Below are 72,089 nucleotides of genomic sequence, written 5' to 3'. Positions count from 1 at the left end.
CTCTAGCTCAGCCGGCCCCAGGGGGGACAGAATTGGCCTAAAAAAATGTTGTTCCCCCACCCCCCAACCCCTCCCCGGGAGCCACCCTTGCCTACGGGGTCGCTCCCTTTGCGTAACATTGGCGCAAAAAAAAACAAATCCCCGGTGCCTAGTGGTTTCTGCCCCCTTGGGGGCAGATTGACCGAAAATCGGCCAATCTGTCTCCAAGGGGGGGGGCAGAAATGGTCTAAATACAGTTTGTCCCCCAGGGGAGCAACCCTTGCCTAATGGGTCTCTCCCCATCTCTAAAAAAACAAACAAACAAAAACAAAACCACAAAAATAAAATTTTCCCTGGCGCCTAGAGGTTTCTGCCTCCGGGGGGGGGGGGGCAGAAATGGCCTAAAATAAATTTGCCCTCCGTTCCCCCCAACCCCTCCCCAGGAGCGACCCTTGCCTACGGGGTCGCTCCCCCAGTGTGACATGGGCGCCAAAAAAAAATCCCTGGTGCCTAGTGGTTTCTGCCCCCTTGGGGCAGATTGACCTAGAATCGGCCAATCTGCCATAAATGGTCTAAATACAATTTGTCCCCCAGGGGAGCGACCCTTGCCTAATTGGTCGCTCCCTATCTCTAAAAAAACAAAAACAAAAACAAAAACAAAAAACACAAAAAAAATGTGCCCTGGCACCTTGAGGTTTCTGCCCCCAGGGGGGGCAGAAATGGCCTAAAATAAATTTGCCCCCCAACCCCCTGCCCCCTGGGAGGGACCCTTGCCTAGGGGGTCACTCCCCCTGCGTGACTTTGGCGCAAACAAAAAATCCCCAGTGCCTTGTAGTTTGACTTGGTGTAGCAAAAATTGACCGATATGCCCCCAAAGGGGGCAGAAATGGCCTAAATACAATTTTCCCCTACAGGGGAGCGACCCTTGTCCAAGGGGTCACACCCCATCTGTAAAACACAAAAAACAAAAAAAACAACAGTTGGTGCCTAGTGGTTTCTGCCCCCAAAGTAGGCTGATCTGCCCCCCAGGGGGGCAGAAATGGCCTAAAATAAATTTTCCCCACAGGGGAGCGACCCATGCCCAAGGGGTCGCTACCCTTGCGTGAAATTCACGTAAAAAAAATAAAACTCCCTGGTGTCTTATGGTTTCTGTCCCCCTTGGGGGCAGATTGGCCTCATAAAAATGACCCTTGCCTAAGGGGTCGCTCCCCACCTCCAAAAAAACATAACAAAACAAAAAGAAAAAAAAAAAAAGATCCCTGGTGCCTAGAGGTTTCATAGGCCGATCTGCCCCCGGGGGGGGGGGGGAGCAGAAAAGGCCTTCCAAAAAAATGCCCCCCCTGGGAGCGACCCTTGCCCAAGGGGTCGCTCCCTCATGCCAGTTTCACACACAAAATAAAAATCCCTGGTGTGTAGTGGGTGTTTCAAAAGCCAGATTGCAAGCAATCCGGCTTTTGAAACGCTCAGAGACTTCAAAGGGAAGGAAATTCCTTTCCTTCCCTTTGAAGCCTCTCTGGGCCTCCCCCACATGATCAAAATAGAAATGCTTTGCATTTCTCTTTCGATCGCGCTGGAAGCTGAGCTTCCAGCACGATTGGAGGAGGCCCTCTGTCACAGGGGAGGGTCGGGGCTGGAAGGGGAAGGGCTTGCCCTTCCATCCCTGGCTTGTGGGGGTGGGTGGGGAGCACATGGGGGGAGCGCTAGCGCTCCCCCCAGTTCCCGGGTGCAGGACAAGGTGATCTCGTCCAAGGCACCCGGGAACCGTAGGGGTTAAGAAAATGTAACAGAGGACCATATTTGTGATTTAGCCATCAAGTCAGACCCTGATTCTCAAAGAATAGGGATGCCAAAGTCTTACCCACAGACTTGAGCATCCTTATTCACTAATGAACATGTTTGACTGTATGTTTGACTTCCTAGCAGCATGTAGCTCCACGTGTTGTGCTACGTGTATGAGGCACTTTAGTACAATGGCCAAGGTGTGCATGCAGTTCACGGCCAGGTGTGTGCTTGCATCTATCTGCTTGTTGTAAGTCATGTGTTACTGGTAGGAAATGATGTTGACAATTGTCTGCATTTCCAAACATAAATGTGGATCGGATTGTCTAAGGTTTGGGTGTATCCTAGTTGGACATCCTCCTTACCTGTGGTGGACTGCCCAAACCCATGTTCAGCTGTCCAAAGCTTCCTGGGTGTCCTTGATGTTTGAAAGTATTTGTTGCTTCTCCATCCCCCCCCTCAGGTACAGGCGTAGGGTTATGAAATGTGTACCTAGGACTGATGATCCAAGTTTAGTACAGAGACATGTAGATCTGTAAGTCACTCGTCCAAAACTAGGATACCCACTTATGATTAGTAACTGCATTCTATCCTGGCAATTCCATTTACAACTCACAGATCTTAGGGCCCTTGATTGTCCTCCAGAAGTTAGTCATTTGTTCGTCTGTCACATGTGGAGGACTTGCAGCAATTTTTATGTGACAAATGGCTCAGCAATGATGCATAGGTCATTTAAATTGTTACCCATCTTTTAGAGCATTGCTGTGCTGTTTGATAGGATATGTGTCGGCTGCGTTGGCATGTACTTCCTCAGTGACAATCAGTGATCTGTATGATGATATGGCCTGTTTCTGGTACATTAGATGCATTGTCTGATTTACGTCTGGAGCCATATCACACAATGAAGTACCTAATGTTTGGTTTATTATTTTTTTCAACAACTGCCAACGTGAATCCCATCCAGATTCGGGAGTGTCAGCGCAGGGCGATGCGTTACCGCCACATTCTGGATGTGGAGTCTGGGTTCCGCAACATGGTAAGGTGTTATCGCCATGACACAAGTGAATAGGAGGGTGCATGCCATAAGGAAGACCCTGCGGAGGGAGAACCCTCAGCCATGATTCCCTCCCCTCCCTCCTCTTTCCTGGTTCTTTGCATTAGTGAGTGTAGGGGGCTTAGTGTTAGATTAGAATAGGCTGTTAGTTTAGTTAGTAGTAGTGTGTGGGGGTGGGGGTATGATACTTTTAATATCTGTTTTATATTATGTGTGTGGGTGTTGGATGATGTTGGGGTTTTGGTGTTTTAAAAAAATATATATATAAAATATAAAAATACAAAAATATATATATATATGTTTAGTATAAGACAGTATGGGCCTCATTCCGAGGCCGGCGGGCGGCGGTCGCCGCCCGCCTGGCGGGAACCGCCATATGGCCGCTCCACGGTCGAAAGACCGCGGAGGCCATTCTGGCTTTCCCGCTGGGCTGGCGGGCGACCGCCAGAAGGCCGCCCGCCAGCCCAGCGGGAAACCCCTTCCCACGAGGAAGCCGGCTCCGAATGGAGCCGGCGGAGTGGGAAGGTGCGACTGGTGCAGTTGCACCCGTCGCGAATTTCAGTGTCTGCTAAGCAGACACTGAAATTCATTGTGGGGCCCTCTTACGGGGGCCCCTGCAGTGCCCATGCCATTGGCATGGGCACTGCAGGGGCCCCCAGGGGCCCCACGGCACCCCATACCGCCATCCTGTTCCTGGCGGGCGAACCGCCAGGAACAGGATGGCGGTATGGGGTGTCGGAATCCCCATGGCGGCGCAGCAAGCTGCGCCGCCATGGAGGATTCCTGAGGGCAGCGGAAAACCGGCGGGAGACCGCCGGTTTTCCTGTTCTGACCGCGGCCAAACCGCCGCGGTCAGAATGCCCTGCGGGGCACCGCCAGCCTGTTGACCCCCTATGTGTTTAGGTTACTATATGTTGTCCTCCATGTGTCCCGTCTTATAAGGGAGTGGGGGTTGATGTTTAGAGTGTTTAGTTAAATGTGATAAGTAAGTTTAGCTTAGGTTAGTTAGGGCCAGTTGTGGGTAATGTGTAGTTAGGATAGGTTAGGTTAGGTTAGGTAAGGTGCTTCCCCTGGTTTTAGCTTCTGTTTTTACTGTTAAATAAATATGTAGGTTACCCTTTACAGTATGTGTCACATGCTTGGGGATCAGGGCCTTGGCATAGATGAACAGTGTCTCTTTAGCATTAGCTTTTCTGTCCCATCCTGCAACCAAATCCCAATTGAGCTGTTACATTGGCAGCTACAACAAAGCTACTTTGCTAAGATTCTGCCATCCATTTCACCCACCACTCAAGGTTACTATGTATCCCAAAGTACTGTTAATTTTTGATGTATGTTTTCAATCTCACATACTTTGCGACCAGAATTGGTATTGAGGACACTGTGTTAAGTCTGCCTGCAGCCTGATGTCCAAGCGAAGCCTTATAAGGTGAGTGGTAGTATGCTCTCATGTAGTATGGTATACATAACTCACAACTATCATTTGTTACAATGTTCAGCCATGTTACATATTTGTATGTACACTCATACACATCCATTCATGTAGTATGGTGTGCATTAGGTAAAATCTAGGTCAAATGTCACATACATAAATTTTGGCTTGAAGAAAAAGTTGAAGGCAATAATTTTTGGCTTAAACATCCCTTGAGAAAGTGTTATTCTGTCCAAGACAGCATTGTGGTGTATAGTTTCTATTTACCTCAGAATTAACCTTCAGGAAGGGCAGATGATGGTACAATCCAGACCACAGTGCATAGTTATCAGCCAACATTCTTTCAAGTCAGTTGTATTGCCAATCTATAACCATTGACCTGAGGTAAACATCACTGATGGCCATCACGGTTGATATGTCACATTACACAGAGACACAATTGTTGTGTAAGTGCTATTTATTTGAAAGTGCTGTAGTACTGTGTGTACATTGTCCATGATTGTGCGTCCATTAGTGTTACACCTTCCATTGTGATCCTACACAAGTGCAAAAGGACATGTCATTGGACATGCTGGGGTGAAGTGTCAGACAGTGCAGAGGGACAGGATTTGCGCCAATGAGTTAGTGAGAGACAATCACAGGGCAGGGTGACAAGATAAACAGTGGGCTGAAGAACAGTGCTTGAGTGCAGTCGTAGCAAAACTGGCATGTTACAAAGCACAAGACCTTGGTTATAGGTGGCCATGTGGCAGGGACTAGTGCTACTGGGTACTCTTACGGGTGAAGGTGATATGTTCCACGTCTTCATCTTCTGATGTGTGTGTAGTCTCCTCTGCCCTTGGTGGTGGTGGTTGTGAAGGGGCAACACACACCTCAGTAATTGAAGACGTGGAGTCAGATATCCCGGTAGCTACCAACTGTGGGGCTATTAAGGGCAGTACTGCAGCAAGGAGGAGCTGCTGGTTCTTAACTATAGCAGGCACATCACTGTGGTAGGCAGCCAGGTCGGCCCTGAGGGGGTCAATATTGCATTCGTGCATGCATTGACAGGATTGTTGTTGTAGGTGTTGTGTCAACTCTCTTACAGCTGTGCTGATTTCCTTCAACCTTTCTTTGAGTTCCTGCAAGATTGATGTTCAGCCTTGCATGGCTGTTGCCTGTTCTGCAGTTGACATCATGCACAAACGCACCCACTCTAGGCTGGCTGCCATATCTTGCATCCCCACCCGCACCTCCTTGGCCAGCTCCTGCTGTACTTCAACTACAGTTCTCTCAAAGATGGTGCCAGTGTCGTCAGAGTCCTCAGCAGGGTTGGAGCTGGCAGGTCGTACAACTGGGGTTGTGGGTGGGTCCTCTGTGATGGCTGCTACTTCTGTGCTCCTCCTTGTGACAGAAGGTGGGGTCTAGAGGGTCCCAAGTACATCTTGGAGGGTCTACTCGCTGATGTTTGTCAGCTCGTCATCCATGTCATCAGGGAAGTCCAGGAGAGGCATATCCACAGGAGTGCCATCATCCTCTGCAATGAGATATGGTACAATTAGTGTCTGTGTTGTGGGATTTATAATGTGACGTGCCTGCCTTCCTATTAGTTGCACATTGTGATCTTGGTTTCTGTTCATTGTTCCTGTCTTTCATATTAGCATTCTCCCAGGCCTATGCCCCACCTGCATGTCACATGTATTGTGGTCAGTTTGGGGACTTGTCAGCATCACATCCTCTAGGTGTTGGTTCTGCCCAAATTGTGAAGTGCCACCTTCTTGCCCTACTCAACCCTCCATTTTCATGGTGAGGCCTTTCACTGGCTGTGGGTGTTCTGATGGCACTTGCACCACACTTAACATTCTGGAACTGACCCAGTCTCTGATATTTCACGTCCACCTATATGTTGCTGAGAACTAGCATATACTATATATTGCATTGGCATGGCACAATACGAGTGTCAGCATTGGTACTGTGTGCTGCTGATGTTGGGAAATGTGTGCTACATTGGATTGCGCTGAAGGTCCTAGCAGTGTAACAGTTCCTCCTCTGACTGTGCAGGTGTATTTCACTAGCCAGATACATATGTCCTCCCCCTCAATGTTGATGTCTGAGCAGTATGACATTTGGGGTATTGCATGGTGTCATTCCTCATAATGTTTATGACAATGGCTGATGTTTGTAGCAACTATGGGCAATCACATTTGACAGGATTGGAACATTTGTATTGATTTCAGGGGATTGATAACGATGTCATACTGAACCCTCTAATCTGGGTGTGGTTGATCCATGGGGACGTTACTGCCATTATCTACTTGACCTGCACACACAGCGGAGGTGGTAGTGGCAACTGTTGTCAATGTTAAATTCCACTTGCAGATATGGCCTGAGACTGTTAATTGAGCCCTAGTTCATGTAGGGAGAATACCAGCTGACGTGTGACAGCAGGCCAGTTTAACATTGTACCCTACCCTCCTGGCCTGGCTTTACCTTTCCAACATCCTTGGCATGGCAGCATACCCCCATGCAAAGGTTGTTGGTGTATTGTAGTACTGTGCCCCAGGTTTCCTCTGAATGAGCCAGGCCCCGTGCTGTGCCCCTTTACCCATGCCACTCCCTGAATATCATGATTTACAGGCATTGTGTAGTAGTTATGTCCCCCCCGCTTGCATGCGACTTACCCTGCATCTGTGTTGTCTCCTGGTAGTCTGCGCTGTCCTGCCCTTGAATCCCTGTGACGATCTCCTCAGGGATGACAGCTGCCACCATCCCCTCCATGTGGTCCAGGGCCTCTTGCGGTGCTGGACTCCAACCTCCAGTCTGCAGTGCTGCCTTCCTGTTCCTGGCCATCTTTTCCTTGGTCCTGCGCTTGCAGTCATGCCAGCGTTTCTTGCACTCGATGAGTGTTCTCCGTACTTCTGCTACACTGTTTATCTTGTCAACAATTTGTTGCCATATTGCCTCTCTCCTACTGATTGGCAACTTTGAGGTGGCAAACAGTTGGTGCTGGTGTTCATTCACCTCTTTCACCAGAATTTCTTGCTCCTCTGTACTGAAGCAACACTTTATTTTCTTCTTCTCCCTGTCCTGGGTCTTCTGTGGGTCCTCCTGGCTGGTTCCTGGTCTGTTGTCATCTTCCTGGGGTCTGTGCAAGCATCTGGGATCCATTTTGCTGTGTTTGTGCCGCTTTTTAACGCAATTGCGTCAAAAAAAGGCACGTATCTGGTTTGCGACATCGTAAACCGTCTCACAGTCATTTTCACTGTGTTAAGGTTGTTTTTCTTTATGACGTGACGCTTTGGTTTGAGTAAAAAAAAATTACTCACACCAGTGGTTTGCGTCGCCATGCGTCAAAGTGTAAATTTGATGCCCGAGCGGCGCAAAGAATTTGCGTTAGCCGGCGGTAAAACTTTTGACGCAAAACTGCAGCGAGCCAGGCTATCCAGAACACGGACTACTGCCTGGTAATTCGTTCTTATTAAAAGTAATCTAAGGAAGAGCGGCTGGTCTCGGTTTGTTTCCTGAATTGTCTGGATCTGAAATACTTTGACTTGGCTTCGACAGTATAAATATGGCCCTAAATGTTTTGGGGGTGGTACCATTGCCCTAGGGCTACCACAGGCTGAGTTATGGGCCCAAACATGTTGTAAAACAAATGCTTGCAAAGCATTATGGGCTGAGTTTCAATGAATACATTAAACCTTTATGCGAAATAAAGGCCCATATTTATACTCTGTTTGCGCCAGATTTGCGTCATTTGTTTCACGCAAATTCGGCGCAAACTTAACTCCATATTTATACTTCGGCACTACACCCGTCTAGCACCAAAGTTATGGAGTTTGAGTCATTTTTTTGACGTGAGAACCTACCTTCCGCTAATGACATGCAAGGTAGGTGTTCCCATGCAAAAAATGACTCTAAGGTACGTGCGCCTTATTTATCCTCTGACGTCAAAATGACGCACAGGAGGAGGCGGCCCTTAAAACATGGCAACCAGCCGGATTTGCGCCGTTTTTTAACACCTGGGTCAGGGCAGGCGTTAAGGGACCTGTGGGCTTATTTCCATGGTGGGAGACCATGGAAGCAGTCCACTGGTGTCCGTCCCTGCACCCAGGGACACCCCCTGACACCATAGCCCACCCCTGGACGACACCCATGGTGAGTGCAGGTAAGTATAATTTTTTATTTTTTAAAAGTGGCATGGGGGCCTAACTTGGGCCCCCTACATGCCACTGTGCCCAAAGGCCATGCCAGAGGGGCATGACTCCTGTCTTTGCTAAGACAGGAGTCATTTCCATGGGGGGTGTGCATCAAAAAATGGCGCTAGTCAGGATAGAGCCAAATATTTGACTTTAACTTGACTTGCACCAATCTTTGACGCACAACCCCCAGTCTTCCCTTTGCCTCCGCTGCCCAGTTACCATCAGTTTTTTGACGTAATCCAGGCCGCAGCGCCGGCTAATGTCATTCCATAAATACGGTGCCCGGCTGGCAGCCGGCGGTAAACATTTTGACGCAAATCTGCCCTGGCGCTGATTTGCGTCAAAAAGTATAAATATGGGCCTGAGTTTCCATAAATACATTAAACTTTTATGTTTCCATGAAAACAATAAACCTTTATGCAAAATAAAATGTGTCATTCTTTTGACACCTATAAAGTGTGTTATTCTGCAGGCTATGCAGGATTGTCAAAATACTAACAAGGCTCTTATCACACAAACTCCTCTAAGCCGTAAAAAAAAAAACAAAAAAAAAAAAAGTTTCAGCTGCAAGAGAATTTAAATGTACATTGAATGGTGAGAGAGGTTATGATATTTGCCCCCCTTCTCACCTAGTGTGACCCACAAAATTGCCAGAACAGAAAGAGCACATCACTCTAAATGTTTTTTGTGGGGGGTCGCATTCCCCTAGGACCACCACAGGTAGAGTTATGGGCACAAAAGTGTCTGCAAAGCATTGTGGGCTAAGTTTCTATTAATACATTAAACTTTTACCAAAAATAAACTAGATTTTTTCACCGAAGGTGCAGTACCAGTGAAGGCAGCTAGATATCCCCAACTAAGTCAGTATTACCTTGGAGCAATCATTCTATCAATATCAGGCCAGGCTATCCTAATAACAAACTCCTCACAACTATCAAAAAAAACCAAAAGTTTCAGCTACAACAGAATTTAAACATGTACTTAGTGATGAAAGATGTCATGATATTTAGGCCCCCTCTCTCCTAGTGTGACCCACAATATTGCTTGTACAGAAAGAGCACATTGTTATAAATGTTTTTGGGGTGGTCCCATTGTCCTAGAACCATCACAGGCTGAGTTATGGGCACAAATGTGTTGTAAAACGAATGCTTGCAAAGTATTATGGGTCGAGGTTTCCCGAGTGCAGTGAATATTGTAGTATCAGCTCTCCTGCTGTGCCCGAGAGCCTGAGGATTCATTCCTAGGTCTATTTTATGTTTTATATAGTGAGAAAAAAGTACAAAAGAGGTACAACACTACTTGTTATTACTCACTATGTAAAGTAAAGGCCCAGTGATAGGCAAACACAGAAAACGAACTGCGCCCATGAACATGAGGGCTGACAAAGACGAGAGGCAGGAAACAAAGAAAAATAGTCCATCTAAACAACAGAATGACATGTGAGGCGTAAGTAAACTGTACTTGGCTGGTGTGCCTGGGCCAAGTACAGGAAGTGATGTATCAGCTGCCAAACCACTTATAAGGCAGCACAACAAGAGCAACACTGCCTTCATCCTATTGGAAGCGGCAGGCGGGCCAAAAATGCCTATATCTCTAACAACAGGTCTTCCAGACAGCACATGCACGATGTTGAGGCTCAACTAAAAACCAATGGCAACAGCACACTTAGGTGCAGCACTTTAGGAGTACATCAACAATAACCCACTTCAAAAGGTAGAAATCGCTTTCTTGAGGTCGCTACAACATCTGACCCTGGCACACTGCTTCTTTCCTTGTATCGGGAAATGGGCTTAGTCCCTATTTCTGAGCTCATAGCTCTTACCCCTGTCTTCTACAAATTACTTTTAATCCACAGTTGACAGAGTCTTATCTAAAAGTAATGCTCGAAGTGTCCTCTTTAGGAAAAATGCATCATAACCTGTGGGCAAGCTAGTTGAGAAACTGCCTCCAAAATATTGAATTTGAACATTTGTGGCAGGACTACTGCCGCAAAGGTCAAAGAAGCATTTTTGCACACTAAAGTTAATTTGTTGTATTGGCATAGCTTGGTTGTTTAACTTAACTTGCAACTACCTGCACATAAAGCACACTGTAGGTATGGAGAAGTATTTGAAAGACATGCCCTGATGCACGTCACACTTTATAGCTAAAATTCTGCCAAGGTTCTTTGCTAATTAAAATGTGTACTGCCAAATTCTCTAACCGTGGCACCAACTGTGAGTTTTATGACTGCAAAGTTAGTGGCAAGAAGTCAATAAAGCATTTTATCCTATCTTGCACCAACACTAAGCACTTACGTACTAAGGGGCATGTTTTGGAGTTCCTAGCACCATTCAGATGCCAAATTAGAGTCATTTTTTGAAGCTAATGTGGTGCTAGAAGGCCAAAAACACTGCTTTATATTTACAATATGGCGCAAAGCATGCATTGCGCCATTTTGTAACCCTTCGCGCTACATTATGCCTGCGCCAGGCATGATGTATGCAAAGGGGCATTCTCTCATTAGAGGGGCAAAAAAAATGATGCATGGAAATCCTGAAGATTTCCTTGCGCCATTTTTTTCAGCACTTTTAACGCCTGCTCTGAGCAGGCAGTAAAAGGAGGCTTTCTTTGCTTACAATGGGCCGCTAGGTGTTTTGCAGGATTAGCGTCAGAATTTCTTACGCTAATCCTGCAAAGCGCCAGCCGAGCTTAAAAAATTCTAATGCTAGTCCCGTAACTACCGCCATGGTGCGCTCTATTTTAAAAACGATGAACACGTTGTGGTGTTGGGGTCGCTAAAGGGCACAAGAAAAGTGCAGCACCACTTTTCTTAAATATGCCCCTAAATGGCTTATCCCATTTTCAAACAATCTCAATTTCCTCTTGCACATAAGCACTGCCACTTTGCGCCAGATCACAATTACCAGCCATCTACAAGCCTGTGTCCAGTTATATGATGGGAGCATGGTACATCCCAAGAAGGGCATGGAGATCCTTTACTAGGGCTAGTGAATAACTATAGCCCTATCCAATCGAGACTGTTTTTACCAGGATTTTATTGATATATTTGGGATAACTGGAAAGTCTATTGTTATTTAAAGGGTATTTTTAGTATCTTATGGCATAAGTGTGCTAATAAAGAGTGATGAAAATATGGAAATTTACTGTTCCTTTCAGATTCTGCTGAACTAAGCAGACGTCTATTTATTTCAGTTTCAATTGTGCTAGATAACTGTTTTCATACGGCCAAGTTAGGTAGACTGCAAATGTGTTACAGCAGCACCACAGTCTTTTCTTGTGGGGGATATATCATTGTCATACAAAAGTTGTGCTTCCCTGTATTTGGGAACTGTCATTGGAATGGGAGAATATTTATGCTCCAGAGATAATCAAGACAGGCAGTGAGGAATATATTTGCTAGTTGACTAATAGGAACTGAGACATTGCATTTTTCTTTCAATAAAGATGATTATATTGGACCAATAAACATGATTATATTTGACAGTGCAATGCATCGCAAGGTGTTATGTCCAGTGTAAACCTAATATGCAAACATTATACCTGTATATTAAGGCCATCACTTGTGCGATTAAGATCCAGTCCTAAGGTTTCACATTTCTACAAGAATTAGAATCCTATCCTTCTACAACTCACTGGGCAGTCATGGTGAAATATAAGGTGTGGGAGTAGACTAATTCTCACTATGACCCTCTAATTAGGGTGACCAGACGTCCTGGATGTCCTCATCAGTCCCGGTTTTTCAAGGACTGTTTTGGGGTCCTGAAGCTGTTTTCTAATATGAACAGTAGTGGCCGATGACCATTAACACTGCAGGGTCGTCGAGCCACAGTCCAGTGGCAGGTACTGTATAAAAACACACAGGCCCTCATTACAATCCTGGCAGTCAAAGACCGCCAGGGTTGTTTTCGCAATCGTACCGCCAACAGGCTGGCGGTACAAATTGCCATATTTTGACTGCGGCGGTAGCCCCGCGGTCGCACCGCGGGACCGGCGGCTTTCCGCCATCGTTGTTCCGGTGGTTATAATCCTCCAGGGCAGCGCTGCCATGGGGATTATGACTCCCCTTCCCGCCAGCCTGTCCATGGCGGTAGAGACCGCCATGTAAAGGCTGGCAGGAAGGGGAGTCGCGGGGCCTCTGGGGGCCCCTGCACTGCCCATGCACATGGCATGGGCAGTGCAGGGGCCCCCAGGCACAGCCCCACCCTGCTTTTCACTGTCTGCTGAAAAGCGCGACGGGTGCAGCTGCACCCGTTGCACGGCCGCAACACCGCTGGCTCCATCAGGAGCCGGCTGTGATGTTACGCCCGACATCCCCACTGCCGCCCGCCAAGCTTGTAATGAGGGCCACAGTGTTTTAAGGCTCAAATTCCAAAGCTCTTAATGATGGCTCGTTAAATACGGGCAGAGAATGAGAGCTCTGGAAATAAAGCTGAAGGCAATGTAAGTTTCTAAGAGTGCCTGTCAGTGCGCCAAAAAAATAATAATAATATACTTACCCCCTCTCCTCCTTATGCTTCTGCCCCTCGTCTTCGTAGAGTCAGCATAACAGCACTTCCTGGATCCTCGGGCATCTTCCCTCTCCAAATCCTGAGGCTGCTTTCATGCTGCAGATGAGCAGCATGAGAGCAGTGCCAGGATTGACTGGAGCAGGCTGCCTTGATGCTCCAGGAGGCTCAGAGGCCTGTGACTGCTCTCTACCCAGCTGTCTCAGACAGCTGAGTGGTGAGGTTTACACTGCGCATGTGAGGCTGGCCAGCTGAAGACAGAATGCCAAACTGCCACGCACAGTGTAAACTATGGGAGAGAGCACCACTTCCCTGCTATCAGTCAGAAACAATGCCCAGCCCCCAAACTATGCTCGGGCTGAGAGCAGTAAAAATTCATTTTATTACCGGTGTTTTTTCACGTTTGCTGCACTGGCAGCAGGGGGGCGATGCTCATCTGCCCTAATGGGGGACCGTCTACGAATATGAATCCACATCCCGGTTTTGAAGAGGGTTGGGTGAGCAGATACATAACAGTGTAATGCTTGCGTTGTTTATCAGCCCTCTTTCCAAAGCAGCGACAGTTGTGTCATAATTGGCAGTCTGGTCCCCTTCCAGCGGCTCAGGCAGTCGATAGAGGCAAGAGTGATCAGGAGGCATCTACGTTACAGGGTATAGAAGACACACAAACACAAATTAAAACGTATCCAGTCCTGTTTTTTCCATTTGTTTTCTGGTACTTTCAGTCTTGTTGTACCATTACACAATGACCACAAGTCTCCGAATGCATTGCAAATCAGACAATGTGAGCTAGTCTTAAATGCTTGAAATGGAAAGAGACACAACCTCTGAAACAGGATTTTGTTTTGTTTTATTATATATACCTGTGTTAGTAGATTTTTAGATTACACTTGTGTAGCCCAATCTCTCAGGTGTTGTCATTGTGATACGTCAACATACTACTATGGTAAATGCCAATGTTTATTTCTATGCCTACATCGAGGACCATTCCAGTTTTGGGTCTGAAAATCAGGTCACTCTACTGCTAATGAAGCATGGGTTAGGTTAGACTTGATGAGATCTCTTTGGAAATCTCAATTAAGTTTCTGAGGAATGCCTGCTTAGAAAGCCCCATGACAGACTGCATGGCCGCCCTACAATAGAGAGGTGGATCAGAATGATGCAAACATATATTGTTCATTGATAAAGATGGTGCACTAAAGTCCAATTTCCACCTTAGAATTCGGTATTGCTAGGCACTTAATCCACTTACACTTGACAAAACCAGTGAAAGACTTTTCTGTGTATCCGTAGACGACTACTGAATCATGGCAATAACTCAGCATAAGTCAGGTCCACCTCTGGAATAATACACTGGACTGAATAATATAACGCAATTCAATCCAAAGAAATCAGCAGTGGCTGTGATTAATTTAATTATTCTATTCATCACTTCCTGTTTTTTCTCATTGAGATAGTTAAGTGGCTTGAGTATGCACACACATTGGCCTTTTAACTCATCGTTACTTAGAACTGAAGAATATATTTACAAAGATTTTGTGCCATGTTTTCATCATAAAAGTGACACAAATCCATGAGACATCTTTATTTTTCAATTTACTTTCCAGCACAAAACATGTCAACATGTTTTGTGGTGGAAGTTCACTTGAAAGTACCTCAAGCAGCACGCAGTGCAGCTTCGCATTACTTAGAGCCCGGACACGCATTTCACAGGTGTTGCATGGGCGTTCCCGTGCAGCCACCCATGGTTTTTGATACAAAGCCCTGTCTAGTAAAAAAAAGTGCACAGGATTTTGCACCAACAAATAATGCCCTTTTGAAATAAGCACTATCAACGAGAAATGCTTTTATTCTCCTTTCTTTTTGGACTTTGCATGTACAGCACAAGTACAAAGTAGGAACAATTCTGAAGTTACTTTAAGCATGATATTTTGTACTGGAAAGGCACCCTTCCAGTACATACCTATAGTTGACTCACACAGACACCATTACACTTTAGTGCAAAGGTGGGTGCATGGCACTCAGAAGCCTGTTTGTGCACCGTTTCACAGGAGCGAGGGGTAGAGTGTCATATCTCTGTAGATATGGCTCTGTCCTGCTCTCTCCTTCGCAAACAACCCAGCGCAGCACAATATTATTGGCTGCTGTGAAACAATGCATGAGAATTTAGTAAATAACCCCCTTAATGTGTGCCTTACTATTGTGGTGCTACCAACCTGAAACATGTTTTAAGTTCATTGAAGTTGATTTTATTCCCATTTAGAGGGCATGTGGTTTAGCAAATTAAGCTGGACTGGGCAATTTGAGGTTTGGTCAAACCTAGATATCGTGTCTGAAATGACAATGAATGAAGACATTTATCATTTTGTTTCACTAGCTGAGATTCTATCCATAATTTGTCCCCTAGACTCAGTAACTGGTTGATGTGCCTTCTGACTTACACAATACATCAATCCAAAGTTTGGTGGACATACTAGTTATCAATCCTCCATGTAAAAGTAGTTTTCCAATTTCAATAGTACCTTTACCTCCATTTTAGTTTCAGTCTTACACCATGAGATGATTCATTATATTGTTTTAATCAGTGGTTCCTTGATAGTGTCCTGAACCTGTAGCTGTCTATGGGCCAATAATTCTATTGAAGTCCAATTTCATAAAGATGTTACTATCATTAGGCATATGTGCCAAGCAATCAAAGGGGAATATTTACAAGGCCCATATGCCACCGGTGCATACCTTTTTGGGAAGCCTCAGTGGCGGGGCATAGTGCCCACACATATCTATAAAGCCACGCAAAATCACTTTGCGTGGCTTTTCATGGCCTTGTAGATATGGTGTAAGGCAATACAGTGAAAGCCGCTGTGTTCACTCAAACTGTGTCAGACGGGAGTTCCATGCACATTGCTGTGGGTTTTCCCATGCAACACCCATGGGTTTTGACACATTCCCAGATTTACAAGAATCTGCAAACCTGGAATTTGTCAAAACTGCACGCCTCCTCCGGGCAGGTGCAGCAAGGAGAGATATCTTTATTTCTCCTTGCTGGTTCCTGTTTCTAAATGTGCTGCATTCTGAGTAGAGTATGTGTGGGACTTCATCCTATCCAAAATCATTCACTGAGGGCTACATGTATGATCGCTACATTTTGTGAGTTCCTAATTGTGACTTTTTGCGACTCGCAATTAGGAAGTCACAAACTGCGATGTACAACACTATGGGCCTCATTCTGACCTTGGCGGGCGGCGGAGGCCGCCCGCCAAAGTACCGCCGACAGAATACCGCTGCGCGGTCAAAAGACCGCGGCAGTAATTCTGAGTTTCCCGCTGGGCTGGCGGGCGACCGCCAGAAGGCCGCCCGCCAGCCCAGCGGGAAACCCCCTTCCACGAGGATGCCGGCCCCGAATGGAGCCGGCGGAGTGGAAAGGGTGTGACGGGTGCAGTTGCACCCGTCGCGATTTTCAGTGTCTGCTATGCAGACACTGAAAATCTTGGTGGGGCCCTGTTAGGGGGCCCCTGCAGTGCCCATGCCATTGGCATGGGCACTGCAGGGGCCCCCAGGGGCCCCACGGCACCCGTTACCGCCAACCAGGTTCTGGCGGTCAAAACCGCCAGAACCAGGCTGGCGGTAAGGGGGTCGGAATCCCCATGGCGGCGCTGCCTGCAGCGCCGCCATGGAGGATTCCTCAGGCCAGGGGAAAACCGGCGGGACACCGCCGGTTTCCCTTTTCTGACTGCGGCTTTATCGCCGCGGTCAGAATAGGCCTGGATGCACCGCCAGCCTGTTGCCGGTGCATCTGCGGTCCCCGGCCCTGGCGGTCCATGACCGCCAGGGTCGTAATGACCCCCTATATTTGGCAACGTTTGTGATTCCCAGTGGGTTGCAAATGGACCTGCCTCATCAATATTCATGAGGCAGGTCACAATTTGAGACCTATTAGAATGGCCAAAATCACAAAGATGGGGCCTGCTGGGGTCAGCAGACCACCATGTCTGTGACTGTTTTTATAATAAAGCATTATTTTTTTGTTGTAATGCATTCCATTTTCCTTGAAAGAAAGGGGAAGTTGGTGGTAAACTGCGAATGCTTTGCAACTGCATTATGGTTGCAAAACATTCATACATCCCCCTACAGCTCGCTGTTAGGAAGGAATGCCCTTAACACGGCCCTTTCTAACACCAACTTGCAAACCTTATTTTGGGATTTGGTAAAAGGTTACCAAATTGCAAAATAGGGTTAGTACATGTCAATAGGCTATTTAGTGGTCAAAAATAGCCTGATTCTCGGTTTGTGACCGCTAAAACCTTTTTTTACCTGTGGCCCTTAGTCTTTTTCATCCTGGATGTCTCCATATGCTTAAACGAGGTGATATTTAGTGGGCCCTGGTGTCCTCTAATTAAAGGACTGGTGTATTTTCCAGAGAGGCCCTTGTTTGGTATAGAAGATCGGCCAAATTATGTAGTCAGTTTCTCAATGAGCACCCTGGAACAAAACCTACCAATGAATTGTGAATCAGCATATGTACCACTTTATGCAATCTGGTGGCTAAAACATTTGCCAGGATTTTTGTTTCAACTTTAATTAAGGATATTGACAGATAAAAGGCACATTACAAAGGATTTTTCACTTCCCAGAGAAGTAAAGTGAATGTGAATTTGAATGTGAATTTATTAGACAAATACGTCAAGGACCTTGAAGTCTCTGCTTCCTTAAGTCCCAATATATATATGGGTACTTCCAGAATTTTTCCTGTCTTATAGAAATTCTAGAGAAAATCATACTATCCCTGGAGATCTGCATGTTGTTAAGTGAGAAACAGCATCTGTCAACAGTTATTTCACCCGAAAGTAAAGTCCTACTTTCATCAGATAGTGTTGGGAAATGTAATGATTAGTCATTGTTGGTGTCATATATCTATGTGGTCTGACCTGTATAGTAACTTGTAAAATAAGGTGAATGTTTCAGGTATTATGAAAGAGTGTGTAAGAATCTAAATGCCTAAATTATCTCCTACAGCTGCTACAGCTAACTGTGATTATCTCTGAGGAAGTTTTGCTGATAGAGGTGACCAGCTTTTTGCCCCACTCATACGTCTGTTGTTTCGGTTTAAGTAGTGCTCCTTGTGCTGTTTTAGAGAAAAATAATACATTTGTTACATAGCAATTACTAATAAATGTGTATTTGCTGTGCATGGATTGTTCACATACTGCTTACTCAGGCTTTTCAAAATATTCTCCCTATCTGATTGGCCCCTGGTCAAGTGGTATTTGATAACAATGTGGTATTAATGTTGCTAGCGCAGGTGTCCTAATAAAAATTAGTAATGAGTGTTTATGTATTTTGAAAAATAGGTTTATGTAGAAAATGTAATAACGTAGAAAGATAATGCACACACTTGAAAATGTGATCACGAAGAATGGCCACCAATGTTAACAAAATGTACTACTCAATGATTTAATATTATGTAATGTCGAATATATGTTAAACTAATGCAGTAATATGTCTTATTAAGGGCTATGAATTAAGCTTTAGCTTTATTAATTGTAGGCCTTAACTTAGTGAGTGTCTTGGCCTACCTGCCAGGCCTCATGTAAAAGCTGTATTTCTTAGCGTTTAATAAAATTGCTGACCAGGTGAGTTAAACTGTGAATTTCTATTGTATTGTGTAAATGTGCTCATAACTGAAGCTTTTCAGGTGAACCGATTGCAAGGAGATGATGTTCTTGCTAATGCAACATTTTATGTGTAATGTGTGTGAGACTGACTTCCCTTGGACAAGAACAATGAAGATACTGACTGGAATAGAAGCTGCAACAATATTGTTACCTGCAAGCCAGCTGATGAGGACATAGCAAAACAAACTAATCAACAATATGAGAATGGAGTAATATTAGAAATCATATAGTTGGGATTTTAGTTTCATTGGACAGAGTGTGAACATACGATTAACTGACCAATAGGGATTTGGGTGGGAGTTTAGGTGACATTTACTTAACGACACTGCACAGAAGAAAGGGAGCTCATTCTGAGAGAAGACAGCTTACTGCCCATTTTTCTGACTGGAAGGTTATTACTTTCTTATGCATCTTGACTAGAGACGTGCTTAATTTTAATGCTTAAAGACTTTGTCCTTTTTAAATTCTGATGCTGAAGCCTGATGCCTTGCTGATCAACTGATGCTCTGAGGATGAAGACTGATTCTGCTTTGCTGATCCATCCTGAGGATAGGTATATCCAAATTGTGATTATCATGCATATTTGATTTTTCTTTCTAGGTACCAACTGCGCTATTTTGATAGCACCATAGTTAGATGTTTTTCCAAATTGGTGTTACTAAATTGTTTTGCTTGAAGCCCAATATGCTGATGCTAATCTGATGTTAGTTAAGGATTCTCACTAATGACTTATGACAACAGAGACTAATGCTTGATGAATTTCTCTGCTAAACTTCATGTATGTTACAACGTTGACCTAGTTGACTTTGCTATTGATTTGCACCATAACCTTAGAATGTGTTGGAGTACAAGCTTTGATTAGTTTGCGTTTCTTCCGCAGCTTTAGATAAACCAATGTTGTTTCTGTATGTGTTTCATTTGATTTTGAGATTAATCTACATGACTTTAGCATTGTTAATATAGGGAATTAAACATTCTAAACTTTTACTAAAAGTGTGGTTATTCATGACTGAAAGGTCATGGTGTGTGATAATTACAGACTCTATTGATTATTGATATATTGATTACCAATGATTATTGATTATTGTGTACTGATTATTGATTATGTACTGGATCTGTGGTAAGAACATCTTAATTGCGAGTCAAAAGGTTCATCGACCTATTCGCGTCCCCTTGTAAGTTTCCTTATTAAGGTCAGAAGTGCTAACAATGTGACTGTTGTTGCAGCCCATAATTTCTCAGTGATGTTACCAACCCTCCAATGTCTCGAAGATGTGTCTTAATATGGGTTTTCGCAGACATTTCTTTTTAGGATCTAAATAAGCAAGGGCCTTTATATGCAATCCCACATTAAGGGTGGCAATTAGACCTTAAGCCAAGTTCCAACCATAAGAATTGTAATAAGTTAAATTGACCCAAAAAATCTTGCAATGTGAAATTCTTGTATATAACTACCCTTAAGCTAGAAAATAATTAATCTGTGAAATTGTGCCATGAGTAATCGCCATAAATCCAGCAAATTAAATGTATCCATGTCTCTGACCAATGCTTTCTCAGGATTACTGTGTGTGTGTGTCTGTACAGTCAGTTCTATCAGGAATCATGTTAGGGGCAAGTTTCCAATCACCCCCGATCAGTGTTAGTGCAAGGCCAGTCTCCACCAAACTCCACCATTAATCTATAGTTTTTTGTCAGAAATGTAAATTTGTTTATGTTCAGGGTTTATGATAATCCCTCTAACAATGCCTATTCAGGAATTTCAATTTGGCAAAGGTCATTGTCTCCCCTCCACAACCGTCCATTTTTTATGAGGTTGGCACATTGTAATTATCACATTCTTGCAGTGTTCCCCTCATATAATCAGATAGGTCAAGTTTGCCAATATTTATTAGGAGAAAAGCAGCACTTTCCTGCACAAAAGCAATCCTCAGAGGTTGTTTCATCTTTCTAAGTGTGCTGCGATATTCAGGACACTTAGAAAGAGGAAACAATCAGTACAAATAAAGATATTTCTCCTTGCTCCACATCCCCTGGAGAGTGTAGCATTTTGATGCATTCCCAGGTTTATCTGTGTTGGTAAATCTGTGAATGTGCCAAAATCCATGGATGGATGTGTGAGAACACTCATGCCCAACCCATGGAACACCTCGCTATGGCAGAGTAACACAAGACATCAATTTGCGCTGTTTTGTGTTACCGCAGATTTATGAAGCCACTCAGGGACATTCAAGGTAGCCTTGTGTGACTTGATAAATCTGACTTTGTTGTTGAGTTGCCCTTGTGCCCCCTTGAGTGACACAAGGGCAACACAACACAATGATAAATAAGCCCCAGAGTTTTTGTGCGGTGATGTCCGCTTAATATCTAAGAGGCAACTAGTCATTTTAATTTCTTGTTTTGACATTACTTTTTGTGTGGTTTTGGTCATTTTGTGCAAATCATTTCTGGATGGCAGACTATGCTTTATCAGGATATCCTTAATCCGAGGCTCCATCACTGATGCTTCACTGTGTGGTTTGACAGCTCTTTCTTAACTTAAAATGTAAATGTAAAATCTTATAATATTATGAACGACGCCTGTCTATGCTATAGTTGATAAAGTTAATTGTAATCCAGACTGTAGATAATAATCGGCCCAGTTCTAGCCCTATTAGACTTTGTGGGGTGGCTTTTTGTAGATTTTATGTCTTTGGAATACCGCCAATAAACACTGTTTCTACTTTCCTGATGATATCCAGAGGTCTTCAGACCACTCCATATATACAAAGTGGAACTAACTTGGCATCATCCAACATTTCTGTAGTGCTGATGGTGCTTCCATCATATTTTATTGCAAAGCTTTTTATTGCTCCAGAGATAACTGACAATTTCAGCCGCAGGTATTCGATATGGGAGTTCTAGTTTAATTTGCTATCAAATCTCATCTCAAGGTGTGAATAAGTGGACACCGGTTAATTTCATCTGGGCCAATAAACCAGGTGTATCAGGGGATTACATAACCCAAGAACATGAGTTTTGTTTTGTTGATGTTAATCTGTAGGTTGGTATCCAAGTTATAGGCATGTGGTCTAGTCAACTGGTTTTGGAGGCAATGCTGTTTAATTGACAAAATGACTAAGTCATTGGCATAAGTCTGGAATTCTCTGTTGGTGTTTGCTAGTTTGAGGGAATCACACCTACTTACTACAACATCTCTTTAAGTTCTGAAATACATAAGTGAAACAATAGCAGTGCTATTTGTAGGAATTAACTTTTGGTGACATTCCTCTGCCGTGGGAGAGTTTGAGTCTCACCCATGTGCCACTATAAAGATCGATTATAAGCTTTAGCAGATAGTACTCAGTCCCTCACAAGTCAAGTTCAGCCCATAGTTTGGCTCTATTTACTCTATCAAAAACATTTGAGAAGTCAATAAAACATACAAACAGGTTCTTACATTTAACTCTTACTGCCCTCTGAACTAAAATAGAGTGTACCATGATGTTGTCAGTGGTGAAGCAATTTTTTTAGAAGCCAGATTGATGGAGCAATCCTGACTTCTTATGACCATTGTTGTAAATGAGTTAATAAATGCTTGGAAAAGATTTGCCCTTCTGCATCAAGCAGGCTAATCAGCCTGTAGCTCTGCAGTGAATGTCTAGAGCTTTGTTTGTAGATTAGTTGAATAATAGAGCCCTTCTGGGAGGGCACTCCGGCTGCTGAATCTCATTTCATTAATGTCATGGGCAGACCATTTGGGTCGGGCCCTGGAGTTGTTACATTCGCTAATATGTTGTTTGGTCTCCTAGGATGAGATTGCGTAACTAGCTGGCCCCCTGCAGTTGTTGCCGGCCAATATATTTGATATTGCCCATCCATAGAGTGTTGTTAACTATTCTTTCTAGACTTTATATAGAATGTGATAGCCTCCCACAATTCTGATTGTGTTAGTTCCCAACCCCACTAGCCCCACAACTTCCTTGCATTTTTTCTGCAGATTGCATCTAGAAATTCAATCCAGAAGTGTTTTCTCTTAATATTGTAGATTTTTGTTTTCTGCCCATTTTTTACCCGATTTATGGCTTGGGAGTTATCTGGGTTGGAGTCTATGTTGTATAGGTGTCTTAGTTGTCTTCTGGCCATTTTTTTACTTGGAGGATTTTTGTCTGATGCAGCATTAGCTGATTTGTAGGGGTTGAAGGACTTTGAGCTTTTTATGCCAGAAAGTCGAATATATCCCTCAGAAGGGTAGTACTCCTCTGGATGTCCAGAACCTGTGTGCCTATCATCGATTTTGCTTCATTTATAGTGCCTGTACAGAATGTTTGACACCATATATCTTGTAGATGGTTATTCAAGGGAAAGGACCATGCAATCTTTTTCCTGACATTTGTTACTAATTGTTTGCCTGCTATTTTTTTATGTTTATTTAAAGTATTATGCTGTGGATTGTGATTGCTTTCAGGCCTTGGAATGATCTGAAAGTCTTTTATCTTCTGAAAGTCTGCTAAATGTATAAATGTATAATGCACTGTTGATGTTAACCCCTCACACAATGGTAGTTTGGGCCAGTTAGTCCTTTCCAACTCTCCCATTGAGGTGATGAAGCGCCATTTCAGATAAGGTGGAATAAATTAACTTTGCAGACCATTTCTTCTTGGTTTTACTAAAAACTGCAACAGGAACTTTAAAAGTGTGATCGGGCTAAGTTCGTCTTTGGCATCTTCTTATGTGTTATTAAAATCACGCATTAATAGCACCATGAAATTTTTATTTAGGTTACTCGCAGTTTAAAAAGAGCATTTACTTCTTTCGTCTCTCGAATAAAAGTGTGGGGTGATATAGATATTAATTACACATAACCACACATAAGTGTTGTATATCACTCGTACAGAAATTAGGTTTCTTGAACTCACAGTGACTAGGTGACTACTTAAACCCTCTTCTCCTTTAAATAGTATTAAGAGACCACCACTTGGTCTCTCAGGCACCAACCTTGGCATTCCTACAAGCTCCCAATTGAACCTTATCACTTATTAAATGTAATAAATTAACATAATGTTATCCTATGAGAGAGGTAGGCCTTGCCATTATGAAAAACAAATTTAAAAGTTTTTCGCTATCAGGACATGTAAAACTTAAAAGTACATGCCCAACTTTTTAAATACACTGTATCCTGCCCTCTGAGCTCTTTAGGGCCTGCCTTACGGGTGAAATATTAAAAAGGAAGGTTTAAGCCTGGCAAAGGGATTAGCTTGCCAGGTCAAATTGGCAGTTTACAACTGCACACACAAGTTGCAGTGGTAGGCCAAGATATGTTTTATAGGCTAATTAGGTGGGTGGCACAATTAGTGCTACAGGCTCACTAGTAGCATTCAATCTACAGGCCCAAGATATATGTAGTACCACTTTACTAGAGATTTACAAGTAAAGCAAATGTGCCAATTGGATGTAAGTCAATGCTTCCATGTTTTTAGAGAGAGAGCACAAGCACCTTATCACTGGTCATCAGTGCTAAAGTGCACAGAGTCAAAAAGCCAGCATAAACGAAGTCAACTAAAACAATACAATAGAAGGCAGGTCAAACAATAATATTTAAAAGTGTTCATTTTCTAAAGGAGGGTCTGTATTTTTGACCCATCTAATCATCAATGTAGGTGCGTAATTCAAAGTGTGGCTCACTAGGGATATGTGTAAGTGTTGTCAGTTAGCACTTAAAATGTACTGACATGTATTTGGGGTGTACATCAGAGAAAGGTGAATAGTTGAGATATAGGGTTGTCAACAGTACTTGTCAGAGCAGTAATGCACAGGCCAGGTACCTTTAGGCTCTGAGGCAAGTTTCCACACCATGTGAGGCCATGTTTACATTACCATATTTAAAATATCTGTACCTATTGAGAATGTATATAGATCCATGGCACAAGCTCTATTTACATAATTTGTGTGATAAACAAATACGAGTAAAGGGTTTCGAAATTATTCTGATTAATATAATGACAGAGACAGAGGTAAAGGCAGAGGTAATCATTGGCTTGCCCTAGCTCCGGCTCCGCAAGTTTATGCCACAAAATTGTAGGTATAGGAAAACCAGACAAAGCATAACACCAAAGCTGACACTCCGTAAACCCAATGTGCAGCCAATGAAATAACATTAAAGAAAAAGCACTGGCAAAACCAGCATTTAAAAAGCTACTGTGGCAATCTTTTTTCCACTCTCTTGAAAACATTTGGGTCAAGCCTCTTATGCAAGCTTGGTTGGCAATTTTGGAATCAGTTTTTATTACAGAAAACCCATCCCAAAAGGCCATCAATGTGTGCACACATGTATGCATACCAATGGAGGACACAAATGTTACTATGCTAAATTAAAATATTACAAAAATCGAGCAGGCACAAAGCACAAAAATGGAAGGGAAGAGCCCAGCAGCACTTTGCAAGTGCTGGGTTATCGTAACATTTATAAATAATAGATACAAATTTTGCACCTGATGAACAGGATGGGTAAAAGGAGAAATTAAAATTTAAAAAAAACAAGCAATCAGCCTAGCAGCACTTTTGAGCTTCTGTGCTTCCTAAATAATAAAAAATACTGTAAGATGGGAAGCGGTGCAGTGACGTGGAGAGTGAGCATTAGGTGGTAGACTTTGGAAAGAGAGAACGTTGGGAGCACCATAGGCAGAAGGACAGAACAAGGAAGTAAATGCGCCCTGATGGAGTGCTCAGTACAGACTATAAGTAAAGTGGCCCCTCAAGTATGCATTGGAAGGATAAAACTCATCCATTACAAAAGGTGTGAAACTCATCCATTAAGAAAGGTGTGAGACCAAAATGTTCCTGGGCGAGACCAACACAACCTTTCATGGTGAGGACTGATCACAGGCCTCTCGTCATCAGTCCTCACCATGAAAGGTAAACCCCACAAGTAAAATTGAAAGTGCTTGACTGCCCCCATACACGCAAGTGCCTCTCTTTCTATGACAGAATAATGTTGTTCAGCCTCCTTGAGGGAACGAGAAGCAAAGGCAATCACGTTCTCCTCTTTACCCACTCTTTGGATAAGAACAGCCCCCAAACCCTTGACACTTGCATCAGTGTACAAATAAGTTTTGGCACATAAATCAAAATTCCCTAAGGTGGGCATCATCCCAATACAGTTCTTTACAAAAGAGAAAGCAGTCACGCATTCTTTCTCCCAGACAAACTCACAACCCTTCTTCAAAAGAGCTCTCAAAGGTTGTGTCACACTAGAAAAGTTGGGAATGAATTTAGAGTAATACTCCGCCAACCCTAGGAATGGCCTCACATTATCTTTGTCTTTGGGTTCAGGTGCACGAATTATAGAATCAGCTAGCTCTAACTTGGGTTTGATTCCCTCACCAGAAATAGTAAGTCCCAGGTATGTCACAGAGTTGACTCTAAATTTACATTTTTCTTTCTTGACAGTAAGACCGGCCTCCGCTAACTTGCTCAAAACTTCTCTTAAAATATTGTTGTGTTCGCCCACTGTTTTATCATGAACTAATATGTCATCCTGGAAACATAATGTGCCAGAGATTCCCCCTAAGATCTTTTTCATAATGCGTTGAAAACACGCAGCCGCAGAGGCCAGACCAAAAGGCATCCTCAAAAACCGATAAGCCCCCAAAGGTGTTACAAAGGAGGTGAGGTGTCTGGACTCAGGGTGCAAAACAATCTGATGATAAGCCGTGCTAATGTGCGTAAAGCAGCAATAACATTTCCTACACTCTCCGTATTACCCTGAGATCTGGCGAAGAATTTATGTCTTTCTAACACAACATTGAGTTTGGACTCCAAATGTGTCGCCAGCATTGCTACCGACATCTCTGGGTTCATCATCAGCCCCACCAATGGACCAATGGTCAAGGGTTCTAGACTGTCATAGATATTTCTGTCTTCAATTCCCAGATTGTGTAGAAGGACCGCTTGTTTTCTAGCTGGGGAGAATTTTTCTCCACCTATGGCTATTAAGTAAGAATCAAATCATCGTTTCCATGGAAGGATGGGGTCACCTTTGTCCGATAAGAAGGGAGGTGGTTGGGACATAGTAGGTGTAGCCATGGTGATTTAACGCAAAGTTATATCTGGAACTAGCAACTGGGTGGAGAATGACTCAAGTTAATTAAATGACATGAGGTCAATGCTTCCCACTATTGTTCTAGCGGAGAAGGAAGCACAGTGAGCAGTCTAAATTTTTCCTGAAAAATTATGCAAAGAGCATGGAAAGAAAAAAAAAAAAATGAGAAGCGGTCTAGTCTTCTTTATTGTAACCAGTTCGGAGTCGTAGAGCGTGTAAAATAAAATGTGTGCAGAGCAATAGCAGCGGTCTAGTCTTTTGTTGAGGCCGTAGCAACATGAGGTGCGCGTGGCGAAACAGCAGCGGTCTAGTTCTTTTCGTAGAAATGGCAACATCAGGAAGTGTGCGTGGCGTTAGGCCTGTCACGCTGCATACGCATATAAAAAAAACTGAGCGCGAGGGAGGACGCGAACTGAGAGGGGAGATATCTCAGCCAAAAACTAGATCTCTTATACCTGAGAGTCGCTGTCAGGGGCAAAACCTGTCTGAAGACGATGGCAGCCGTCTGCTCACATGAGGAAGGTATCTTCAACACAGCACACTGCGGAAATCAGCCTCACGCGCGCGGTGATCTTCAAACGAACAGGAATCCGACGGATCTTCAAACAAACAGAAAACACTGAGTCAACCACTCCAAAACGCCACAGGATCTCTTCGGTCTTCAGGTCCTTCAGTGGCAAAGGACGTCAGTTCGGTCGACAGCGCAGCGCAGACCCAAAATCCAGAAGGTAAGTCTCTACCGATGTTGAGAAGGTAAGTTGGTGGGATCCGGGTTGGTCTCGTCACCAGTGTTAAGATGAAGCAGGCAATAAGAGTCAAAACAAAGCTTTATTGCAGATAGGCAACCCAAACAGGATCTGTGCTGCGCACCACCTCAACCAACACCGAATCCAACCACACATCCGTGCCTGGAACATCAGCGTCCAACAGGCTCCAGAATGTGAGTCCTGGAACACTGATGTCACCGAGGTTCCAGGCCTAGCGCATGCTAGGAATAGGAACATGACAACACAACTATAACAGACAACAAGGCCATTCAGTCAAGAACAGGATCCTGACACAGTATAGGTTATGCATTGAAATGCAAACAACAGGTCTAAATATGGAGCGCAAACATGAAAGTTTCATTTACAGATAAGGGTAAAATAGTTAGAAATATGATATACATTTACAATCAGAATAGAAAATTAAATGTAACACTCTTTTAATGACACATCTAGCCCACTGTTTTAACCCCTTCCACGCCATGGATGTAATAGTTACGTCTGGTGGTGCTGTGCTGAGGTGCCACAGATGTAATCATTACATCCTGGGACAGGCCCATGGGGGGAGAGCATGGGCCTCCCACCCACCCCTTAGGGCAGGGATGGAAGTGGAATTGCTTCCCCCTGCACCCTTGTCCCCCCAGTAACGTCTGATCACATCAGCGTGCTATCGGGAGCTGACCTCATCAGAGGTCACCCTCCTCATGCTTGAATCTCTGCTTCCAGCGCGATCAGAAGAGAAATTTCTCTTCCAGTTATTGGGTGGGGGACAACAGGCTTTTCCTTTCCTTTGATGTCTTTCTGAGCATTTCTGCAGCCCGATCGTAAAGCAGATCGGCCTATGTTTTAATTAGGCCGATCTGCCCCCAAGGGGGGAAGAAACCACTAGGCACCAGGGATTTTTTTTAAAATTTTTTTTTTTTACAGATGGGGAGCAACACGTTAGGCAAGGGTCACTCCCCTCGGGGGTAATTTTATTTTAGGCCATTTCTGCCCACCCTAGGGGCAGATCAGCCTATTTCTCTTGGGCCAATCTGCCCCAAGGGGGGCTGAAACCACTAGACACCAGGGATTACTTTTTTGCACCAACTTCAAGCAAGGGGAGAGAACCCTTAGGCAAGGGTCACTCCCCTAGGGTGCAAATTTATTTTAGGCCATTTCTGCCTCCTTTTGGGGGCAGATCGGCCTATTTTAATTAGGCCGATCTACCCCTGGGGGGCAGGAACCACAAGGCACCAGGGATTTTTTATATATATATTTTTTTACAGATTGGGAGCGACCCCTTATGCAAGGGTCACTACTCTGGGGTGCAAACTTATTTTAGGCCAGGGGGGCAGATCGGCCTAGTTCAATTAGACCGATCTGGTCCGGGGGGGCAGAAACCCCTTAGGCACCAGGGATTGGCATGTGTGTTTAGTTTGTTGGGGGGGCAGGCCCTTGGGCAAGAATCTCTCCCCGGGGGCACATTACTGTCACCCATTTCTGCCCCCCTGGTTGGCAGATCGTCCTATTTTTGTAAGGCCCTTCTGCCCCCCAACAGGGGAAGAAAGCCCACCAGACACCAAGGAAGTTTTTTTTTTTTTTTAAAGAGGGTAGGGGTATGGCCCTACCCCCACCCCACATCAATGGGGACAAAGTTGTTCTGCCCATCAGTTTGCAGATGGGGCAATTACCTCCAATCTACTCCCAAGGGGGGGCAGAAAGCCTACTAGATACCAGGGAATTAAAAAAACAAAATAGTGGGGTGGTGGCTACCAAGCAGTATGGACATGGTTATGCCCCCACCCCAACTGAAAGGGGTAACAGACTTTCAGCTCTCCCCCTGCACACTAAAAGATCTTATCCCAATGGCAAGCAAGAGGACATTTGAATATTTCGGCTTTCGGTTTTACATTTGGGCCATGAGTCCCACTTTAAATGGGGAGGGCTGCATTATTTGGACTTTGGGATGCTACCATGTAGAAAACTCTACGAGACCTAGACACATCTGGAAACTAAACATCTGGGTGAGTCCAGGGAGGTGTGCTTCACATGCACCTGCACCATTTTCTTATCCACAATGCCCTACAAACCTCCAACTTTGCTTCAAATCACACATTTTCCCCATATTTTTGTGATTGAACCTTCCGGAATCTGCAGGAATCCACAAAATTCCTACCACCCAGCATTGTCACATCTATATCGATAAAAATTCTGCCCCACTTGTCAGCCTAAAAATGTTTTTTTTTTAAACTGCCCTTTTGGACCCGCTTTGGTTCCCCCCTCATCTCTTACCTGTCACAGGCACTTGGCCCACCTAAACAATTGAGATATCATTTTTATTGGGGGGACCAAGGGGAATGTTGGCTGGACGGAAATTTGTGCAAGTGCGGTGATCCCACACAAAAATGTTAGGAAAATGTGATTTTTTTAGCTAAATGTGAGGTTTGCTGAGGAATCTGGGTAAGAAAACACTGGGGAACCCACGCGAGTCACACCTCCATGGACTACCTCAGGTGTCTGGTTTTCAGAAATGCCTGGGTTTGGTAGGTTTCCCTAGATGGCTGCTGAGCCCAGGACCAAAAACATAGATGCCCCCTGCAAAAACAAGTAGTTTTGTATTTGATAATTTTGATGTGTCCACGTAGTGTTTTGTGGCATTTCCTGTCGTGGGCAGTAGGCTTACCCTCACAAGTAAGGTACCATCTTTATTGGGAGATGTGGGGAAATGCTCAGTAAAAGGAAGTTTGTGGCTCCCCTCAGATTCCAGAACTTTACAGCACTGAAATGTGAGGAAAAAGTGGGTTTTCATCATAGATGACACGGCAAGGTCAACTCACAGGAATGAAGGTAACCTTCCTACATTGCTTTCCCATTAATATAGTCAAGGGTCTCTGGCAAGGCATAACTTTGGGATAGCCTAACCTGGGTTTTAGTCTGGCTCTGGATGTTGTCTCTAGAGTATCCCAAAAATGTTGTAAATCTGCACCCACAAATTTATGACATTCCCTGGGTGCACATTTATGGCCTTTAGGCTTTATTGACATATGCCTGGAGAACAACGTTTGTGAAGTTTTGCTTTTCATGCAGAATATGCCCTAATATATGTTCAAATGCAAAAAATGGAAGTGCACACGCAGTGCTATTTTTTCTATCAGAATTACCATTTCCACTAAACACTTGCTATTTTTGAGGTGGTTCTCTTCCCTCCCTGGAAAACAAATGGCTCCTGTCCTGAATGGAATGCATCTCCAAACATTCCCAGGGTGAGAAAGAGTTATAAAATGATATTTAATTTCCCACAAACGTGTATGTTTGTTAGTGTTTACAGTTTCCAGGACATTCCGCTTTGAAATAGCCACCCCACATCCATGCATTGAAGGACTGCTTATGATGGCAAAAAAATACCTTTGTTAATCCTCTAACGCTGTTTTGCTTTTGCATAATTTACTATTTATGAACATTAGCTAAACTTTGATACTCACATTGCTTCATGAATCAGCTCCTAAAAGTGTTTGCACCTTAAACACTACCACTGGTTTTTCATGAGCCTGAACTCATGTCTTTTGGGTGGTCAGTTTTTGGAAAAATTATTGTTTGTTATTTTTAAAATAGGAAGCTCAGCAATTGGCATTTAGCTCCATGGAGTTGCCTTTTGTTGAAAAACAAACATAATTCTCATTAACCCCTTCGCTGCCAGGACTAGCTTGCGCTGAGACCCTCACAACATTTTGTCCACATAAGCTACACACGACAAATTTGCATCCTTTTTTTCAACATCCTAGGGATTCTAGAGGTACCCAGAGTTTGTGGGTTCCCCTGGAGAAGACCAAGAAACTAGCCAAAACTACAGCAAAAATTTCAGTTTAGAAAAGAAATGGGAAAAAAGGGCTGCAGAAGAAAGCATGTGTTTTCTTCCCCGAAAATAGCATCAATAAAGGGTTTGCGGTGCTAAAATCACCATCTTCCTAGCTTTCAGGAACAGACAGACTTGAATCAGAAAAACAAATTCTTCAACATAATTTTGGCATTTTACTGGGACATACCCCATTTTTACTGTTTTTTGTGCTTTTAGCCTCTTTCCAGTTAGTGACAGAAATAGATGTGAAATCAATGCTAGATCCCAGACAGCTAAACATTTCTGAAAAGTAGACGAAATTTGGAATTCAGCAAGGGGTCATTTCCTACAGAAAATAACAGCTGAAATAAAAAAAAATTGAAATCAAGGTGAAAAAAACATCCATTTCTCTCCACGTTTTACTCTGCAACTTTTTCCTGCTGTGTCAGATTTTCAAAAGCAATATACCGTTATGTCTGATAGACTCTTCTGGTTGGGAAGACATATGGGGCTTGTAGGTTCATGCAAGAACCCTAGGTACCCAGAGCCAATAAATGAGGTGCACCTTGCAAAGGGTTTTCATTGTATACCGGGTATACAGAAATTCATTTGGTGAAATATAAAAAATGAAAAATAAGTATCAAGGAAACGTTTATATTTCTAAAATGGGCAAAAGATAAGGTGTTCAGAAGCAGTGGTTATTTGCACATCTCTGAATTCTAGGATCCCCATTTTAGCATGTGAATTGCAGAACATTTATCAAACAGATGTCTTTTTTTTACACACTGTCTCCAAATAAAAATGGTACTTCACTTGTGTGAATAGGCCTAATGACCACAACAGGAAATGCAACATGGACACATCACATTTTTACTTTGAAATCTGATGTGTTTTTTGGAAAGTGACTAGCTGTGGATTGTGGCCTGTAGCTCAGCCAGCACCCACGGGTGACATACCAAACCTGTGCACTTTGGGAAACTAGACAGCTAGGGGAATTCATAATGGGATGACTTGTAAGGCTCTCACCAGGTTCTGTTACCCAGAATTCTTTGCAAACCTCAAAATTTGGCAAAAAAAAACACTTTTTGCTCACATTTCGGTGATGGAAAGTTCTGGAATCTGAGGGGAGCCACAAACTTCCTTTTACCCAGCATTCCCCCAGGTGTCCCGATAACAAACGGTACCTCACTTGTGTGGGTAGACCTACTGCCCATGACAGGAAATGTCCCAAAACCCAACAAACACACATCACATTTTCCGAAAGAAAACTGAGCTGTTTTTTGCAAAGTGCCTAGCTGTGGAGTTTGCTCTCTAGCTCAGCCGGCACCTAGGAAATCCTAGCAAACCTGAACATTTCGGAAAACTAGACAGCTAAGGGAATTCAGAATGGGTTGACATGTGGGGCTTTCCATAGGTTCTGTTACCCAGAATCCTTTGCAAACTTAACAATTTGGCAGAAATACTACTTTTTCTCACATTTCGGTGATGGAAAGTTCTGGAATCTGTGGGAAGCCACAAACTTCCATCTACCCAGCATTCCCCAAGGTGTCCCGATAAAAATGGTAGCTCACTTGTGTGGGTAGGCCTACTGCCCCTGGCACGAAATGCCCCAAAACACAACATAGATACATCACATTTTCCGAAACAAAACTGAGCTGTTTTTTTTAAGGTGCCTAGCTGTGGAGTTTGGCCTCTAGCTCAGCCGGCACCTAGGAAAACCTAGCAAACCTGGACATTTCTGAAAACTAGACAGCAAGGGGAAATCAGGATGCGGTAACTCCTGGAGCTCTCACCGGGTTCTGTTGCCCAGAATCCTTTGCAAACCTCAAAATCGGCATAAAAAACATTTCTTCCTCACATTTGGTGATGGAAAGTTCTGGAATCTGAGGGGAGCCACAAACTTCCTTCTACCAAGTGTTTCCACATGTCTTCTTATAAAAATGGTACCTCACTTGTGCGGGTAAGCCTACTGCCCGCAACAGGAAATGCCCCAAAACACAACATGAACACTTCCCATTTTCCTAAAGAAAACCAACCTGTTTTTTGCAAAGTGCCTAGCTGTGGATTTTGGCTACTTGCTCAGCCGGCACCTAGAAAAACCTAGCAAACCCAGACATTTCTGAAAACTAGACAGCTAGGGGAATTCAGAATGGGGTGACTTGTGGGGCTCTCACAAGGTTCTGTTACCCAGAATCCTTTGCAAACCTTAAAATTTGGCCAAAAAAAACACTTTTTCCTCACATTTCAGTGAATGAAAGTTCTGGAATCTGATGGGAGCCACAAACTTCCCTCTACCCAGCGTTCCTCTAGGTCTCCTGGTGCCTGCAACAGGAAAAGGCCAAAAACCTGTAGAGATTGAGGGGATAGCACAGCAAGTTGATAAGCACATTTTTTTCTTTTATACATTTTTGGGCTGGCTCTGCTTTGGGGACCCACACAAGTAAGGTATTATTTTACTTGGTAGACTAAGGAGAACGCCGGCGTGGTGATCCTACAAAGAAAAGTGAGGAAAATATGCTTTTTTAAGCAAATTTTGAGGTTTGCAGAGGAGTCTGGGTAAGAAAACGTTGGGGGATCCAGGCAAACCACACCTCCCTAGACTCCTCTTAGTGCTCTTAGGGGGTTATTCTAACTTTGGAGGAGGTGGTAATCCGTCCCAAATGTGACGGATTTACCACCAGCCGTATTACGAGTTCCATAGGATATAATGGACTCGTAATACGGCTGGTGGAATATCCGTCACTTTACCGTCTCTTTTGGGACGGATTACCACTTTCTCCAAAGTTAGAATATCCCCCTTAGTGTCTAGTTTTCAAAAATGTCTGGGTTTGGTAGGTTTCCCTAGATGACTGCCGAACCCGGGACCAAATACACAGGTGATTCCCTCCCTCAGAAAAACAGGTAGTGTTGTAATAGATAATTTTGATGTGTCCACGTCCTTCTGTGATGCTCCAAACACCTTAATTGTGAAAAGAAACACACTTATGTTAAGAAGACCACTCACCCACGAACACAGTTGGTGACATGCTTCATCATCGGGGTCCTAACCGAGACACCTATCTTGTCACAGGTGTGCTCCGATGCCTGATTACAGCAGAGCAGGTTTTGTCATTTTTACCAAACATTCTGGTTGGATTTGGCATAAGGGTGAGTGATGGTTCATCAGATCAAATTTTATTAACAAGAGATTTCACAAAAATGGAATTCACTGTTAATAACTGAAAGGCTGAAAAACTGAGCCAATGACTTACAGCTTGTGAGCTGTAAAGCCGCGACAAGGCAGCAACCGCTTTACAGTCCATTCACACACCTTTCATACATGACATGCACAAGACCATTCACGCCTCCAGCCACGGGCCCGGCACATTACAACACTCACATCAACAGACAGTGCCATTGAAGGGCCCATCACTTTCATACACCCATATGCCTGATGCAGCAATCACATCAGCTGATGGGAGTATGTGGTCTTGCATTTTCTGGCAGTGTGTTGCAGTGGCAAACAGCAAGTCACTATTTACATCCGCAGCCAAATGCCACTCCACGCACACCATCACTTTTTTTTTAAACAACAAAGAAACCACTAACTAATTAGAAATAAGTACAAAACTACAAACACAAAAGCTCAAACTAAATAGATGACAGTTATGGAAACTGCAAAACGGAACATTTGAAAACATAAAATAGGCAGTTTGCGCTCACGGTGTTTCCCAATAATTCTTTTGAGTGTTGTAACTCCTGAAACAGCCACCCACACACAACCCAGGCTTTGAAGAACAATCTGGGCAGTACATATGAGTCTCCCTCTGGATACTTCTTCGAGCAAAGACTCTACATTTCTTAGTGGGCAAGTCTTTTTTGGGAGTGGGAGGAATGTGATCAGGAAAGTGGTGATCTTTCAATCTAGCCACAGCCTCCACCACTGCTTCTCTAGGAACTTTTGCCTGTTCCACCACATTAAGGCTCTCTATCACTGACTCCTGAAATTTAACAAACTTCATCCTTAACTCAGGGGAACAATCCTTGAACACAATAAATGCATTTAAAGTTGCCAAATGAAACAAATGGATGGCCAACTTTTTATACCACTCGTAAGACTTACAAAGAGCAGTGTAAGGTTCCAACCTCTGATCTACTCTATCAACACCACCCATGTGCTTATTGTAGTCCAAAATGCACGCAGGTTTGCGCACTTCTGCAACCTGATCCCAAACACTCACAGGGGAAGTGCTCTCATCATGGATTGTAGTTAGTATATACACATCCCTCCTGTCTGAAAATGTATGAGCTAGCAGCTCATTGCTACGCAAGGCACTGCACTGTCCCCTCTCAAGTTTTTTGTTTTTTTACACACAAGCTCCCTTGGATAGCCTTTCCGGTTAGAACGGGTTGTGCCACAAGCAATTGTGTCCACTCTGAACAATTCCTTGAACAACTGCACTCCAGTGTAGAAGTAATCTGTGTAGAAATGGTGACCTTCGGTAAACAGTCGTCTACCAAGTCGTCACTAACTCTAAAAGTGGGCGGACAACCAGGGGGGACAATACTGGGATTCCTACCAGTATAGACCCGAAAATTATACACCTATCCTGTACTACTTTCAGACAGCATATACATTTTAATTCCATGCCATCTTGCTAGGAATGTACTGCTTAAAAACCAAACGCCCCTTGAACAGAAACGTCCACACTTATTTCTTTGCCTAGAACATACACCTCTGAAAAATAGCATAAAACAAAATGACACTATTTCAGCCAGTATAAATATGCCCCATAATGTTTCCAAATCACAGAGAATGCAGAACAATCAACATTGAACTGGGGAGAAAGAAAGGGAAGAAAAGTAAAAATGGTCCTTTTGTTGCCATCGTTCAATTAAATGTTACGTATTCGTCAAATGGAACAAATGTAAATCTAACGAATAATGATTTTTATAAAACGGTTTATAGAACATCTCCTATTTGTGTAGCTTTTGAAAGACAACATTGTCAAGGGCATAACAAATATGTCAACAAATATTTGTCCTAAAAATATTATGATTACCAAAATATATAGCTCTTTTTTGTTTTTAGTCGTAATATATTATTGTACTGACCCCTTTGCTGCTGTTATCAGGTTTGAAAGTTTCAATACAATCGTTTCGAAAATGATTATGGACACATATTCTTATATCTGTCCGTTTTAAACGAATGCACATTTAAAGGCTGCCTATGTCAGTCGTGCAGAACATGATCTGCTTCTCCCAGTAATCAGACTGACGTACCTTTTTCACTTAAGTAGGGCACCAGAAAATAATAACTGGCATGGTGCCTGCTGTAGCAGGATTCAGTATTTCAGAAAACAAAGCTGACGTCTTTGACCCTCACTGCACTGTAATATTGGAGAACAGCTGTTAGAACAAAGAAAATGCAGTGCACGAAAAATGCGCCGAGACGAATTAATAAGTGGTGTATGATAGGGAAGCAGTCGTAGTTTGAGCGCCATTTACGCAAGCTTGTGATATTTTCACCTGCATAATGCAGACTAGGCAACAGAATATTTGATGATATATGTGGTTCGGCGGATGAGCAAAACAGAAAGGTTGCATGTCAGTTCCTCGACTGCTCTAGGTGAAATACTGGTGTTGCTTGGCAGTGTTTACAGATGACTGCGAGGGCACTTCTTTTCGCCGATAGGCGACGGCCATATGTTTCCTAGTTACTGTTTGAGAATCTGTCTACCTGATTAGGCAGCGCGCTCTGTAAAGAGCCCTGATGGCGGTGAACATATGTTGTGGGAAAATGCTGTCAAGCAAGAGAGCTGAGCTAATCTCATCCGTCTCTGTCACCTTTAATACAAACACTTACTTATTCAGCCACAGTGCAGGCTCGTGATTGATTTGGATCATTACATGCCTGGTATTTTTATACCTAATAAAAGCAGTTTGAAGAATTTGTAATGACTACAATGAAATCATGAAAGAGAGACCTCCGTTTTACTAGGTGTAATTTAATAACCTTGCTTGCACTTCATGACCAGCATTTAGAGCGCTCAGTAATGTAATAAGGCCCTGTAATTGAAGATGTACATGCTTTTGTTCACATTTTAAGAAAACTGAATTGAACAAATGTTACATTTCATAGTAGGAAACATGTTTATACCACAAACACATTGTAGACTTCTGGCATTATACACTGAAGCAACCTATTAACTACCCCGTTAATTGGAAATAAGCAAGACATTTTTTTGTTTGTTTAATACAGATAAAACTCGAAGTAAGAAATACTTTTTTTTCAGCTTGTTATTCTCTATTATATTTTTTACCTGACCACAAGGTTGGTCTTATAGAATCGTATTTATCAGTTTTGATTTAGCTGTTGAATGAGATTATTACAGCTGAACTGATGCAGACGTGCACATTGCCATGGTTTTCACGCGCTCACCTCTTCTCTAAGAGGGGGCAAGCAAGGTGATTTTGTATTGTGGGTAATAGTTTTCGAATAGCAGGTATATTCCATCACCTGTTCTTTTCAGAAGATTCAATTATCAAACGTCTGTCCTGGGAGTTGTCACCAAAGACGTGCATTATTGCAATTTATATTGTTTTTTGGCCCGACTAGCTTTAGCAACATTTTTAATTAACAAAGGTCCTGATTAAGAGTTGGCGAAGGTAATATTACGTCACAAACGTGACATATACCCTGTCTACTGTATTACAATCCACTTAAGATAGAAGGGGATAGTAATACATTTGTGACGCAGTATTACCCTCCGCAGACTTCTAAATCAAGCCCTTAGTCTCATTTGTAAATTCAAACAGTACAGGAGAGGAACCGTACCAAGACCTATAAAAATCCACCCACCCCAAGGCTTCTCACCCCACTATGCGAGGTTGGACGCTTCCTCGTGGAATGAAAGAGACAAGCTAACAACATTCTTGTGTTAGAAAATATAAAAAATTTCAGGCGGTATGACGTGACATTAAAAAAAAATCACAACATTCTTGCATACTATTTATAATACGCACACCACTTCATTTTGAGGTTAACTAATACATGGAATCTCTTAACAATTGCTCTTAAAGGAGTCATAGTTGGCCACCCCTCTAGGACATATGGCATTGACTATTCCAATTGAGTAGGGGGCTATGATCTCCCCCATCAGGAAGTTGCACAGCACAAGGCAAACAAACTCACCTGCCCCTGCAAGATAGAGGGAGATTGGGCCATCATGAAATCTGAGGCACCAAATACAACCATATCAGAGCCAACCCAAAGAAGGGATTCCCTTTAGCCCCCAATAGGAGAAGGGCCTGGGCTACCGGCCATACCTCGGTCCCCTTGTGTAGTCACCATCACATAACATCCCCAGGACCATGTAATGGAGTACCGCGGGAGGCTACGGACAATTACTGTAGCGGGTGTCCCAAGGCCTTCTCTATAGACCTCAGTACCCTAGCCCTGGCTTAAGTCAAAGGCTTCCAATTCCATCTTGAACTGACCTGCACCTGTATTCCTAATGCCAAAGTTGTTCACCTGCTTTTTGTTCAAATCTGACTCCTTCCCTGTCACAGGCCTGGGTGGTTCCCTGACTGGCCAGGCCCCCCCAAAAAAATTGCCGTAATCAGTGTTGAGAAAAATTCTGTATCACAAACTCCACCAAATTTCCAACAGATCTTCCATGACCACTGTCCGACAGGTGGACCCCATGCCTGTGGACCAGTGACTCCCCACAGAGGCACCTATGAAGGATAATCTCTAACCATGCTCCATTTTGTAGCTTCATTATTCTGCTATTCAGACACTGGGAAAACCCATAAAGGCCCTAAGCTTACCTGCCTGATCTCCATACTCATCTAGGTATGATGTGGGACCATGTGATAACAGAATCTGGGCACCTTTTATCTAACCATAAGATTTTCATCATAAGATTCTCTAACATGCCTCTTCTGCCAATTGTTGGCAAGTCATTGCCTACTATGTTCAAAATGATAAGTGCAGCCGGGGGTTGCCGTTTGCACAAAACATCTTCAATGAGCTGACTAAGACCATCCAGGTGCAGACCACCTTTACCGATCCAATGGAACTGAAGACCCACTTTCACCTCTTGCCTGCGGAAATGGTTGAAAAACAGTCACACAACAAAATGACCAAGGATCCAAATACTGTCTGGAGCCATGTGATCTATGGAAAACTGAGAGGGGACACGACGAAGGTCATTATTTAAGCCATCACAAAAGTTCTCAAAATGCCTTTATCACATTGAGACACATGTAGTCCTTATAGCAGTCTGACTTCCACCTGCTGATCCCTTTGACTGTTTCAGCAGTAAGCCCTACCCCGAGTGCTGGTGTTCCTGCACCTATCATGAAGGAGTTGTAACTAAACTGTCCCTGTATGCCAGATGCCTGCAAGGCCTTGTGCAATACCTGAGAAAACTGGAATCTTGTGAGTGACACACCTGATGCATGGACAAATAGGGAGGTGGATGCCACAGAGGGGAGAATCTGTAGGAATCTGTGAACTGCAGCCACTGGGCACCCACAGAAGTCACCTGCCCTCCCCAAGAGTAACTGTTCCCCTGTTCCCAACTGGTCCATCTTAGAGCACAATATGGAAACTACTAAGTCATCCTTCCTCTAGTATATCTTATTTTGTAGGTTGTGTTGTGAGCTCAGAGCCCAGAAAAGCCCTGTAGAAAGCGAGCGTGAAGGCTGGCACAGGATCACCTCATATTCTGAATCTCATATCCTGGCCAGAGTCCTGAGGATTCTTTCTAGCTTATCATCATCAATGGGCTGCCTCTGATCTGGGATTACTTTCTCCAACCTTTTCCACCCCTTGGGAACCTGCCTAATAAGGAAGGATCGGGAATTATCTCTCCTCCTATCATTGTGAAAAAGGCCATAGCCGAGATGTGACACCTGGCACTTGTACTTCCATGTGCTCAAGAACACCCAACCAAGTGTGCATCAGCTGCATTATTGAAAATACCTAGTACATTTTTTTAAAACAATTGTTATTTCTGAAACAGATTAATTATACCAATTCCTTTAACAAGCTCAATACTTTTTTGCATCTGACATGCTGGAAATTGTTAAATTCAACTACCACCAAGTTGTTGGACCAAAAGATAACAGATTGATTGCAAAATTGGACTACCTATATGTGTAGTGCCGTCACTATGGGAAATAGCTCCAAGATGATGATGTTCTTGATCAGCCCCTAAAACTGCCAAGGCTAAGGCTAGGTTTGTGCATACCACTAGGTCCTTAAAATGGCCCCAAAGCCAACGCTGCATGGTGAGTCGGTAAACAAATCAATTTCTTGATTAGACTGTAAAGGTGCAGGACATACCATTGCACCACTGAATTCCTTATGAAACACCAGCCAAATCCTTAAATACTGCTTTAGACCAGTGGGTATGTGTGTTCTATGGTGCTTTTCTTTTAAACATGATATGGCTTGAGCTATAGAGGGCGAGAAAGGGTGACCCATTGGAATTATACACAAGGCAAAAGTGAGATGTCCCACTAAAACCTGTAACTGGCGTACAGTGACATTTTGTCCCTTATACAGGTTTCCAGTGATGCCCTGAAAGCATGCACCTTATCAAGAGCTAGTCTGCACTCGCCTTTCACTGAATCCATTTCTACCCCAAGGAACATCAATGATGTGGCTGGCTCAGTTGCTTTTTCATGAGCTAAGGGTATCCCAAAATCAGTCATTATGGACTTGAATGCAGTCAAAGAATTAGCACATTTGTCAGAGCTCCCCGGTCCTTGGAAAAATAAATCATCCCAGTAGTGAATCACTGAAGTCGAGCTAGATGCTTGTGTAAAAACCCATCTCAATAAATTATTGAACTGTTCAAAATATGCACAAGAAGCCGAGCACCACATGGGCATATACTGCTATAATGGAACTTCCCCTGGAATTGTAAACACAATAAATGGTAGTCGTCCGGATGGATTGGAAAAAGCCAGAAGACTGACTCAATATCTTTTTTTGCCCTGAGAACCCCGGGATCTAGTTGCCTTGATAAGGACAGGCACATCAAGGGATGCATACTTTACGGAGCGGAGCACTGGATCTACCGCATCATGAACAGATGCCTTACAAGGAGCTGAGTGGCTGTGTATCAACCTAAACTCACCGGGGTCCTTTTTAGGTACCAGACCTAAGGGGGAACAGACAAAATCAGCACGTGGGGGCTGTCAGGTGGTCCTGCTATGCTGTTGAAACTCAGTTCTTTCAGGATTTTCCATTTGGCCACCCCCTGTTCAATATTTGAAGAGTGCTGGTTTTCACAGACCTCAGGCCCCTGTACACATGGCGTTGTGATTCTGAAGCCATACCGAAAAGCCCACATACAACAGTTGTGCAATGTCATGCCGTAGATGCAAACTTAACCAAGGGTTCAAGACCAAGAGAGACACAATAGATGGATCACCCAAAACCAGGGGAGGGTCGCACTTACTTCTGTCCACTGTTTTCCTTGACTTCTCGAAGCATTTGAACTCTGGGTAGCTCGCTGTTCCACAAAAGGAACAATTGTGCTTGAATTTGCAAGACCCTTGAGGTCTGGTACATGCTTTTTTGTTAAACGCCAACCATGGGATATAGATAGTTAGCATTCTAAATAGTTTGAGAAAGTTTAGAAAGGTTTCTTATTGAGAAAAGTAAATGTGCCAATAAGTGTTGTCATAAAAAAGTCTGTTTAATTGATTTTTAATTGAAAATTAATTAATATTGAAACAGCAACATTGTCAAGCAATTACACTATTGCCTAAATATTAGTACACATATATCATGTGTATTTATTTACCATGTAAAATACCTGAATATTGAAAAAATATTGTCTAGAAAAATGTCATACTATTATATTTTACAATCAATAATTGTGTACAAAATATAAATCTGTAACAAAATAAAATGCAAAAAACAAACAAAAAAAAAAAAAAACATAATTTAACACACTAATTAAAACATTCCAACAATTACCAACACAATACTGTGCATCACCTACTATTCAAAAGGAAACAAACATGAAACGTAACTCAATTTCCTATAAAAAATTGAAACTAAGTATTCCCACAAAACTACAATTATTATGCAACAAATCACCTAAAAACAAACACATACAAAATTATTAATTGCCAACAGAAAATTGAAAATCATGTTCACCAAATTGTGTTGTCTCTTTGAAGAAGGGAGGTCATATTTGCTGACAAAACTACATAAGTGATCTATCCCACAGCCAGACACAAATACATCAATTTAATAATTTGTAAATAAAATGTTAAAAATAGCCACATAGATTATATTAGAAATATTTCATTACAAATGCAGCTAAGCACACTTTGTTTCATTATCTCAGTAATGTCACACAAAATCCATCAAGATTACAAATATAGAGATTCACAACTAAAAAAACTGGTTAATCTGCTCTTAACTACAAGGAAGTACATTTCATTACAAACAACATTCAAATCATCTGTTTTAAAAAATAGCATATGAAGCTCAGTAAGTACTTACAATAAAAGTAATTATATTTTTATATTATCTTCTTATAATATATATTATATTTGATAAACTATCCCTTATTTTCAGTAATAAACAAATGTAAATGGGATGTTATAGTTGGGTGAAAATTTAAATTAAAACATACCATTTCAAACTAAGAAACCACTGAAATTCACCAGGCCTCAATGTAACTATAACTCATGTTACCCCGCCATGTACATTGTTGAGTTATATGCCGGAACCACGGGTGCCTAAACCACCCGTGGCTCAACAACGAGGTCGGAACAACGACTTCATTCTAAACAGTAAGGCCCATATTTATACCAACGCAGTTGTGCGTCAAAAATGTTACCGCCGGCTAACGCCATTCCAACGCGCCATGCGGGTGCCTTATTAATGGAATGACGTTAGCCGGCGCTGCGGACTGGTGTGTGTAAAAAAAAAAAAGATGACTCACACCAGGCATCGCCGGCGTATGGGAAAATGGGGGTTGTGCGTCAAAAAATGGTGCAAGTCAGGTCTGAGGCAAAATTCAGGCCTCAAACCGGATTTGAGCCATTTTTTTTTACGCCCAACCTCCATTGACATGACTCCTGTCTTAGCAAAGACAGGAGTCATGCCCCCTTGCCCAATGGCTATGCCCAGGGGACTAATGTCCCATAGGCATGGTCATTGGGAATAGTGGCATGTAGGGGGGCCCTCTATGCCACAAGAAAAATTGGAAAAAAATACTTACCTGAACTTACCTTTATTTCCCTGGGATGGGTCCCTCCATCCTTGGGTGTCCTCATGGGGTGGGCAAGGGTGGCAGGGGGTGTCCCTGGGGGCAGGGGAGGGCACCTCTGGGCTCCTTCTGAGCCCACAGGTCCCTTAACGCCTGCCCTGACCCAGGCGTTAAAAAACGGAGCCCATCAGCCTATGCGCCGTTTTTTAAGGCCCACCCCCTCCTGTGCGTCAAAATGACGCCAGAGTATAAATAAGGGGCACAGGCCCTAAAGTCATTTTTTGGAAGGGAATGCCTACCATGCATATAATTAACGCAAGGCTGGTTCCCCCTTCCAAAAAATGCCGAACATGGTGGAATTTTGACGCCCGCAGGGTCGGGCGTCAAAGTATAAATATGGGGCAGGGTTTGCCCCAGTCCCAGCCCAACTTACCTCCTCCTTCACCGCGTCCACTCTGACTCCCTTCTGTACCCTAACCACACATGTACGTTGTTCAGACATGTGTGGTTAAGGAACCAAAACCAGGGAGTCGTGGAAAACGAAAGTGTTGTTGTTAGTTTTTCACAACCTCGTGGTTCCGGACTTGTGCTTCCGGGTGTTTCCCACAGTGTTGTCATCAATGATGTTATTTTAGATATTGCAGTGATGTTATCAATGATGTCATGAGTGATGTAATATGTGAAGTGAGGGTGCCATGCACTACTATTTACCCCACATATGTAAGTTTGTATCTACTACTTTCAACCATTTCAAAATAAACAAAATCCACAAAAAATAGCAATAGATTTTGAACTTTCAGGGCTGAGCACATTCACAAAACTTATCTCAAGAGTTCAGAAAACAATTATGATTTAACAGTAGATTTATTCTTCAATAAAAACAATGATGTAAAATTGCCAACACTACTAGATTACTTCAAGGACACCTTACTAGGCACTCAAGTCTCAGAAGGGCTTCTAGTTTCCCAATACAATGGTAAATAACTGTTACAAGCATTATAAAAAAGCAGGGAAACATGACAATTCTAGTGAAGACTAGCACAATTCCTTTCAAGACACAATTGGAAAAAATCACCCTACTCCTTGCCAGGTTATTAAAATCCTAAAAAGATAACACAGGTGTTAGAAATGGGGTCTCAGGTTAGCAGTCAGTTTGCACTATGTCCAATCAGGGACCCTCACTCTAGTCAGGGTAAGGAAGATATACAGCACAGATAACCCCTGCTCACCCCCTTGGTAGCTTGGCAAAAGCAGTCAGGCTCATCTCAGAGGCAATGTTTAAAGTATTTGTACCAACACACACAGTAATACAGTGACAACACCACAAAAGACTCAACACCAGTTTAGGAAAATAGCCACTGTTTAGCTGAGTAAAACAAGACCATAAAGGCAGAAAACCAGCACACACAAGAAAAGATGGCAATTTTCAAAGATTAAACTTCAATATAGTGGTTAGAAACACAATAGCTCAAACTATCAGAGATATCAGGTAGGAATATAGAATATGAGGCAGTTGTTGACGTAGACTTGGCTCGTGTTATGAAAGGCTCTGAAGATGTGAGTGTGGAGTTTGGAAAAAGCTTGTTTGTGTATGGGAGGCCAGTGCAGTCTCCTGAGGTGTTGGTGAGGTGCTTGCAGAAGGGTAGACTGACTGTGATTGTGGCTGTTGAGTTCTGAATGGTTTGGAGACCTCTGGTCAGATGGTGCTGATTCTTAAATGGAGGGCGTTTCCATAGTCCAGTTTGCTTGTGAAGAGGGCCTGGGTAATGGTTCTGTATATGCTGGTGGGGAGATATTTGAAGATATTGTTCAGCATATTCAAGGTTTGGTAGCTGGAGGAGGTGATGGCATTGACTTAGATGGTAATTATGATTTAATTGTGAATCATGATGTTGAGGTTCTTGTCGTGGGTTATGGGGGTGCATATAGGACTGAATTCTGCTGGACACCAGGTGGAGACTCAATGAGAGGATTTTTTGCTAAAAGTCATAACTTTTGTATTGTTCAATGAGTTACTGTGGTGTGTTTTCAGGCATTCAAGTAGTTGCATATAGTGATGGAGGTGTTCAAGATCGAAATGAGAGCAAAGCTGATGGTTTGCAGACCTTTGATGATGGCTAGATCTGGGAGAAACTCACAGAGTTTTGTCCACGGAATTCCGCAGCGATACAAAAATCTCAGCGAGATTTTGTGGAACTCCGCAAACAGGCAGAAAAAATACTCACCAAGGGCCAGATGTAGGTACAAAGCAAATTGCGATTTGCAATTTGCGAGTCCGAGCGACTCGCAAATTGCAACTCGCAATTTGCTATGCAGAACGGTGTCTCAGACACCGTCTGCGAGTCGCTATGGGGTTGCAAAGACCTGTAGTCAGCAGACCTCGATGTCCGTGACTGCTTGCTAATAAAGCAGTTTATTTTTTTTCAAGTGTAGCCCGTTTTCCTTAAAGGAAAATGAGCTGCACTTAAAAAAAAAATCCAAAACCTTTTGTTTCGGTATTTTTTCAGGGCAGGTAGTGGTCCCCTGAAAAAATATTTTGGGGTCCATTCACAAAGGGGAAGGTGTCCCATGGGGACCCCTTCCAATTTGCGAGTGGGTTACCATCCACTTCAAGTGGATGGTAACTGCTACTCCATTTGCGACCGCATACGTGGTCACAAATGGAATTGCATACCACTGCGAGTCGCAAATAGGAAGGGTACACCCCTTCCTCTTTGCGAGTCGCAAATGCATTTTGCGAGTCGGTCCCGACTCGCAAAATGCATTTCTGCATAGGAAACTCCGGTTTGCGACTCGCAAACAGCAATTTTTGCCGTTTGCGACTCGCAAACTGGGGCCTACATCTGGCCCCAAGTTCTTTGTGATGCTTTTTCACACCAGTATTGCATTTGATGCTGAATATCAGTGCGAGTGGCACCATACAGTGCTCATGCATGGGGCTGTTTTTTCTACCTGCTTTCTCTGCTGTTCTGCGCATGTTGTTGGGCTCACTTTTAAAGTCTGTGCCAATCATTTCCCATCCTACTAATCCACCACTCCTCTACTTATTTTTATCATTGTGTGATTTTTTCTGTGTATTTGAGGTTTTTGTCTTTTAAAAAATTTTCGAAACCTTTTGTTTCGGTATTTTTTCAGGGCAGGTAGTGGTCCCTTGGACCACTACCTGCCCTGAAAAAATATTTTGGGGTCCATTCACAAAGGGGAAGGTGTCCCATGGGGACCCCTTCCAATTTGCGAGTGGGTTACCATCCACTTCAAGTGGATGGTAACTGCGACTCCATTTGCGACCGCATACGCGGTCACAAATGGAATTGCATACCACTGCGAGTCGCAAATAGGAAGGGAACACCCCTTCCTCTTTGCGAGTCGCAAATGCATTTTGCGAGTCGGTCCCGACTCGCAAAATGCATTTCTGCATAGGAAACTCCGGTTTGCGACTCGCAAACAGCAATTTTTGCCGTTTGCGACTCGCAAACTGGGGCCTACATCTGGCCCCAAGTTCTTTGTGATGCTTTTTCACACCAGTATTGCATTTGATGCTGAATATCAGTGCGAGTGGCACCATACAGTGCTCATACATGGGGCTGTTTTTTCTACCTGCTTTCTCTGCTGTTCTGCGCATGTTGCTGGGCTCACTTTTAAAGTCTGTGCCAATCATTTCCCATCCTACTAATCCACCACTCCTCTACTTATTTTTATCATTGTGTGATTTTTTCTGTGTATTTTATGTTTTTGTCTTTTTAAAAAAATTCTGTGGCTTTTTGTACTTTTTTCTTTGTTTCCCCTTTCCTTCCTTTTGTTCCACTTCCTAGTTCTTCCTTTCTGCTCTGCTAAGATTTTTTTCACCTGGCCCCATGGCAGCAGCAAGCAGCAGCAAGCACTGGCGCCACAGTCTGTATATCCTTTAGTACCAGTGCCACCCATGTGTGCAACACCACCCTATTTATACAGAGGCAGAGATAGCCACACAGTTTTTCTTAGGTCCAGCACCACTTCATCTCCATGCTGGTAGCAGGCTGCAGGCCCGGGAGGGGTTACGAGGGAGGGTGAGGAGGTGCACGTTCAAAATGTAGTTTAGGAAATTAGGAATAGGTCTTAGGTTTAGAAAATTAGGAATAGGACAAAAGGCTGTAGCTGACTTCCTCCTGTCTGTAGCTTTTTTTTGCTGTTTCAGTAAGCTCTCCCTCTCCCCTTATATGTCTTGTGGTGCTGTAAGATTAAAATAACTTACTGTTGGTGCTATGAATATTGCAGGCCTAAGTAAGCTATTATAAAGTCACCAAATTCTTGTTTATAAGACTTTCTTGCTCATGTCAACTCAAAAGACTGGCCGTTGTCATGCACCCTCAGTGTTGTAATCATTAATTTATACAGTAAGCGAGCCATTTCCATGACAGTGCAGCATGACATGAAAGTAATGCCTGAGATCCCATTCCAATTGCCAACCAAGACCATGGACCTGATTGCGAGTTTGGAAGATGGTTTTGCCCGTCCCCCAAACTTCTGACAGGTAGGTTGACACCACAGTGGCTACCTACCCTCCTAGTCCATTACAAGTTTCTGGCTAGTTTGGCGGGAGGGACCCTGAGTTTCCACCCGCCGGCCCAGCGGGAAACACCCTGCAGCATTGCCTACAGCTCATAATCGCAGACAGTGAACATTGTAACTGTGCTGGCGAAGGGACCCCCTGCACTGCTTTTGCCAAGTGCATGGGCAGTGCAGGGACCCATCTGTGGCCCCCTAAACACATTCTCCACCAGCCTTTTAATGACGGTGTTACTGCCATGAAATTCCTGGTGGAGAACGAAATTGTAATCTACAGGGCAGTGCTGCTTGCAGCTCTGCCCTGGAGGATTAGGACCGCCACAACTGCCAGACTGCTGAGACAACTAATCCTGGCAGTGCTGGCAGTCCGACTGTGGCACGACTGCTGTGGTAATAATGTGCCACTCAGACCGCCTCATTGGTGGTGGTACGAATGCCACCACGAGTCTGGTAGTCAAGAGACTCGTAATGACCACCCATATGTCCCTCATTGACCATTCCACCCCTTCATTGTGCTTCAATGACTCATCATAGCTCGGTCCCTCCATTACAAGAAAAATGTTTTTGGTTGGTTTGACTACCTTGCTTTTATAACATGTCAACCAAAAACCTCCCAAAGTTATAGTTTCGATGGACGATACTGCTAACCAAATGCCTCCTAGCTGGCCAGAACCCCTGCTTACCTCCCTTTCATAATGGTAGCCCCTGCACAGTGGGAGGGCAATTCCTCTGACCTCCTGGTCAGTGTCTGTTGCCCTCCACTCTGCAGCTCATCCTATTGCTGCTGCTGCTGCTGTCTCTGCCTTGGGCAAACTGAGAGCCTGCTTGACTCAGTTCGTGGCCCACCTCCACTCGGAGGCTCCCGCCTGCACCTCATCCTTGGTGGCCTAGTGGCCATCTGCAAGTAATTTTCTTCTGCTTCTCCTTACTCCTGCCTTTTACTTCTGCATTTACTTCTGTCTTTTACTTTTGTCTTCATTTTCTGTCTGTTAATCATTTTTGTCTCTTTTTGTTCATTCTCCTGAGTTTTTTCCCATGCCTCTGCTGGCCCTGCTGTCCCTGTTACCCCATCCCCCTCCCCACAAAGTGCTTGTCCCACCCTACCACCTCCCAACTGACCAGACCCCCCACCACCCTCCCCTTCCTAATGGCAGCCGCTGCTCAGTGAGAGGATGACTTCTCTGACTTCCTGGTCAGCATCTGTTGCCCTCTCCATTGCAGCTCCATCTGTTGCTGCTGCTGCCTCTGCCTTGGCCTAACTAAGAGCCTGCTTGACTCTCAGTTTGAGGCCTACCTCCAACCACAAGCTCCCACCTTCGCCTCATCCCTGGTGGCCCAATAGCCATCTGCAAGTAAGCATCTTCTGTCACTCTTTACTCCTGTCTTTTACTTCTGCCTTTACTTCTGTTTACTTGTCTTCATTTTCTGTATGTTATTCATTTTTGTCTCTTTTCCTTCACCCTTCTGAGTTTTTCCCTGTGCTGCTGCTGCCCCTTCAGCCCCGGCCAAATCCCCAGTAAAGAGTTTTTTCTCGTCCTCCCGCCTCCCGGCGGAGCAGACCCTCCGTCTCCCTCTTGTTAATGGCAGCTGTGCTGGTGACACGCCAAAGCAAGCCTGCCTGCACTCGCCTGCGCCTGGACCATGCCCAGTGCCACAAACCCTGATTCTCACCCCATCCACTGGTTCAACACCAACACTATACACATCCTTTACACAGGAAGATCAGCTCTGCAGCCTGCCACCAAGCTGACCCCAGGAACACTCATGGACCTTTTTCTTGCTGCGGTTTCTCTAGCACCCTCAAAGGACCACCTCAAGATCCAGCCCCAAGCACGGACGGTCACCTCAAAGTGCATACTCCTCAACACATGGTCCCTCGTCAAGCATGCTGTAGAAGTCTGGGACCTCCTTGACTCAACACTCCCAGACATCGCCTTCTTCACAGATAAATGGATCACCCCCACCGCAGCCCCAGACATCACCCTGGCCATCCGGACCAACTACAGAACCATCCACAAGGACAAAGCCAACCAGCCTGGAGGTGGCATTGCCATAGTCTACAAGAACAACCTCTGCCTGACAACCATGAATGAGTTTCAGTCTCATTCAACCTATGAGCACCTACACTTCCAGATTCAGACCATTCCAAACACCTCCCTCCGAGGCACCCTCATGTACAAGCTGCCCGGACCCCAGTTCTGCGCAGACATTGTTGACCTTGTCACCTTCCAAGTACTCACTTCCTTCGACTACATCCTGCTCGGCAACCTCACACCTCTCAGCGTCAAACAACTCGTCAATGTCCCCACCCACAGAGCCGGGAACATTCTCGACCCCGTCTTCTCAGCAGGGAACAATATCACCATCTCTCACACTGCGAACACCATTTTACCGACCACAAGTGTGTCCACTTTACCTACACAAAGAACACTGCAGGCCACTATGCCCCCATTCCCTAGCAGATGCTGAGACAAAGTGACAGAAGCACAACTAACCAACGCTCTCAATCACTCCCTCCCACTGGATGCAGCAGACGCTAAAGGAGCCACACAATATCTACACCACAGACTATCGAACTGCGCTGACAGCGTAGCACCCCTAAGGAAATCAGCAGGATATCGACAGAGCAAAAAAACAAAATGGTTTATTGCAGACCTACAGGAATCCAAGCACTCCTGCAAATGACTGGAACGTAAATGAAGGATCAGCAAATCAACCAAAGACCCCAAAGCCTACAAGAATGCCACAACCACACACAACCAGAACATCAGAGCCACAAAACAATCTGCCTTTTAAGCATGCCTCAACACCAGCACTCACAACAACAAGGAGCTCTTTGCCATCGTCAAACCCCGGTACAGGCACCTCATTCATCCCTCCCTCCCAAGACCTCTGCAACGACCTTTCCACCTTCTTTCACCGAAAAATCCCACACATACACAAAGGCTTCCAGAACCAACACACACCAGCATCGCTCACCACCACTGACCCCCATACTAAAGAGGACACACAAAGACTGATGAATTCCATACACTCGGGAGCACCCTCGGATCCGTGCCCTCATCATATCTTCAACGTGGCCAGAGCCAACATAGCACCGGAGCCCTGCCGAACTATCAACCGATCCTTCGAGACCGCCACCTTCCCCTCAGACTGGAAGCACACTGAAATCAACCCACTGCTCAAGAAACCCACCACCAACCCCAGGGAGCTGAAAAACTACATACCCATCCCTCTGCTCCCTTTTCCAGCCAAGATAACAAAGAAGGCCGTCAAACAGCAACTCACCAAATTCCTCGAGACACACCATATCCTGGACCCATGCCAATCTGGATTTAGAAGCAACCACAGCACTGAAACTGCACTCCTAGCAGCCACTGACGACATACGCATCATACTAGACCATGGTGGCCCGGCCGCACTCATCCTCCTTGACCTCTCTGCTGAATTTGACTCTGTCTTCCAATCCACCCTCTGCGACAGACTACACAAAACCGCATCTGAGATAAAGCACTGGATTGGATCAGGTCCTTCCTCACCAGAAGACACAGAGTGTCAGACTACCGCTGTTCACTAGAGTACCTAAAGACACATACTGCAAAGTGCCCCAAGCATCTTCACTCAGCTCAAGGTTTTTCAACATCTACCTGACCCTGCTTGCCGAGGTCATCAAGCAACATGGGCTAAACATAGTCTCCTAAGCCGATGACACCAAACTGATTCTCTCCTTGTCTCAGGACTCTACAAAGGCCAAGAGAAATTTCTACAACAGGATGAGAGCAGTCACCGTCTGGATGGAGTCCAGCTGCCTCAAACTCATCACAGACAAGACAGAGATGCTCGCAATCGGCTCCACCCCTTGTGTCTGGAATGATTCCTGGTGGCCGACCACTCTGGGAAATCTCCTGGACTCAAGTCAATGCTGTTTCTTCATCATGCTTTCACACCCTCTGCCTCCTGCAGGAGATTTTCAAGTGGATCCCCTCCAACACAGGAATGGCAGTCACCCACGCACTTGCCACCAGTAAACTGGACTACGGCAACACACTCTATGCCGGCATCATCAAGAAACTATAAGCAAGATTACAAAGAGTCCAGAATGCAGCAGCCAGACTCACCCTGGACATCCCTCGACACAGCCACATCTCCCACCTCAGAGACCTACACTGTCTCCCAGTCAACAAGTGCATCACATACAAACTCCTAATCCACATCTACAAGGCACTGCACAACATAAGAATGGCATACCTCAATCACCACTTTGCCTTCTACGTACCCAACAGACATCTCCGTTCCTCCCAGCTCACCCTTGAAGCCATCCCCAAGATCCAGAAAAGCGAAGTAGAAGGAAGATCCTTCTCCTACCTGGCAGCCCAGACAAGGAACATGCTACCTTTCAAGCTAAGGCAGATCACATCATTAAAGCAGTTTAGGAAGAACCTCAAGACCTGGCTCCTCAACTGAGCAGCACACCCAGAAATGGTGCCTTGGGTGCCCCTATGGGTGATTAGGCGCGCTTTACAAATCTTTGATTGATTGACGTATTGCTGATGCATTTTGTTCAAAATAATATTAATATGTACTTAGGAGGTAAATCTGGTATCTAAAAAGGGTAATTATTTTTCTAGTCACACAGCCAACCAGTGCCAAGGCCAGTGACAGTGCCAGTGTGACCGAGGAGGCCCAGAAGGTTGGAGGGGGAGGGATCCCAGCAGTGGCTTTTAGGAGTGGAGATGGTTAGTCACATTACTTTCTATTGACATATTTAGTAAACTGTATTTGTTAGGAGAACTGGTACATATCCCACCCATCATCATCACATTTCTATCTATGGCATTTGACCACCTGTGACCTAACTGTAGCATGGTTCAATTTGGCACTGCAGTGCTGGCTGTGCAATGTATGTCTGCTTCAGTTAATGCAGCATTACAATGTTTTCAATGCATTTACAAACCGAAAATAAGGTGAGTTTTCCACTGCCCACTCAGTCACCTACTAGTATTAACTCCATTATTATTTCCTAAGTTCTGTCCCAGCCTACCAAAAAGTTGAAAATTCCATTCTTGGCATGTGCCATATTTTTCTCACTAAGTGATTTATGTGCATATATTTTGTGGCTTCTATGATGGATTTACGCCTGTACACATGTTTCTCTTTTGTCATTCATAAACTGCAGTGAATGACTAAGCAAAAACTTAGCACATGATCAATCAATCAAGGACTTGTAAGATGTACTTATTTCCCTTGAGGGTATCCAGGTGCTGGGTTAGCTGGGAGGGTCTTAGTCGAAAAGCCAGGTCTGAAGCTTCTTTTCGAAATCCTGGATGTAAGAGGAGGCCCTAAGGTGGATCAAGAGACTGTGCCGGATCTTGCTGCCACGAAGGAGAAAGAGCAGCCTCTGTATTTGTGGGGAGTGTGGGTAATGTAAAGTGAGGTGGACTGCAGGTGTCTTCTGGGATGGTGAAAGTTCAGTCGATAGCTGGGGTCCTTGGTTATGTAGGGCCTTGTAGGTGAGTGTTAGCAGCTTGAATTGTCATTGTTTGTGAATGGGGAGCCAGTGGAGGTTCCTTAGGGGTGGGGATATCCGGGCTCATCTAGGGGGTCCAGGATGAGTGTAGCTGCTGCATTCTGAATGAGTTGAAGTCTTTTAGCAAGGTGTGTACATGAGTTTGGTGTGCAGAGCATTACCATAGTCCAGGCGGCTGGTGATGAAGGCCTGTGGGAAGATGCATCTAGTGTCAAGGGGAAGCCACTTGAGGATCTAACGCTGCATGTAAAGGATGAGGAAGCAGGCAGCGGATACTGAATTGACCTGGTTCTTAATGTTAACTTTGTTGCCAATTGTGACCCCTATGTTTTGGGCATGATTCATGGGGTAGGGGGACCATAAATCCATGGCCACCACGAGTAGTCCCACAGTCAGGTGTTGTTTCTGAATATCAGGACTTTGGTTTTGTCGGTGTTGACTGTAAGGCAATTGCCCTTCATCCAGTCGTCAATGTTGTTCATGAAGAGGTGAAAGTTGGTCTTTGCCATATAGTGGTCTGTGGATAGCGAGAGGATTAGATGTGTGTTATCAACATAGGAGATTATTTTTAGTCTGTGGTCTCTTGCAATGCTGGCCAGCAGGGTCATGTATGTGTTGAAGAGGGTGGGGCTGAGGGCAGATCCTTGGGGAGCTCCACACATGATGGGTTTGGGTTGCAAGGTGAAGGGAGGGAGGAGGATTCTCTGTTCTCATCCAGAAAGAAAAGAAGCAATACATTTCAGGGAGTCGCCTCGGATGTTGCTCTGGTATAGTCTCTTGAGCACGGTATAATGAGAGACCATGTCGAAGGCTGCTGAGAGGTCAAGGAGAATTAGGGCAGCCAAGTCTCCTTTATCTAGGATATTTCTGATATCATTGGTAGAGGCGATCAGGGCATTTTCAGTGCTGTGTTTGGAGCGGATTCCAAATTATGATGAGTCAAGTAGGTTGTTGTCTTCTAGATCAGTTGTGAGTTGTTGGTTGATAGCTTTCTCAAGTACTTTTGCTAAGAAGTGCAGCAGGGAGATCAGTCAGTAGTTCTTTAGATCGTTGGTGTCCGCGGAGTGTTTCCAATTGTCAGAGGTGATGAATGAGTTGAGGATGTCTGTGAGTCTGCTGCCGATGGTGCTGGTGCCGAGGTTGAACATGTGGTGGGGTCATGGGTCAATGTGGGATCCTGAGTGGGTGTTTGTCATGATGTCAGTGGTAGTTTGGGTAGTGAACTGATTCCATTTGTAGATTCTGTGGTTGATGGGGGAATCTGTGAGGTTGAGTAAGCTGATGGTTTGATCTGCAGAGGGTTGGGGTGTGAAGTTTCTGCAGATGGCTGAGACTTTGTCCTGGAAGTAATTGGTGAGGGAGTTGCATAGTTCCTGGGTGAGGAAGCTGTTGTTTTCTGATGCTAAAAGGTTGTTGAGCTCCTTGACAATATTGAAGAATTCTTTGCTGCGGTTGGAGCTGGCTTGAAAGCTGTGACACCTCACTACTATTCTATAGCATATAGCAAAAGCAAAACCTCTACCTAGTTTAATCCCTCTATTTTACCTTGCAGTAGAGTAACTTTCCTTACTGCCAAAAGAAGGTATTTATTGATAATAATTTTTGGTGGAGGGCAAAGGCGGGAAGTAAAGTGGGACTAAGTGCCTGATTTAGAGTTTGGCAGATGGGATACTCTGTGGCTAATGTGCCTAATATAATATATATCTTGTTCACTTTCCTGTTCTGCATTGCATTGTTTTTTTCCACGGTCTTCTTATGGCAGACAGAATATCCATGTTGTATGTGACGTGTGTGACATATTATTATTATTAATATTATTAAACATTTTCTTTGGAGTCAGGGTAGAATTGAAAGAGAAGATTGGGGCCCTTGGAATTAAAGTAAGGTAATGAATTGTCCATTACAGCTACCCCAAAAACTTGATGCAGACTACAGAGAGTAGCAGACCTGACGTTAGCATGCTTCCATTAATGTTGCACAACAAGAATACTATAATTTGTATTGCATATATGCCTTACTCATTAATAAGAGATCATTTTCTTTTAACACACAAATAAACCTGATTTAGATCTTGGTGGTGTTGCTGCCAAACCACTATGGCAGTGGACCTGAGAAGACCATCAAGTCAACGGTGTTCTGCCTGCTGTATTTAGATGTTACAGTCCTGCAGGTGGTGTACTGGTGGCAGGGAGGACATTGTAAGACCCAATGGACATCTGACAATGGCAGTATCTATGGAATAGAGGTAAGTCACGCACACACACACTGTACCTTTGCCATATGCATTCCTCTGCATCGCACATGACACTGCACACCACATACACACCATCATCCATTGCCATTTCACCACAACACAACACGTACATACTGAAAACACACATCAATCAATCCATCAGATATTTGTAAAGCTAGAGTTATTACCCAAGGGTCTCAAGCACTGATGTGGGGACGTGGATGAGTCGAAGAGCCAGGTCTTGAGGTCCTGCCTGAACTGAGCCAGCAAAGGGGACTTCCTGAGGTGAACCGGCAGCGTGTTCCAGATCTTCATAGCGAGGTAGGGGAAGGATTTTCCTCCAACCGTGTTCTTCCGGATCCTAGGGGTGGTGGCAAGGAGCAGTTGAGCAGAGCATAGGTGCCTGGTGGGTGGTGCGTAGAAGGTGAGGTGGCAGTTGAGGTAGGCAGGTCCAATGCTGTATAGGGCCTTGTGAGCATGTGTCAAGAGTTTAAAAGTGATGCATTTGTTGATGGGGAGCCAGTGTAGGTCTCTCAGGTGGGAGGAGATGTGTCTGTGGTGGGATACGTCCATGATGAGTCTAGCCGTGGCATTCTGTATTCTCTGGATTCTTGTTTGGAATTTCTTGTTAATGCTGGCCTAGGGTGTGTTTCCGTAGTCAAGTTTACTGCTGATGAGCACAAAGATGACACATTGCCATACATCTATGACACAACATACACATACTATTGATGCTGCACCCACACATAACACAACCACAACAACCAACACAACTACATACTCATCCACACAAACACATGCACGTACAAGCACAAATATACATATCACAAAAATGACTGCCAAACAACACTCACATGACTGTTGCATGCAGCAACACAACATACAACACAATATACACAACAATGCCCACTCCATGTGCAAGTGGCACACAGGCTGGCACAACCACATCACCCACTACACCTCCCTCCACCTCACCCAGTAAATCATATTGCACACACATACACATACTGAGTCACCCACACAATGTGATGTGCAACATGACAGGTACATGTCCCCTTGCAGTGTGCACACATGGACACAGTTGTCAAGTGTGATTGTACTGTCATTGTGGTGCCAGCATTCATTTGCCAATGAATACTGAGGCCATAATGACAGTTGTGTCCATGTGTGATGGGTTTTGTATACCAGTGTGTCCCCATCCGTGTCTGACACCGTTGTTTCCACGATATATGCTTGTCATAGTACATTAAAACAATTACTGTGACATTTAACGTCCACAGTGGTCCAGAGCTCATGTACAGTGACCCACCAACGTACCCAGTCAATGCAGACTGTCTACCTTTGTGTCCAACGACAGGTGGGTTGTGTTTTCTCCATGGTCTGTGTCAACAGTGTTACAGGGTTCTATCCAGTAATGTCCAGCCTGAAACAGGAGTGGAATCTGGAAAAAAGGTGAGTTTGGACCCTTCACACCCCCCAACTCAGAGAACAGACCATCACTTTTGCTTGGCGGTAAAACACATCCAAATCTGCACAGTGGTAAGTGTGGCTTGAGTACCCCCACCAGCCACTTTTTCCCACGGTGCCATCATGATGGATATAAATCCTTGGCAGAGTCAGCCGGACTCAGTCGGGCTTTCGCCCATTGGACCGCAAACATCTAAATATGGTAGAGGACCACCGAGGCAGTGGACAGGTTTTCAGTCAGAAACCCGACAGCGGAACCGTTACCACCAACATCTAAATCAGGCCCAAAGTGTACGTTTAGTTTTTTTCTTACGATGAAATCCTTTAAATGAATTTTTTTATTTTTTTTATTCTGATAGCATTGGTATTCTGGCTAAATTCCTTGCATTCAGTACTTTAAGTGATGCATGTGTGCGGTAACTTGGCCATGTTTCTAATCGCATCAAAAATTACAATGGCTCCAGAGGACCAGCAGTGCTCTGCTACTGTGTCACTATATAAATAAGCGTTTGCACTGAGCATTATGTACACATTTTACTTTTTTCATTTTTTTCCTTTCTTTCTTTCTATTCCTCCTTGTTCACCATTATGGCTAAAGATAGCGACCCGACTGTGGTGCCACTGGATGGAGGCCATCCAGGCAGAATATTGCCAGCCGGTGCTCTGGAGGAGGAGGTAATGGAGGCATGTGCTGCTGTCCCCAGTGCCTCTGGCCAGCCACCAGCACCTCCATCCCAGTCACATCATCGCTAGCACCCCCAGCAGCTTGAATCCACCACTGCTACCCCCCTCATCATCGTCATCATCCACAGACCACTTTCTACATCACGTTCTATGGGAACTGGGGTGCTCTGATGACAGGTGACATGTCTTCACAGTTGGCTAGATACCATCTGAGCTCTTTTTTAAGATATTTTCTTTGGTAGGAGGAAGTGTTGTTGTGGGTGGAAAGGCTAGGATTGGAAAGGGCAGTTGGGGCATGGCCTTTTGGTTTTGGATTATTATGTTGGAAGTTGAGGGTATGCATTTGTTTGTTAAGGGAGAGGGTTGAACCTATTCTGGGTAGAGAGGACTTTTTACGTTTGTAAAGAAAATAAATGGGTAGTTTGTTAATATTATGGTGATCTGTCTTGTGTCTTTGCACTGCTTTTAGCGCAGCCTGTTTTTTTTAATTGACAAAAAGCTGCCCTATGACCAGACACATACTGTACATTGACTTTTCCCCCTAGACTTTCCCCAGCTGATTCTGAAGTCCACTGCTATATAATTATTTGCTACGTTACTTACTTTAGTTATTCCAAAACAATACCACACTACCAGAGTGAGAACCACACAACACAGACTAGGTCTGTCTTATTGCTTGAGGATGTAAACTTTTGCTACTTTTTGCAAACTCATCAAAGTGTATACCAGTTTGTTTTACCCTTGTCCTACTACTCTCTGTAACTATACTGACCCTATGCCTAATGTCTACATCATACAAAAAATCTTCATCTTCAGTAGAAGTTAATAAATAACCTGGTTCACTTCACTTCTGAGTTCTCTTAACTGAATAGGTGAAATTATGGCTGGTACCTCTCTCAATCTTCCAAAACCTTATTGCAGGGATTCACAAGGTGCCTTGTGTGTGCTGTTCATAGTAGTAGCAGGCTAGTGTGCTAACACGGAAGATATCACAAGTGAAGTCCCACTCCCATTTAGGGGAACTCCAACTGTAGGATTAGTCAGAAGGAGTATCCATCAAAGGCAAATAGATTGAAAGAAAACACAGTGGGTTATTTATTTCATAACTTATCAAACTCTGAGATGAGAACACCATCATGACACAAAGACCTGATATTATTACAAAAGTGAGCAGTAGTAACTTCTGAGCAATGTAGAGCTAGTATTTAATTAATAAAACAAGGCTTACAAATTCCTCAATTTAGGAGGAGTGGACTCAGGACATGAGAATGATAAGTGTTTAAGCAACACAAGGGACAAGACTGAATGATGATGTTGAAGAATTATGTTATCTTATATGTATCTCTTTTATGCATAGTTGGGTAAGTGGGGCTGCTGTGGGCTATTGCTCAGGTAAGAGAAGATTCTGCAGTGAGTTGATGTCACTTTCACCACATCTGCTTCACCAAGTATGTGATCCGTTTGTCTTGTAAATTCATAAGTCACACCTCAAATATATAACGCAGCAAGGGGAATAGGGTTAAGGGTTTGTTGAATGGTTGGTAATAGGTATTTGGGGAAAGGTGTGACAAAGACAAACACTACACAGCAGCAATATTCATCAGGTCGATTAGCAGCACATCATCATCATCATCATCATCATCAAATCTGTTGTAGGAGGAAATAAAGGAACAGTTCAATCAAATGCATTGCAAAAACCGTCCTTCAGTCCCAGAGACACAAGTTAATATATATCTAAATGTTCTGTCATCTATGTTTGAAAAATGCAAATTGTGGAGGAGTGAACCTACACTTTTCTAAAAATTATGATTGTTAAAAGAAAAATGATACCGTATATATATGCCAAATTGGGTGGTGCATCCGTATTCTTCTCAGAATGCTCGTCTAGGGTACCTGGCTAAACCGGTCCGGTAAAGTAAGCAGAAGTGCTATGGAGCTTTCAAACTTTCATGTACGAGATAGGAGAAGAGAATGCCTGTGAATTGTAAAATAGTAACCAAATCATAGAGTCAGGGAGAAGGACAGGACGTAAGCTTCATGAGGAGCGGACTAAGAGGCAGAGCAAGAACATAGGCTGCTGCAATCACTCATGATGACTCATCTGTGATTAAGTGAGAAGTGAGAGCAAATTTAAAATCAATTGGCGACAAATAGCTGCATGTACCTGGCTGATCAATCAACTCACAACTGTTAAAACATTTAGCCGAGTGGGTCCATGATATGATGCTGATGATTTGACATCATCACATGTCTGTTTCCAGTTACTGCCCCCCAACCACAGCCACATAATAGAGTAGTTTGACATTTATTTGAGCCTGCACACTACTCAGCATTTCCCAAATCAACAAACCTCTCTCCAGTCCATAGGGCTGAGTAGGCCTCTTAGAGTCATCATCATGTTTATTAGGTTTCCTTTTGAAGTGGATAACTTCCTTCTTCTGGCTGTTGAAGTAGTCCCATCCAAGGTCCTGACTCCAAGTAACAAATCAGTCCATCTCCCAATCCAAATGCGATTGAGAGAGATAGACTTGTAGTGCACTGCTGTTGATGAACAAGAAGAGCAAAATAATTTGAGCATTTTGTGTAGATTTGTGAACTAAACTGCCTGGTCTGGTCAGGCAAAGGTACAGCAAGGAGTGGACCATGCAAGTAAATCTAGCTAAGTGTGAAAGGGCCAATTATCTTCAGGCAAAATCATCTATCAGCTCCCAAACATTGCAAAACATCAAAACCAAGGTTACAAATTAGTTGAAGACCCTCACTGTCTGCCACCACATGATTCATCATCACTCACACTCACTCAACAATATATCACTCATTCATTGGTTTAATAGTTAGTTACCTGTTCCAATCCAAGCATAGTGGTACACAAATGGCACATAGTGTAATTTGTATTGCCTCTTTTCCAATGGAAGCAATGCATTGGCAGTCTTGTAAATTGATGATCTTTACTGGGCTAGCCCTGCAAGGGAACAAAAAAGAAGGCAGACATTCTCCCCAAAGCCCTTGAAGGGAATGGGGATGCTTCCTCATGTACACTGGTCGAACTCCAATCCAGTCATACGGGTGAAGAAATGGTAAGGTTGCATAAGACACTAAGGCCCTGATTCCAACTCTGGCGGGCGGCGGTCGCCGCCCGCCAGGCGGGAACCACCAATCAGCCGCCACGCAGTCAAAGGACCGCTGGCGGCATTCTGACCTTCCCGCTGGGCCAGCGGGTGCTAACAATGTTAGCGCCCGCCGGCCCAGCGGGAAGGGGGCCTGCAACACTGAAGCCGGCTCCGAATGGAGCCGGCGGTGTTGCAGGTGTGCGACGGGTGCAGTTGCACCCGTCGCGCTTTTCACTGTCTGCTAGGCAGACAGTGAAGATCAGGCTGGGGCCCTGTCAGGGGGCCCCTGCAATGCACATGCCAGTGGCATGGACAGTGCAGGGGCCCCCAGGGGCCCCAGGACACCCGTTCCCGCCAGCCTCTTCCTGGCGGTGAAAACCGCCAGAAACAGGCTGGCGGGAAGGGGGTCAGAATCCCCAAGGCAGCGCTGTTTGCAGCGCTGCCCTGGCGGATTCGCCCAGCCGGGGTTAAACCGGCGGGAAAACGCCGGCCCCGGTTTTCTGACCGCAGCTTTACCGCCGCGGTCAGAATGGGCATGGAAGCACCGCCAGCCTGTTGGCGGTGCTTCCGTCATTCGCGGCCCGTCGGAATGACCCCCTATATATTGTTCCTCTAGTTATATCCAGAGTAGTTTGTTGTGATGATCTGAAAGTACTATAGTGGCCTATTTAATCAGGGAAGTGAAGTTAATCCTTAAACTTAGGGGGTAGTCCAGAAGTTGATCAGCTAATGCACTTGAGTCTGACCAATCACCCTCCACCTCTTCCTGAGGTGTTTCAAGAGCAGTGCAATTGTGTGGTATGAAGTGTTGATTTATTTTAATTATGGTCAATCTCTCCACCTTTTGAGGGGAGAGGCTGGTCCTTCTCAGCGTGACAACTGCACCAGGTGCACTGAGTACATGCTCAACAGACACACTGGCTACTGAACAATCCAGATACTTTATTGCCAGCCTGCTGAGCTCTGACCATTGAAACATCTTCCCATACCAATAGACCAATGGGTTTTGGTCCACGTAGACCACTTAAGGGTCATCCAGACACACTTGGACCATGCTCTAAATGGTCATTGGTGCTGCCACTTGCTCAGCCTCTGTAGCCCTCACATCTTCACTTGACTTAAGCTCTGCTGCTTGAAACAAAACCATTGCAGAGGTAGGGTATGATTCTTTTGTTGTTGGTGTTTTTTACTTGTGGTGGTGTTGGCTGACGTGAGACAACAGCACTGCCCTCTATGAAGGTTGAAGGCTGCATACCAGAACTTCTGCCTGTGGTTCTAACTTCTAGCCATTCCTCTTCCAGGTCTCTGGCTTAGCTCAACAATTCACATCTTGTATAGTGAAACAGCTCCTCCTGGAAAAGGAATGGAAGTGGCCAGTATTGTTTTGTACTGTGGTTCAAGTATTGTGGCACAGATGTGATCTTTGGAGGACACAAACAATTTTTGCAGCCTTGGATTAAGAGGCAAGTGAAGGCTTAAGCTCGCAACCATCTCATGCACTCTATTGCCATTCTTGCTGGCGAGCTTTCGCATCACCTTTTTTAACTACTCCTCTAGCAGGTGCAATACGGATTAGCTTGGCTGATCGTACTGTTCTCCTTGAAGAGGTCTGGTGTGAAAACCTCAAAAGGAAGAAGCAGATGTGTCAGGCAATTGACTACGGTCCATTTGTCTACATCCATGGTCATGCTTTTCGCAGTTGCTTCCCTTCCTCTTTAAAGGACATAGTCAGTGATTGGTCTGTACTGCTCAAACAGATTTTGAAACACATACTAGGTCGAGTTCAATGTGTAGGCACCTCCTGTATGAGGCTTTAACCGGTACTCTATTAGCAAGCTGAATGATACTCAACTGCTTCCGGGCTTTGGAAGATTGGCTGAAATGATCATAAAATCTTCTGCAGATTGTCAGTATATTGCTGACAATGTCCTCCTTTCTTGAGAAAGTCCTGCACAATCAGGTTACTGCAATGCACCAAACAAAGGACCCTGCAATATCCACCATCTGCCATGGCCTTGACTATGTTACTGCCATTGTCTGTGGCAACAAATATAATTCTGAGACCCTTGGGTCACACCCATTCAAAAACCTTGCTGTTAAAGTCTTCCAAGATGTTTTCAGATGTATGGTATTGCTTCATGATGAACATCGCTGCTGTTGCTTGATGCTGAATGCCCTTAAAAGTTTCTTCATTGCTGGGACCTGCAGATAGCTGTTGTTTAACCCCACAAAAGAGATCCAGTGTGCAATGACAACTGGTCTACATGTCTGTTGTCAGGTGGATAGTGTGAACAGAACTCTTCCAATGAATTGCAGCACATCATGGTGGAACACTACAAGAGCAACTCTGGCAGAATGGGTCAATCTGGGAACCTTTTATTTTGCGCATATGGCCACCACAAAATCTAACAATCTTACTCCTTCCAAAAAGGAAAAAGGGTGGAAGTCCAGCACTAACATTTTAGTCAGCTTCCCGTTGTATAAACATGCCATTGGTTGGTGGTGTTCGTAGGGCTCCTCCTGTGTAAACATGCCCGCAATTGTAGCCTGTATTTTAAACTTTTGTGGTGCCCCTGATGGAGGCAACTCCAGAGAGATCCAGGAGGTTTTAGACTTAATGTGCATTTTGAGGCAGTCGTCCCTGTATGTGGTGGTGTCTCCATATGAGTCTTGTGCCATTTTAAGGTAGCTGATGTGGGTGATACTGCTAGCACACTGCTGGGGTCAGGACTTCTTTGTATAAAGATGTCACACTCTTCTTCCTTATCACCTGCTATTGTGTTCGGAGCTGATTCCCTTCACTCATCATCCCCACCACCTGCAGCAATTTTTTAAGGTGCTCATCCCACTGGATTGCATGATGTTTTTTTATATGTGTCGCTTGACCTCCAGTACCACAGTTTGAACCAGGCTTACCTCGATAAACACTTGTGTGGCAAATGGAGCATATGTTCAATGTTATCCTCCTGCTTGCTAATCATAAGGAAGTCCCAAACTGTGGAAGAAACCTTTTTTAGTGTGCCATAGCCAATGCCCGAAGAACTGGAGGTAGGTTAGTTTGTAGACAATTGCCTCTCTGCAGTGCGTACTTTGACTGAGGTAGTGGTGTATGTCGGTCTAAGCTGTGGCCTTACAAATATGGAAGCTGGTGGTGGTAAGGGAACCAGTGCCACATCCCTCTGAGCAGGTTGTATAGGAGGGGTAATGTAGGTGTCCTCTGAGCCAGGTTCCATGACATTCACTGACTCATCCTCTTCCTCCCCTTCCATAATTCTAAGGCTTTCTGGAACTTTCTTTTTTACCTTGTATCGCATGACAGGTCTTGGATTTAACCGGGTCCAATCCATGTCCAAATCATCGGGTGGCTTAGAGAAAATGGTGGAGTACCCTTTCTTTTTCTTACTGGAGATCCGGAAGACAATAGCTCAAGAAGAGATGCATCTTGCTCAGCAGGAAGGTCAACTTCCTGTTCTGCTCCTACTTCAGGAAGAACTATTGCTAGCTCTGGCTGTGGCTCCTTTTGACCACTTTGCTCAGTTTCCTGCATCAATTAGGTACTAGTTTGAGGGTGAGACAACTCCAATTCAGACTCACTGCTCATCGCATGGCATGCAGTGGCTGCCTTGCTGAAAGACCTAGGCTTGGGATTTGGTTGGGATGGTGCTGGCATTGATGCAGGAGTGGTACTTCCAGCATGAATCCTGGAGGATGGTATAGAAGGCACACAATGTTGCCTGAGGAAGGAGGAGTGGCGAGTTGGAGCCAGTGGCGACAATATGATTCTTCTATTCCTCACAACTGGCCACTTTCTTGGAGGCATCTTTCTTTGGGGCAGTCTTCAAGCTCTGTCAGTTGGCACTAGATGCACAAGCGGAAGCAGAGGAGTCACATGTTGTGATCAAGTAACTTTGTGCAGGCCTTCTATCTGGGAGTACTGTGGGTGATGTCTCTTGTGTATCTAAAAGCAACAAAACTAGAATGACATTTAATGAAATGTGGCATTTTTCAGATTGAATTATTCATAGTATAGATCATATAATAAGAGGTGCAGGGGAAAATGGAAGTGTCCTTAAAAATGAATGCTGGTGTGCGCCTATGGAAGGCAGGGTTCATGGAAAATGGAATAATGGAATAATCCTGAAATCCTTAAAAAATAAATGCTTGTGTACACCTAAGTCAGCCAGGCAGGGGGTGTGGGGAAAGGGAATACTCCTTAAAAAATGAATGGTGATGTGGACCTGTAGCAGACATGGGGTGCAGGGAAAATTTAATAATTCTTAACTAAATGAATGTTGGTGTGCACCCATGGCAGGCAGGATTTGCAGGGAAAATGGAATAATCTTTAAAAAGTGAATGCTGACAAGCATCCATGGCATAAAAGATGAAAAGCTATGGCAGGCAGGTAATGGAGAGAAAATGTAAAAACATAATAACTGTTTGTGTATCACCAGAGACTGTGAAAAATCCATAGGGAAGCAAGGAGATGCAGGAAAAAAGGTTAAAAAAAATCTATATAATATTATAATCACTGTTCATATATATATTACAGTGGCCTTCAAGCACATTAAACTGATATCAGGGGAAAAAAGTTAAAAAATGAAAATGGCATAGATCTCTTGTAAGGAAATGCCCATTTTTTGCATGTCCACCCCCATATTTTTGGACTGATGCTGCTGGGTTTTCAACTCTGGGAGTGAACTGAGGCCTGTTAACCAGACCTCAGTGACATTGTTTTAACCCTCTACAAATTAAGGGGGTCATTACGACCCTGGCGGTTGGAGATCGCCAGGGGTAATGTGGCGTCCGTACCGCCAACAGGCTGGCGGTACGGAGACCTGTATTACGACCGCGGCGGTAGCGCCGCGGTCGCACCCCCGGGGCCGGCGGTTTCCCGCCGTTTTAGCCCCGGCGGTGATAATCCACCAGGGCAGCGCTGTAGGCAGCGCTGCCCTGGGGATTATGACTCCCCTACCGCCAGCCTGTTTCTGGCGGTTTGCACTGCCAGGAAGAGGTTGGCGGTAAGGGGAGTCCTGGTGCCCCTGGGGGACCCTGCACTGCCCATGCCACAGGCATGGGCAGTGCAGGGGCCCCGTAACAGGGCTCCGTGCAGCTTTTCACTGTCTGCATAGCAGACAGTGAAAAGCGCGACGGGTGCTACTGCACCCGTCGCACGGCTGCAACACCGCCGGCTCCATTAGGCTCCTATGTTGCGGCCGCATCCCCGCTGGGCTGGCGGGAGTAAACTAGGTTTGCTCCCGCCGGCCCAGCGGGGATGTTGTAATGGGGTCTGCGGGAGTGTGGCCGCATTGGCGGCCGCATGGCGGTTACCGCATGGCGGGCGACGGTAGCCGTCCACCAAGCTTGTAATGACCCCCTAAATGTTGAAGAGGAAACACCCAATTGGCACAGCTTGACTTACTTATAAGTCCCTAATATAGTGTACCCAGGGTACCCAGTAAGATATAAGGCTTGATTTAGAACACTGCGGATGGGTTACTCTGTCACAACGGTGACAGATATCCTGTTTGCTGAAATCTAAATCCCATAGAAAGTAATGGGAATTAAAGTTTGGTGGACGGGATATTCATCTCTATTGTGACAGAGTAACCCATCTGCCAACTTCTAAATCAGGCCCATAGTGTTCACTCAGGGTAGCAGGGTTTGTGCTCCCTGTTGTGGGAAGGTACAAAATGGCTTCCAGCCTACCACCACTTACTGGAAGGACAGTGTTTTCACACACCCGTTTGACATTGTCATTCAAATAAATGGCAAAGCTACCTTATCCCTTAATGTTATATGTAAGTCTCTCCTAAGGAAGGCTTATGAAGTCCTATGTCAGGGAGCTGTATTTTGTTAAGTAAGACATATGCTTTCCAATATATCTTACCAGCAACACATCCAAATTGTCATTTTGATGTGGGTAAGGTTGGTAGCCCCATTGACTAACACGGGATAACTGGGTGGCATCCCAAACTAGCTAACTTTAGCCTGGAACTACCAAAAAAGGTTATGTAAGGTATTAAATTAACCATGGCATTAAAGGCTAGATCAAAATTAATGTCACTATTAAAGGTAGCCAACCTTTAGAAAGTTGCCACTCTGTACTCTTATTGTCCTGTAGTCTCACAAAGGCTCACAAACAAAGACAGCTGTCTGACCGCCTTGGAGACGTGTGAATGACTTCTAGGATCAGGAACAAAGGCAGTGCCACAGCAGCGAGGTATCACCTTCTCTGCTAGAATGGCCAGCCAGGGAGTTAGCCCAGAGGTAAGCTTCAAAGGGGAAGCTGCCTTTGATGGGCTGTCCAGCCCAACACCCTAGGAAGAGGGCCTTTTGTTCCCATAGACAGCATGGAGGCAGGGCCACAGAGGAGAAACTCACCCTCAAACTAGTTTTACCATGGGCATGTGTAGTCCTCAGATGGCCACACCTCTAGAGTGGGTAACCAAGCTCCTCATGACAGAGAAGGGGTCATTCCAAGAATGTGGCATTCTGGGATAGCCAGATGCCACACAACATAGGGACTTCATCACTAGATAGGAAGGGACCCAGTAGCCCAATGGCTAGCGACTGTGTGGTCCCCTTAGGACATTTTCCTGGAATAAATGTGGCAACCCTGGCACCATGACCTTGAGGTCACACTAGAATCAGAGAGTGGACCAAAGAAGGACTGCCCAGATGCCCTTGGACCCACACAGAGAGAGGCTGAATGATCAGAAGAACTGCACCTGCTGCACTTTGGGCTAGCAAAGATTGGACTGTGCCTACAGCTCCTGGCTCATCAAAAAGTTGACTCCCAACATCCAACAATAGCAGTGACTCCAAGGATCAGTCGGCGGATCTCCTGGAACTATCTCCAGGGACACAAGAGCTGAAGTTGCTCAAGTAGCAAAGCTGGTAGCCACAACAGAAGTTTTGCCACTGCCAGTAATTGGGCACCAAGAGGGCAAATCTGAGGTAGCTAATACCTGCACCAGTGTCTGCTGACCCCGGGAGTGCTATCCAGGACTGGATTCATTGTACCCAAGGGAAACTAGCCCCCACCAATGGGTTTTTCCCCAACCACGATGCAGACTGACAAATAGTCCAGTATTTGCTGGCCAGTGACTGCACTGTAGAGGACTTTGGCAGACCCCAACCTCTGTGGCCAAGTTTATTCCACTTCACCCAGGGGCCAATGAATCACCACCAAGGCACCCCCTTTCACATCACCACAACCTGAGCATGCTTTTAGCACCTTTTTGTCTGCATCCCTCAGCATTAAGACCGCTCCATTGATGTATATGGCGGTCGTCCTGTAAAGTTTGGATCTTGCCTTAAAAATGCTCTTGTGGCCAGGTAACTGTCCAAGTATCCTTTCAGGCACCCTAGACTCCTGCCCTGCTGGACTTGGTCACTGAACTTGGGCCAGACTTGCCAAACTAAGGACCATATTTATACTTTTTTAGCACTGCTTTTTCTCCACTTTTTGACGCAAAAACTGCATTAAAAAAGTAAAAATATGGGCCTAAGTTTTACAAACTTTTCAAACATTTCCAAACTTTTTGTTCACTCATGCTTGCTTGCGGTTGATATAAAAGTTAGTTATTGCTTCTAAAATCTGTATCTCTGGAACCTGCCAGTGGATTTTGATGCTTAAGGTCTCACAGAATTCAAAAGAAATTTAATCAATGTTTTAACAACTTTATTTAGAATTTTGGTAAAAAGAAACATGACATATTTCAGAATCATCATACGTATCGGTGAAGACAAGTATCTGGAGGAATTTGCCACACATCCATATCCCAGGTATGTACAAGAGGGTTGATCAAGAAATGTTGAACCTTGTTCCTGGACCCATGATAGCTGCCAGGTACCCCTCCCATCCTGATGTAAGCAATACATAGCATGCAGCAATGTATAACTGGAGAAAACACATATGGAGCAATAATGCATCATGTTAATTATGGGATTTTCAATTGTTTTGGTCAGGGTGGGTCACTTTCTGTGTCAGTCCCTCAGTCTTTTGGACATTGTTAAGTGTGGGATTCCCCACTCAATGTTGTCATCATATGTAACTAGTAAAGGGAGGCCATGTTGTATCAAATCATGCCACCCTGCCCCTGATAATAGCTATGAGCTTTTCCATGGTGTAAAGATTCCATACCTTTTCCAAACACATGTTTTGTAAAGTTGGTTGAGGCTTCTTCCTCATTTGTGCTATGCCCAGTTGTGCTAACTTGAGTATGTGGGAGAAAGCTGTCCCTGCAGGGACGCTGTGGGAAAGAGCCTATCTGTTCCTGGACTAGACAAAAGGCCCATTTGTGGGTTACAGGGCAATGTGATGCTAGTAATGGAGTGTACTGTTGCAAAATGGTTGCACAGACAGGGTGGCCCCTATGTGTGCAAAAAAATGCCCCACAGCCCCTCAAACATAACTCTGAACTCCCAAGCATTTTGTGCAATTGATGATCCATAAAACACTATCCAGGGGGTCAAGGAAAATACCTGTTTAGCCTGTACCCAAGGCTTATTGCCAAGATTATAGATCCTATCCACGAGGATGAAGCTGTGTAGCCAGGATGTAAGTAGTAACATCTGGGAACCCCAGTCAGCCCTATGCTGTTGGCCAAAATAGAGTCACCCATGCCACCCGTGGTAACTTGCCTCCCCAGACAAAATCTGGCATCTTGTTGCATAACTATATTTGTGTTGATTTGGGGATGGTAAGGGGAAGGCCCTGGAGGCCTTAGAGCAGTGGGGCATAAAGTTCATTTAGAGGCAGTTGAGTTAGCCCAACCATGCGATCTCTAGCTGGGCCCATCTGTACAGGTCTTGAAAAAGAACGCTGAGCAAAGGAGGGATGTTACTGTTGTATAGGGCGTTCATATGTCATGAGAGTTGGACCCTAAGATAAATAATCTCTGAAGTCACCCATTGAAGACCCTCCATCTGAATGGGCTCCAAGAGGCTATTCTGTGGATCTGCAGCCCCCATGCCACCTTATTTAAAAAGTTGATCTTGAATCCAGATGACTGTGCAACTAGATTGAGTTCCCTCATCAGCGCAGAAATAGATGAATCTGGGCCAGTGAGGAAGCAGAATATGTTGTCTGTGAATAAGGCTAATTGATGCTCCCTGCCATTGATCCGCATACTGTGAGTGACAGGGTTGTGCTGGATTTTTAATACTAAATGCTCAAAGGATAAAGCAAAAATCAGGGGGATGGAGGCACCCTTGGTGTGTCCGCCAAATGAGGGTTATAGTAGTTGAAAAAGTAGCATTGATCTTAAGCGTGGTACCAGGCTTCTTAAAATTGGTTTGGATGAGGGTTTTCATCCCGGGGCCTATACAGGTTTTTTCCAAGACCTTTGACAGATTTGCCCAATCCAACCTATCGAACATCTTCTCAACCTCAAGAGAGAGGAGTTCCATTGGTTGACAGCGCTGCTCTGCAGCCTTCATGAGTGCAACACCTAAACGGGTATTGGCGGTAGCTTGTCTGTTACGAATAATTGGTGGGGCGCTATAAAAGTCAGACAAATGTGGTTGAGCAATGCCCAGAGGATAGACGTGAATATTTTCATGTCGCAATGTAAAAGCACAATAGGGTGGTAAGAGGAGCAGCATGTCGGGGTTTGTGAGGCTTCAAGAGTAGCACAAGATGCAATCCTAACATAGGATCAGAAACTATTCCTGACGTTAAGAAACAGTTGAACACCTTTGCCATGGGTTTAACCAGCAGGGAAGCATGGGCTGTATAAAAAGTGTCTCGAAACCAATCAGGACGAGGGGTCTTGTGTGCAGGGAGATTTCTACTTGCGCCCTCATCTTGCCCATGCTAATATCATCCGCTAACAAGCCTAACTCCTCCTCCCTATCAGGAGGATTATAGTCTCGGAGGTAGCCATCTTGATGCTGCTCATTGATGTTTTGGACTTGGTAAACAGCAGAATAGTGATATCTGCCACCTCTCTATGGTATCTTCCATCCCTATCCTGAATTTCCTTAATGTGGTTACATGTAGAGTGTATGATTTTTTTGTGGGCCAAAAGCCGGCCAGCCTTAAATATGCATTCATAATAGTTGACATATGTATAGGAGTTTCTCAGTCACCTCCTTTATTAGGAAGTGTTCTAATTCACCACAAAGGTCATGAAAACCTCTCTGGGTCTTATGCAAGATCCCTGTTCTTTGTCTAGACTCAGCGTGTTGTGACTGTGTTTTGAGTTCATTTCTGCAGAGATTGGCTGCCCTTTCAATTGCTGCAGTATGTGAAAGGAGTTCCCCCCCAAAAACGCTTGTGCTGTGTCCCATGAGGTCACTGGGGATACATCGCCGGTGTAATTCTCAGCAAAGTAGTGCTTGATTGTATATTTTTTGCAATCTCAAAGAGTAAGATCGTGGAATAATATCTCATTCATTACCCAGGGTTTCGGAAATGGAGGTTGAGAATCAGCAGGGCCCATATCCAGCTGCACCTGGAGATGATTCAAATGGATTTTCGACATCTATCCTCTTGTTGACTAGGCGAGTAAGTAGGCATTGAGAGACTAGGAAATAATCAATATACAAATTCCATTTGTGGACTTAGAGTAGGATGTGTAGTCATATTCGTGTGGGTGTGGGTGGTGGTGATGCTAAGCATCGACCAGATAAAGTTTGAGCAGGTCTTGGGCCAAGGCCGGACGAGCAAGGTTTCCCCCTGCGGGGGATTTGATTGGTCACACCTCAGATAGAGAGAGATGTTTAGATTTCTACTGAGGCGTATATCTCTTCTGACAAAGAAGGAAACCCTGTGGAAGAGGTCACAGTAAAAGGACTCCTGCTTACTGTTGGGTCCATATATGGAAAAAATGACTATGGATGTGGTGCTCAGTGTGCCTATATACCCACCAGATGGCTCTCCCTGTCTCTATGTGTACAGTTGAGTTTAAATACAAGGTCACATCAGAGCTGTATTGCCACCTTCAGAGTTTTACGGGTGTAAGAGGAGTTGGGTGGGATACCAGTAAGACTGCAGGTACTTAGTGTTGTCTCAGAGCAGGCGTGTT

Source organism: Pleurodeles waltl, chromosome 1_1 (assembly GCF_031143425.1).
Source record: "Pleurodeles waltl isolate 20211129_DDA chromosome 1_1, aPleWal1.hap1.20221129, whole genome shotgun sequence".
NCBI lineage: Eukaryota > Metazoa > Chordata > Amphibia > Caudata > Salamandridae > Pleurodeles > Pleurodeles waltl.
This window is presented reverse-complemented; position numbering follows the sequence as displayed.